Consider the following 72,089-nt stretch of genomic DNA (forward strand, 5'->3'; position numbering starts at 1 on the left):
CCATACTTGAGTACACTTGGTGTTCACTTTCAATATGACATGGACTAAATTGTACGTCTTTACTGGACAGCAGTAGGCAGCAGTTTATAATGTACTTGTGAATATGGGTGGTAAATAAATAGCCTAGCAGCCTACTTTGCCGCTGAGGATGATCTGTTAACCAATAAGCAATCGGAGCATTAATTGCTTGTGTAACGAAGATTCTAGTGCTACACAGACTCGCGTAAGAGAGAGAAAACTTTTCCCCCCACCATGGAATGCTGGGAAATTGCACACATTTTAACGCTGAAATGTAAAAAAAAAAAAAATCTCCCGTAACGCCCCCCTATTATTATTTTTGTCAAAAAATAGTCATCAGTGAAGGCCTAAGGCCTAACTATGCATAGTCTGCATAGTCTGTCTGCCTCTTCACCCCCTCCATGTTTGGATACTGTCTGTCCACTAGCCACTTTTACCACTGTCTTTGCCTCACTGTTTGCGTGCTATATTAGCACATTAGCATAACCCCTCCCTCCATGCCACAGCCGAACTGTGGCCACACTTATACCTTTTCTTAAAATAGTTAAATATATAGATATATAGACTTTACTTTACTTTATTTCTGCATTGTTGCACTGTTGGACTTTCACCATTGCACTATCACCATGACACTCATTCACACAGAGCACCTTACCTTACCTTACTATGCACAGACAATCACAGGCTCAGTCCCTGCCTCAGTCATTGCAAGCGCCTCTGATTGATTAATCACCACTATGTGGATACTGTTTTTAGAATTGATTTAGATTAAGTGTTAGTTAGTATAATTTGTATTTTAGTATATTTAGCTAGTCCTTTTGTTTAGTTGTGTTTTTATATTATATACTTTAATTACTCTTTCTGCTGTTAAAGAATGTGTTTGTGTTGTCTGTATGCTGCTGAGACCTTGAATTTCCCCTGGGGATCAATAAAGTATCTATCTATCTATCTATCTATCTAACCACTGAACGCACGGTCCGCCACTGCAATATACTGTATATTAAATCAAGGTATTTCCTTTATATTTTATATAATGCTTTGCTAATGCAGCTAATTTGTACAATGCTAGCACAGCTCTTTACTAGTTCCTTGTATAGTTAAAGGTACTGTATTAATTCAACGCTTCCAAGCGATTTCTAACTCTAACAATGTCACATTTGGTGAATATCGATCAGCACGATCCACTGTCCATTCTGTTAGCACACTGTAAATTAAATCTGATCTTCATACAAAACCCTGGCTCCTTGAACTGGAAACAACATGGAGCGGGTCTGTCCAAATGCAAAAGCAAAACAGTTCAAGCCAATCTGTGAAAGGGGGGACGGAAGTTTGGGAGAAGGGAAGGAGAGTTTGGGAGCGGAGAGATGAGCTCGCTCTCTTGTATTTTGTTTGGTGTTTGCTTCAAATATCAACAAACGTGACATCATCTAGAATCGCTTACAGCATCTTTGGGTCATTTGCCCTGTAGGACTACGACTAGCGTAATATAACATATGATATAAAAGTACTTATAAGTCTCTCCACCCAGCAGCGATCTTGGGCAGTTATTTTGGTTGAACAGCAGCAGGTTCCTACCTAAAGGAATGAATATGGAGACCCCTAACTCCACAGGATGGTCCAATAAACATTAAAAGTACATCACACAAGTACACACGTAACTCTTAATCCATAAACTTAAAACATAAACAATGTCACCATCTTCCCCATCTCGCAAATACTGTAAGCAAATACTTCATTCTTCATATTGATTCTTTGTGTGAATCTAGGACTAACACGGACCTAGTACTGTAGGTCACATGTCTTGTGTTACCCCTGTGTGTACTGCAGGTTACTACTCTTACCTCGGTGCAATCAGCCACCTCAGTGTACAGCATGCTGCAGCCTACCAGCTGAAGGGAACCCTGGTGCTAAGGTGAAAAAACACCTCCAGCAGTCGGCAGATGCAGTACAGTATATACTTTAAATCACATGGCATGTTGTGTTGTGTGGGTAAAGCTCCATCACACCCAGTGCTGATGTATTTCTGTGTGTCTCTGTGTTCAGACAGCTTCAGCTCCAGAGTAGGCTGGGTCTCCTACAGCCTCCATCCTCTGGGCCATACAGGATCCCCCTCAGCCAGACCCAGGCCTCTGTGCCAGTGTGAGGAGGACCTGAGACCACAGCTACAGAATGAGGCCACTGCTGCAGTTCACATGTACATCATACATCTCCTGAAATTGTGACTGTGATTAAATTAAGGCCTATAAGCAAAGCAAAAATAAATATTTTCTTGTGTTTCTTGGGTTATTCTCAAAGGATTGATTTCTGATCTGTTATTTTTACTCCTTATTTCTTTTATTATTTCTTTATTTGAGAGAAAGACAAGTTAGCAACATTGTCCCATTGGCGCAGCGGAAGTTTGGTCTGTGAATGATACACACTGTAAGTGCCAAGAATGTCTCTGTCTGAACAAGACTATTTTATCACAATAGTCCAGCGCAAGGTGCAGTTATTCTTGTGCCAAACCCCCTGCTCAACCCTGTTCTACATTAGATCCACTCCAGTTTGCCTATAGTCCAAACAGGTCCACAGATTATGCGATAGCATTTGCTTTGAACACTGCTCTTTCCTCACCTGGATAATAAAAACACCTGCAGTATGTACGGATGCTCTGCATCGACTAGCTCCACTTTTAACACCATAGTTCCATCCAAGCTGATCATTAAATTGAGAGACCTGAACATCAGTTTCTCTCTGTGCAGTTGGATCCTTGACTTCCTGACTGACAGGACACAGGCGGTACGGCTGGGTAACAATCTCCTCCACTCTAACACTCAGCACTGGTGCACCGCAGGGATGTGTGTTAAGCCCCCTGCTGTACTCGTTGTATACTCATGGCAACTCACACCTCAAACATCATTAAGTTTGCTGATGACACCGCCATGATCGGCTGTATCACGAGTGATGATGTCTGCTTACAGAGCAGAGGTGGCAACCCTGACATCCTGGTGCCAAGACAACAACCTGCTGCTCAACGTCGGCAAAACCAAGGAGTTGATTGTGGACTACAGGAGACTGCAGGAAGAGCACACACCCATCTTTATTGGAGGCATAGCAGTAGAAGGAGTTAGCTGCTTCAGATTCCTTGGAATTAACATCAGTGAGGATCTGAGCTGGTCACACCATATAGGTATGGTTACAAAGTCAGCAAGACACTCTTCTTTCTTCGGCGGCTGAGGAAGTTTGGTATGGACAGTGTAATACTGACTGACTTCTACCGCTGTACCATTGGGAGCATCCTGACCGGCAACATTATAGCATGGTATGGTAACAGCACCGCTCATGATCGCAAAGCTCTGCAAAGGGTGGTCAGGTCAGCGCAACGCATCACAAGGTCTGAGTTACCAACTATCCAGGACCTTCACAGCCAGCGCTGCAGGAGAAAGGCTAAGAGAATCCTCTCTGACCCCAGTCATCCCAGCCACAGTGTATTCACCCTTTGCAAGCACACTTAATTATCCCAGAAATATTACTTAAATAGAAGTTAGTTAGTTATTAACAATTCATTGATAAACTTTTAGAATACTTTGAGCACTGATGCAGTCAGCATAGGCCTCTTACATTGTTTGCAGGCCTACATTTAATTCCGTTTTTCGATGGCAAATGCAAAACAGCGCCAAAACAACCACCAGTGGACAAAAAGAGTATTACATGTGTACTGTTAAAGATGCCCTGCCACACGTATTTCATTACTTTGTGGTATGTCTGAAGTTCTACAAGTGCTAGCATTTTCCAAATGTGCATAAATAAAACCTGCTAGGCTAGCGAGTTCATTAAACCTGTATAACATAGCACTTCCTTGAGTTGACAATTACGTTTTACTTACAGGCACTGGTCGTAGCCTGCGATGGTAGCCTGCTCCAGGCTTCAACAGCAACCTTTTTGCAAAGCCTGTGGCATTGTTCCAAAAAATAAACTAAAGCCATTTATCCTCAAGTCTGGGTTTTTGGGCAAAATGCATTGTTGAAGTTCGATTTGTGCATAGCGCACAAGTTCGTTGACATTCAGCCATCCTTGCATAGGCCTACGAAAACTGTCACAGAGCTAAACAAATTCTGTGGGCGTGGTCTCAACTGGGCGAGCTCATGAATAGTAATGAGCTCATCAATTCCACGTCAATCTGAAGAACTTTTGCTATTGGCCTGATTTCTCCGCTTATTTCTTTTCAGTGACTAGGGCTGACAGAGGAGTTAGCTGTTCATTTTCACATTCACAACATAGCACAAACACATATGGACCTAACATGTTTAAAAAAATACAAGTAAAAACGGTTTTGTGTGGCAGGGCACCTTTAAGACTCGCCATAGAGAATGAATGGGGGAAATTACGGAGGTTATAGTTTGACGATGTCATACTCCCGTGCGGGCCGGATGCTATATACCACGGACATGTTTTGGGGGGCCACCCAAAATGAGGTGGCGGGCCGTAGTTTGGTGACCACTGATAGAACATTATCGGAATATAGAATCAATATGAACATTTTCTGCAGAAACACAGATAGGAATGTAGCCCAGTCAGTAACAGGTCACTCTGTGACGCAGGAGACCGGGGTTTGATTCCTGCTCGCTGCATCAGTTTTGAAGGTGCATTTCTCACAGCTAAATCAAGCTAGATAGATAGATAGATAGATACAGTACTGTAGATATATAGAGATAGAAGGTCGGGCTTGTGGAGCTATAGGCTACATGGTCCTCACTTTAGATTGGGGGGCTGCAAAATTTACTATAAATAGGTAAGAAAGGTCTTATAAGCATATTAGTTATTTACCTCTTTGTCTTATACACCATTAACAAGCATTAAAGCCCCCGTGTAAAAAATTCTCCCATCTAGTGGTTAGGAGTTATATAGCAACCAACCTCTCAAGCGCTGCCTCGTTTACAACTACGGGAGCAGTCTCACATCAAAGCATAAACTTCTCTCTGAAAGCGTAACTCTCGCCAAAATGCACCCTAGGGTGTTTTTGTGAATGTACACGAGTCAAACTTTCGTTTAAAATCATAATTACGTCAGAAGCGCCGCTTGTCCGTGTTGTCGTTTTTAGGTCAAATGGAGTTTTGAATGGGAACTATTTTTTGATAAATGATCGCGTCAAAATCACTTTTTTCAAAACACTAAGAAGGCTTGACACAACATGAAACTTTGATCGAAGTAGTGTCTACACATGAACTCGAGCATTGAAAACATTGTTCGTGTACACAGTGTTCACTAAAAGAAAGGTTTTGAACAACTCACTTGGGTTTTCTGCTCGCTGCCATCATGCCAGTCAAGGAGTGAGTTGTCCAAAACCTTTCTTTTTAGTAAACTATGTGTACACTAACAATGTTCTCAATGCTCAAGTCCATGTGTCAGTTGTGCATTCATGGCACCTGGGAAGGACAAGGACCGCCCCCGTGGCTACTTTGTTTTTCCCACAGCAAGTGTTCATGTGCTTTGCCGTCAGAATGTGTGACAAACACGGATGCCACAACAAAGGTTAAAACATACGATCACTAATCCTAAATTAACAACTGTAAACTGTTCACTTTAAAACTGTTGGACATGAAAGGCCACATGGACTAACGAACTACAACGTGACGACAAAAGTGATGACGAGCCCCTAACTGGGCAACTCTGTTAGCAAAATCTAGCCCCAGTTTCCGACCTCTGACTCACACATTACGTGACGTGCGGAATGATGATGTTTTCACTGGGAAAAAGGTTTTTCCGAAGCCCATGAACCAGTAGGGGTTAAGTCATTGAGAGACCTCAGACCAGCCTCAGACGAGTCTGGGAAGTGACATCAATTCCAGAAGTAAGTATATAATTTACTTTACTCTTTATGGAGAATACAGCGGGAAAACACATATTTTCTTTTACAGTTTATATAAAAAATAGTCAAATTAGGAGCTTGTGACTCACACATAGGGACTCACGGCAGATTTTGCGCGAAATTTTGGTTTACAGTATGGCTATGGTTTAAACAGAGATGGCAAAAGTACTCACTTCCCGTACTCAAGTAGAAGTACAAATACTTGTGTTAAAAAATACTCTGGTAAAAGTAGAAGTACTGATTTAACTTCTTTACTCAAGTAAAAGTAACAAAGTACAGGCTTGGAAATGTACTTAAAGTATAAAAGTAAAAGTAGTCTTGTGAATGACAACATTTGACACAGTTTTCTGTGAATATCTCGAGAACCGTAGGGTTTAGGAGGACCATTTTTTTTGTATGTTGATCTCAAGATGCCATGTCAACCCATTCCATAACCACTCATTTCATGTATAGCGCCACCTAGTTAAACACAAAAAAATAAAAAACGAAAGAATGTAAAAATGAGGTGTAATCGCAGGTATCTGTGACCTAACATAGTCAAAACTGCACGAAATTGGAAGTGTAGGATCATTATGACACCCTCTGAATGCACACCAAGTTTCGCGGAATTCCGTTCATGGGGGGCCACACAATAAATTAATTTATGTTACTATACACCAACTGGCCTGTAGGTGGCCGGAGAGTTTTCTGTGAATATCTCGAGAACTGTAGGGCCTAGGAGGTCCACCTTTTTTTTGTATGTTGGTCTTAAGGGGGCATGTCAACACATCCCATTACCACTTATTTCATGTATAGCGCCACCTAGTTAAAAATTAAAAAGCAAAAAATTAGGTGTTTTCATCACAATATCTCTGGCTGACATGGTCAAAACTGCATGAAATTGAAAGTGTAGGATCATTATGACACCTTCCGAATGCATGCCAAGTTTTGTGAACTTTCGTTCATGGGGGGCCTTACAATAAAATGATTTATGTGTACATTTAGTGACCGTACACCAACAAGGATTCCTGGGACACTGAAAGACCGGGGTACACGAAACTTGGTGGGCATGTATCCCCACATGGATAGCATGGAACCATAGTTTTTCGTTTTGATCTGTAGCCCCCCCGCTGTACTGGATCCCCCGAAAGGAGGGTAGGGCAGACACAGTTTTCTGTGAATATCTTGAGATCCGTAGGGCCTAGGATGACCAATTTTTTCTGTATGTTTGCCTCCAGGGGTCATGTTAACCCATTTCATGTGCACACATGTGCACAAACAGATACACACACACATACATTCACAGTAATCATACGTATGACACATACTCACACAGTAGACATATGTACACTTGCATGCACAGGCACATACGCAGGCACACACACAAGCACGCACACACACACACACACACACTCACACACACACATAACATAAACATAACACAAACAATCAAGAATTTCTCAGAATTATGAACAGGCAAGATGGAGGTGGGGTTGTATAAAATGAATTTTACATGTGAAATCTATGAACCAATCATGTTTTGGTACTTGTTGTCTAGCAGATACCAGTGAGAATTGAGTGTGGATAATGCAATTTAGTGAGACAGTTAGAATCACATAGGTCTTTCAGCGTGAATTCTTTTTGTGGAAAAAATGTGCTGGACTGGGCGGCGGTCATATTTTGTACCGCTCTGCGGTACATCTAGTTCAGTTGGTGTTTATTGAATTTCCGGGAAAAATAACAAACCGGACAATCTATGCCCCTCTCATCCGTTTGTAAAAGTACCGCCCCTGCCCCAACATGGCTCGCATCCACCTGTATATGAATGGGTTGATCCAACCGTAGAGTTAATAAGTATGCACACCCTGATCTTGATGGCGGCAGTGGACCTACACACTACAAGCATTATCAGTAAATTCATCAACCACTTGCCAGAACCGCGGCTTCTGCAGCTGTTTTAATTTTTATGTTCGTTTATGTTAATAAAAATGACAAAGAAGTCCGCACACTAGACACACTAGTTAAGTCCGCACACTAGAGCTCCATTATTTTTTTTATTTTTTTATTTTTATTCACCACGTGACGTTTCGGGACACACTGCCCTTCCTCAGACATAAGACAGGTACCTAGCAGCCCATACTTATACACACTGCCCTTCCTCAGACATAAGACAGGTACCTAGCAGCCCATACTTATACACACTACCCTTCCTCAGACATAAGACAGGTACCTAGCAGCCCATACTTATACTAATTGAACACCTGACATCACATGATGCAAGTGATTAAAGTGCCGAGTGCAAAGTGCTTCAAGTGCTAGTGTGCAAAATGCAGTGTGCAAAAATGCAATAAGTACAATACAATACAATAAAGTGCCAACGTGCAATAAATAACACAAAGCACAACAGTATTTCAATGCACTCATATAGCAGATGGTACCACTAGATCACATTGAGGAGTAGTGAATAATACAAAAATTGATGAACATGAACAACATCAAAGAAGGAACCGATCAGGACAAAGCTAACAGACTGGAATTCAGGATCAGAAAGATATTACACCATGCTACAGATCAACACAACAGTCCAAAAAGGCCAAGGTCAGTTCATAGAAAGGGACGCAAGTCAAACTCTTCATTCATTCCTCTAGGGGCTAGAGTGTCCAGTGTGTAAATCCAAAACGCTTCTTTTTTTAGAAGTAAAGAGTTAATATCACCCCCCCTAGTGGGTGTTTTGACCACTTCTATTCCACAGTAGCGCAGTGAAGACAGATTGTGAGAGCACTGAGTAAAATGAACAGCCACCGGGCTTTTGGGGTCATGGTTTCTGATATTGGAACGATGCGCAGTGGACATCGAATCTCTATACACAAATGTACCCTTTGAGGGTGGTTTAAGAGCATCAGAATTCTTTCTCAATTCACGGACAGACTGCATTCCTAGTACTAAGTGCATTGTGGAGCTCCTTGAGATTGTGCTGACGTCTAATTTTTTCCTTTCTGGTTCTGACTATTATCTTCAGGTATCTGGCACAAGCATGGGTGCGAAAATGGCCCCCAGTTTCGCCTCACTATACAGTGGATTTTTTGAGCATCAAATCATCTTTAATGAACTACAAAACCCATTCTTCCATAACATCTCTCACTGGAAAAGGTACATAGACGATATCTTTTTTGTCTGGCATGGGTCTGAAGTTGAGTTAAACAAATTCCATCAGTTCATTAATTCCAATTCCCAACATCACAGGTTCACTATGGAACATGACACAGAACGTATGAACTTTCTGGATATTTTGATTTACAGAGATGATATTACACTAGGGTCTAATCTATATAGAAAAAGCACTGACAGAAACTTAATCTTACATGGACAATCTTTCCATCCCACAGCTCTGAAGCAAGCCCTTCCCATATCCCAGTTTAGCCGCATACGGTGTATCTGCAGTAAGGATGAAGACTATCAAGTTCTAGCCAAAGACCTGGAGAAGCGCTTTGAACAGAGACAATATAAACCGGAATGGATCAAAAATGCACAAAGTCGTTATGAACATGTATCTCAGACAGATTGCCTTCAATGGACCAGGACCCAGAAAAAGGAACCCAACGTGAATTGCATTATCCAGTACTCACCCCTGGGAAGACCCATCCACTCCATCATCAACAGTCATTGGCACATAGTGGAGTCTGATCCAGGACTCAAGGTTTTCACTGCAGCCCCCCGGGTGGTTTTTAAGAGACCTCCCAACCTACGCAATTAATTGGTGAGAGCACACCTCCCACCTTTAACCTTTTGAAGGAGCAGCCGTGGGCCACTGGTTAGCACTCTGGACTTGTAACCGGAGGGTTGCCGGTTCGAGCCCCGACCAGTGGGCCGCGGCTGAAGTGCCCTTGAGCAAGGCACCTGACCCCTCACTGCTCCCCGAGCGCCGCCGTTGAAGCAGGCAGCTCACTGCGCCGGGATTAGTGTGTGCTTCACCTCACTGTGTGCTGTTTGTGTTTCACTAATTCACCGATTGGGTTAAAAGCAGAGACCAAATTTCCCTCACGGGATCAAAAAAGTATATATACTTATACTTATACTTTAACAACACCCAATTTCCTACAGGCGGCGCCCCCTGGGAATTACAGGTGCCGGCGGTGTACCCAATGTAACTTCACACAGAAGACGAGCACTTTCAGCCACCCGCGCACAGGGAAGTCCTTTAACATCAAAGGTATTATTACCTGTAACACGTCGAATGTCATATACATGCTAAAATGCTTGTGTGGCTTGGCATATATCTGCAAAACCACACGGCCATTAAAGACCAGAATATCCGAGCATCGTTCCAATATCAGAAACCATGACCCCAAAAGCCCGGTGGCTGTTCATTTTACTCAGTGCTCTCACAATCTGTCTTCACTGCGCTACTGTGGAATAGAAGTGGTCAAAACACCCACTAGGGGGTGATATTAACTCTTTACTTCTAAAAAAAGAAGCGTTTTGGATTTACACACTGGACACTCTAGCCCCTAGAGGAATGAATGAAGAGTTTGACTTGCGTCCCTTTCTATGAACTGACCTTGGCCTTTTTGGACTGTTGTGTTGATCTGTAGCATGGTGTAATATCTTTCTGATCCTGAATTCCAGTCTGTTAGCTTTGTCCTGATCGGTTCCTTCTTTGATGTTGTTCATATTCATCAATTTTTGTATTATTCACTACTCCTCAATGTGATCTAGTGGTACCATCTGCTATATGAGTGTGTAGCGCCCTCAATTCAATGTGAGTGATTTAAAAAGAAAGATAACAGGTATGTGGTGTTTGTTCAAGAGTTTGGGTTGTATTTAGTTGTTCACTACATCAGCCACGCCAGTAGGTGACAGCAGAGCGCTGTGGAATCAGTCTATATTCACGAGAATCGCAGCAGGGAAGTAGAGTAACTGCGTTCTTTGTTGAAGCAAGCGTGAATGTTCGTTGTGTCATCCTACTGAGTGTATTTTGATGTTTCTACAGGTGAGCTGGTGTTAAAAACAAACTCATATAACCTTATTAGCGTAAGTGACATGTAATGATACAGAAATGAGATTGTATCCGTTTCATATGTTTAATTTAGAAGTGAGATATGTGCCGTTTGCCATGCTAGCTGTCTAGCTTGTTGTGTGTCATGAATAGCCTGCGTATGGTTTCCCTCCATTACATGTATTAGTGACGCATTGGCTATGAGTTTTCCATGTAAGAAAAGTAGTAGAGTAACTGCGTTCTTTGTTGAAGCAAGCGTGAATGTTCGTTGTGTCATCCTACTGAGTGTATTTTGATGTGTCTACAGAAACAAAGATTCATTAAATATGTGGCATCAAGACCATTGAGCCTTTGAGTCCGCTACATATTTTGGCGAGCCAGTTTGCCAGGAGAAGCTGTGTGAACGCTGTCGACGTCCAGCTTCAAAACAAGAGACGAACCTAGAGGGAGAAATAGAGAGAAAGATGGAGGAGTTACAGGATGAAGTGAGTCAAGCATTGCCTACACTTGGGAAGACAGACCTTATGTCGGTGTGTCAGCAACTAAAGTGCAAGGAGCCAGCAACAGGAGGATTCCAGAGTCTGTCAAGGCGTAACCTCATTAGGCTAGCAGAGAACACTTTAGAGAACACTGAAAAGGAGGAAGACCCTGAGTTGTTTCTGCAATATCTTAAAGATCTCCTGTCCTTCATTGAGCCTCTTAAAACTAAGGTTGGAGTAGATCCAGTTCCATCACCTAAAGAAAATGCTGAGCTTGAACTGTTAAAACAGAAATATGCTCAACTTCAAAAAGAACAGGCTGAGGCACTTCAACTGTTGGAGGAGGAGATTGGTGCAGCAGGAGACAGAGTAAAGGCCATTACCACTTGTGAGGAAAAAACATCAAATAAAGTTCCTGAGGTGACCCTGAGAAGGGAGTTCCGGATCTCTGGACAGATTGGGGAGGCAGGACAGAGGGACAAATTGTCTTACACCAGTCTCATGAACCAGGTAGAGACAGGACAAAGAAAAGGTCATTCTGAGGTAGAAATGATCAAAGCTGTCATTCGAGCCGTCAGTCCAGGGCTACCTCTCAGAGATTTGTTGGAAGTTAAGAGAGGTCTCACACTTCCCACCTTAAAGACCATATTACGTGGTCACTTTAAAGTAGACTCATCCTCTGATCTCCTGCATAGGCTAATGACACTGTCACAGGACCCAAAAGAGTCAGCACAGAATTTCCTTTTTCGAGCCATCGAGCTTAGAGAGAAACTGTACAAGCTGGGTGAGGAGGATGAAGGGGAAAAGTTGAGCTCAGATCTGATCCAGAGACGATTCCTACAGTCATTGGAGACTGGACTGATTAGTGATGCAGTGAAGTTTCAACTCAAGCCCTACCTATGTGATCATCAGGTAACAGATGATGTACTGATAGAGCGTGTCAATGAGGCTGCTAATTTAGAACAGGAAAGGCAGCAAAAGTTGAAAAAGACAGTACTGCCCCGACCCACCAGAATAAGCGATGTTCAAGTTGAGCTGCCATCAACTCTTCCTCAGTCTGTGTTGAGTGGCAAGGCAGAGGCACAACATGCTGCCGTTGACATGGTGGGTAAAGTAGAGGTCTTCAACAAGAAATGTCAGGCACGTTGCACAGGCCAAGACACAGGCTCAAGTAAGCAAATAGAGGACCTCAGAGCTGAAATAATGGAGATGAAAAAGGTGGTTCTAGAGACAGTGGGGGCAAGTAGACAACAGTTATCACCAGCTACATCCATGAACACCTTCCGTAACAGGCCATCTGGATGCAGAGCCTGTCAAGAGTCACAGATGGGTGAATCATGTAACCACTGCTTCAGATGCGGTCAGGAGGGACACCTCTCCCGAGGCTGCAGACAGAAGAGAGAACAGGGAAACGGGAGGGGGCTGCAAGGTCGGGACCGCCAGTAGCCCCACATCAACGGTCCCCATGCAGTAATGCCACCAAGCCGACAACTCCGAGAGACAACCAGCCTACTGACAGAACTTACCGTGATCACCCTACCCATGTTTTATCCTCTAGAGCAACCTCCACAGTGGAAAGCAGTCTTGTAAGCTATCTCCCCCCTCAGCGCAAGGCCAAGTTGTTAAATCTGATCGGTGAGAGATGTCTGATACAATGCCTATTAGATGATGTGGCTGTGGAGGCACTTTGGGACACCGGTGCACAAGCTAGCCTCATCAATGAGGAATGGAGAAAGACGCACCTACCCCATAGTGCAGTGCGCCCCATTGATGAGTTGTTAGGCCCAGGTACTTTGATTGGCCTTGCGGCAAACCAAACAGAAATACCCTTTTTAGGCTGGATAGAGGTGGAATTCAAGTTAGCTCAAAGTCTAAATTCATCAGAACCACTATTAGCCCCCATGTTAGTCTCAAGTGACCCAAATGTTGCCGAACAGCCCATAATTGGGTTCAATGTCATTCAAGCCATAATAAGTGGGAGGGAGGGAAGACAGTCAATGCCACAAGTGATCCAAAGACTGTCAGGCTTTCTCTGTCACTTGTAGGACAGCAAAGTTAATGATGAAGCTTATGAAGGATGATTCAGATTGTGAAATCGGAACAGTTCAATCTGGAAAGAAGATAATTCGTCTGGCAACAGAAAAGGTGACCACTGTGCATGTAAGAGCTTGTACTGGAATACAGTTCAAAGGTCAAAGCCTGTTGTTTGTCCCCTGTGACCTCCTTGACCTACCTGAGGGCGTAACTGCAAAAGAAGGTTTGGTTACAGTGACAGGAAAGTCCATGTATGTGCCTGTTCCAATGATGAACACTAACAAATATGACATCACATTGAATCCACGCACAGTCCTTGGTCACCTGCAAACAATAAAAACCGCATATGCCGTCAAGTCAAACATGTCAAGTCCTCCCCAACCAGAGAATGAATATAGGCCTCCAATCAACACAAATGGAACCACAGACAAGGGAATGAAAGGCAAACCAAGCCAGTGGGATCCACCGGTTAACCTGGACCACCTAGACAAGTCTCAACAAGAGAGGGTAAGACAGTTACTGCGAGAAGAGTGTCATGCTTTTGCATTTGATGATGATGACATCGGCTTTATCCCATCCTTGAAGTTACACATCACACTTCATGACACCACTCCTGTTAAGAAAACATACATGTCTGTGCCTAAACCGCTACATCAAGAAGTAAAAGAATACATTCAAGACCTGCTAAACCGTGGCTGGATTACCCAGTCAAGATCACCTTATGCCTCGCCAATTGTTTGTGTCAGAAAGAAAGATGGCAGTCTGAGGCTATGTTGTGATTATAGAGAGTTAAATAGAAAATCAGTCCCTGATAGTCATCCAATTCCCAGAATACAAGACATGCTGGACACTCTTTAGTGGTAGCTCTTGGTTCTCGGTCCTAGACCAGGGTAAGGCCTACCATCAAGGCTCCCTAGATGAGCAAAGCCAGCCCTTGACAGCCTTTATAACACCTTGGGGTTTATATCATTGGATCCGTATCCCATTTGGGCTTAGCTCAGCTCCAGCTGAGTTCCAAAGAAATATGGAAGAGTGTCTGATTGGCCTCAGAGATGTTATGTGTCAGCCGTACCTGGACGATAACCTTGTACACAGCTCCAGTTTTGAAGGACACCTCCAGTGCATCCGAACAGTGTTACAGCGATATTAGAAACATGGTGTCAAATTGAGTCCACGCAAGTGTGAAGCGTTTAAAAGGAAGGTGCGCTTTCTAGGACGTATGGTCTCGGGTGATGGATATACTATGGACTCTGCTGAAATAGCCCCGGTACTCGCCTTAAAAGAAAAGACCCCTGCAACTGTGGGAGATTTGAGAAAATTGCTTGGATTCCTCTCCTACTACAGAGCATACATACCCAACTTTTCCAGATTGGCCAAACCTCTGTATGAACTGCTGTCATCCTCTACTGTCAAGCTGGCGTCTGTCGGGAAAGCAAAAGACAAGAGAGGAGTGAACACAAAAAGCAAAGGTAACCTGTCACCAAACTGTCCCATCACCTGGACACCAAGCCATCAAGATAGACTGAACTCTCTCATTGACAAGTTAACTGTCCCACCTATCTTAGGCTACCCAGATCTCACTGAACCATTTACACTTCACTGTGATGCATCACAAGAAGGGCTGGGAGCAGTCCTATATCAAAGGCAGAAGGGGATAATGGTTGTTATAGGATATGTTTCACGAACACTGACACCACCTGAAAAGAATTATCATATGCATTCAGGTAAATTAGAATTCTTAGCACTCAAATGGGCAGTCTGTGAGAGGTTTCGGGACTATTTATATCATGCACCACATTTCACCATCTATACAGACAATAATCCTTTGACCTACGTCCTCTCTACCGCTAAACTGAATGCCACGGGCCACCGCTGGGTTGCTCAGCTTGCAGACTTTAATTTCTCCATAAAGTACCGCCCAGGCAAGAATAATGGTGACGCCGATGGCCTCTCTAGAATGCCGTTAGACATAAACAGTTTCATGCAGCAGTGTACAGAAGAGATCAGTCAAGAAGCCATTAGTGCATCTGTTGATGGAGTGTCAGTGCAGAAAGAGATGCATCCCACCTGGGCCAGTACGGTTGATATCAAAGTCTTAAGTTTACTGGCCGATACACCCTTGACAGACTGTGAGCCTTTAACAACTAGACACATTTTGGAGAGTCAAGAAAGAGATCCTGCTATAGGGCCAGTCATGAGATTTAAGAGAATTAACCAGCCCCCACCAGCCAGATCACTGAGCTCAGAGCATCCAGATGTTAGGGCACTTCTTCGTCAGTGGAATAAACTGTATCTCAGCCCAGAGGGTGTGCTTTACAGAAGATCGGGAAATAGAACTCAGCTGATCCTCCCCAAAGAGTATTATCAGACTGTCTTCTTAGAGCTACATAAGGAAATGGGACATCCAGGCGTGGACAGAACATTAGACCTGATTAGGGAGAGATTTTATTGGCCCAAGATGCAAGGGGATGTTGAACACTTTGTCATGCATGCCTGTGAGTGCCTGAAAAGAAAACGACCACAAAAACAAAACAGAGCACCACTTGTGTCCATTGTGACAACACGCCCATTTGAATTAGTTTCAATGGACTTTCTGCATTTAGAAACATGTAAACACGGCTATGAATACATACTAGTGGTTATGGACCACTACACACGGTTTGCGCAGGCTTATGCCACGAAAAATAAGTCAGCTAAAACTGTTGTGGAAAAGGTCTTCAATGACTTTGCCCTTCGCTTTGGGTTTCCAGAGAAAATACACCATGATATGGGGAGAGAATTTGAAAATCGGTTGATGGCTCAGCTTGAGAGATGTTGCGGGGTGCGAGGCTCTCATACAACCTGTTACCACCCACAAGGAAACGGACAGGTAGAACGCTTCAATAGAACCCTACTGTCCATGCTCCGTACTTTGACTGACACAGAAAAAGCTGACTGGAAGAACTCGCTAGAAAAAATGGTGCATGCGTATAACTGCACACGCAGTGAGGCTACAGGATTTTCCCCATATTACTTGCTCTTTGGTCGCTCTCCAAGATTGCCAATTGATATCCTGTTCAATATGCCATCAACGGAGAAGCAAGAGAGTTACTCAGAATATGTGCAGGACAGGCAGGCCAGAATGCATCAGGCATCACAGTTAAGGTCAAGAACAGCTACTAAAGAAGCTTCAAGAGGGAAGTTGTGCTATGATAGGAAAATCAATGGGACTGATCTTCAACAAGGTGGAAGGGTCCTAGTCCGAAATTTGTCTGGCCGAGGAGGCCCAGGAAAGCTTAGGTCCTACTGGGAGGACAAAGTTCATCGGGTAGTGACAAGGAGAGGTAGTGGCAGCCCTGTCTATGAAGTCCGCCGGAAGGAGGTGGAAGGACAAGGGTGCTCCACAGAAACTTGCTCCTCCCATGCGACAGCTTGCCACTCGATGGATCAGAGCCTGACAGACAGGATATGGGCAGACGACAACAGGCAGACTCCAGAAACACAAGAGCAGGTTCAATGAGGAAGATGAGCAGAAAGCAAAAAGAATCAGCTGAACACTCTGACAGTGAAAGTGATGAGGGAGCGTGAGTATGTCTGTAGGTTTCCCCATAACACACATCAGGCGAAGAAAATAATGCTCTGAACCCATATGCACAGCCCTTTGTTCCTGATCAGGATAACACAGTGGAACTGAGGGACCATGAGGCGGGTGACCCTGACCTGCCAGACCTGGAGGAACTGGACGTACAGGAGGAAGAGGTTCAAATTCCGGGTGAGACTGATCAACCAGAGTCAGCACAAGCATCAGATGATGAACCTGATCTGCAACCTGTGAGTACCTACCCACAGAGAGAACGACGTCGACCAAGGATACTCACCTATGAAAAGCTAGGTAAACCATCTGTGGTGGAAGCAGGTATGAACAATCTGCAGATGAACTGTAACCTTCCACCAGTTCACAGACTGTGGCGCCCTTGGACAGTGATGGACATTGAAGTACAAGGGTAACCAAAAACACACAAAAGAATTAAGGGAAAAAAGAGATGAGATCTTGAGATGTGTGAACTGTTAATAAAAGGAAATGTCTGAATTACATAATGTTAAGTGTTACATAGAATGGGTTTTGTTCATGTTAATATGTGGTAACTTAGAGTGAACTGAAAAAAAATATAGGCCTACAGGCTGGTCCCATTGAAGTAAGTGTAATCCATTCTTTGAAATAGGTAAACTGAAGGAGAAAGTAGCAAACTATAGGTATTGTGTCTGACTGTATAGGGGGTCTTGTTACAGTGAGTGTTGATGGAAACAGGGTTATTATTTGAACATAAAAGGGGAAAATGTGTTATGCCAATTATACCAGTATTTTATGAATGCTTTAATTATAAGTTAACAAAGAATACTTTGGGGAAAGTGTAAGAAATATACTGTTGGATAACAAAAGTTAAATGTGGATAAAAGGGTAATTACTTAGTAAGTAACGAAATGTTAAAGACATTTTAATTTGAGGGGGAGAGTGTAGAGCCCTCAATTCAATGTGAGTGATTTAAAAAGAAAGATAACAGGTATGTGGTGTTTGTTCAAGAGTTTGGGTTGTATTTAGTTGTTCACTACATCAGCCACGCAGAGCTGACAGCAGAGCGCTGTGGAATCAGTCTGTATTCACGAGAATCTCAGCAGGGAAGTAGAGTAACTGCGTTCTTTGTTGAAGCAAGCGTGAATGTTCGTTGTGTCATCCTACTGAGTGTATTTTGATGTTTCTACAGGTGAGCTGGTGTTAAAAACAAACTCATATAACCTTATTAGCGTAAGTGACATGTAATGATACAGAAATGAGATTGTATCCGTTTCATATGTTTAATTTAGAAGTGAGATATGTGCCGTTTGCCATGCTAGCTGTCTAGCTTGTTGTGTGTCATGAATAGCCTGCGTATGGTTTCCCTCCATTACATGTATTAGTGACGCATTGGCTATGAGTTTTCGATGTAAGAAAAGTAGTAGAGTAACTGCGTTCTTTGTTGAAGCAAGCGTGAATGTTCGTTGTGTCATCCTACTGAGTGTATTTTGATGTTTCTACAGAAACAAAGATTCATTAAATATGTGGCATCAAGACCATTGAGCCTTTGAGTCCGCTACAAGTGCATTGAAATACTGTTGTGCTTTGTGTTATTTATTGCACGTTGGCACTTTATTGTATTGTACTTATTGCATTTTTGCACACTGCATTTTGCACACTAGCACTTGAAGCACTTTGCACTCGGCACTTTAATCACTTGCATCATGTGATGTCAGGTGTTCAATTAGTATAAGTATGGGCTGCTAGGTACCGGTCTTATGTCTGAGGAAGGGCAGTGTGTATAAGTATGGGCTGCTAGGTACCTGTCTTATGTCTGAGGAAGGGCAGTGTGTATAAGTATGGGCTGCTAGGTACCTGTCTTATGTCTGAGGAAGGGCAGTGTGTCCCGAAACGTCACATGTGGTGAATAAAAATAAAAAAATAAGAAAAATAATGGAGCTCTAGTGTGCGGACTTAACTAGTGTGTCTAGTGTGCGGACTTCTTTGTAATTTTTATTGTCACTTTTTGAGTCCAGCACCTACTTTAACATTTAGATGTGCGCACCTTTTTCTACATTATACGTTTATGTAAGTAGCAAGTCTGTCTGGAATTACATTTTTAAACTGCTCTAGTACAACCAAATTGCACAGCTCCTCAAACGTCTTCACTCCTTCAGACGTACGCCAACGCATAAACAAACTAGTCAACTCACGGGCAAGTTCAGTATGTGTTTTATCTCTCCCCCTTCTTCCAATTCCTAAATTTCTGTCTGTAAGCTTCAGGAATAAGCTCAAAAGCCTTCAAAATAGCCCCCTTTACAGCTTCATAATTCTTCCGTTCCAATGCACCAAGCGCAATAAAGGCCTCCTGAGCGCGCCCTGTTATCACGGCCTGTAATAACAGCGTTCGATCAGCATCTCCCCAACTTCGCTCACTGGCAACATTTTCAAATAACGCAAAAAATACATTGGGGTCGCGTTTGTTGAATTTCGGCAGAAATTTTATCATAGTAGACAAGTTTGACTCAGATGTATTAGCTGATTGAGTTGATGGTAGAGGCAAATCACCAGTGCCACCGGCTGGCCATTTACCTGCTGCCATCAACCGAAGTCTCTAAGTCTCATTCTCTAACTTGATGCGCTCAAGCTCACTTTCTTTTTCCAATTCGCGCTGCCGTATTTTTAATCTCTCATATTCCAGAAGACGCTCTTTTTCAGTCCTCGTTCCCTCTCTTTAGCCCTTTCGGCCAATTCTCTTGCTGCCCATCTATTGCGTTCGGTTTGTAATTCAATAAGTACCTTTTGTTGCTCAAAAGTTAAATGAACAGCCTGAGGAGTCGATGTACTTAGAGGGGCAGGCCGCTCAGATAACTCATTCATCGAAACGACGTCCATCTCATTAAGTCTCTAATACCAATGTTTGTAATGTTGCCTTTTTGGCCGACTTCGGAAGTTGAGACTCAAAACAATAGTGTTCAGCGACTTTACGCAACTGGTCTTTCGTTAGACCAAACAATTCTTTTTTCGTCGGAGCAGCAAAAAACACACTAAGATTCTCCATTCAAATAACAATCTAAAAGTAGTCCGATTGTCATAGTACAACAAGCTTACTCAAAAAAAAAAAAACATTCATGAAAAATTCGAAAGCCTTAATAAATCTACCCAATAGTACACATCCCCCCCACCAGTCACTCGGCCCCTGAAAGCACAGCGGAAAACTTTGGCCTACCTATACAGAGAGTGAGCTGCCCGGCATCTATTTCACCAACAAATGCCCTGAATATGTCCACCCCCTGGTGATGTAGTACTCGAGTCCGGTCACGAGACCAATTTCTGCTTTCTCGGTCTCGTTCCTTCAAAGACTCGGTCTTGACTCAGTCTCGGACCACAGTGGGAGGAGAAGGACTCGTAATTTCAGACCGAGTCCTCGAGACCAACACATTTTTTATGTTCATATAAAAAAACAGACAACACATAACAACAATAGTAATAAAATGCAATGTTGACCGGCATTATTTAAAAATGACATCCCATGGTGCAATGCAAAGATACTGCCGTCAGAGCCGTTTATTTATCTCTATAGCTCTGCTGCCGGTGAGTGTCTGTAGGTCAGCATAGTCCATATTAAGACGTTAAGACTGCTCCTCTAAACAATTCCCAATCTAGCTTAGTCTGTAGGCCTAACTGTTGATTATTAACTGGGGTGATATTAAATTATGAATATTAAAACTGAAATTTTTTTATGGTCTTGGTCTCGACTCGGTCTCGACTCCTAAAGGACTCGGTCTCGACTCGGACTTGCTTCCTCAAAGACTCGGTCTTGACTTGGACTCGACTGTATTTGAAAACCAACAGACTCGGTCTCGACCCTTCAAAGACTCGGTCTTGACTCGGACTCGGCATAGGCGGTCTCGTCCCAATCACTACCACCCCCTACGTCTTCAGTGTGCCCACCTATGATTGAACCGAGCAGTTCCGCCACGTTCGACACACCGATTAAGCTACAAGTTAACCAACACAAAAAAGGTTTTAGGCGTCTCACCTAAGACCGGGTTTGCACTTAGCTCAAAAGTAACTTACCCTATTAGGTTCCGCCAGGCCTCCTGACACCAAGAAACATCGAGGAAAAAGCGCACGAAACGATTAATCCTGCAGCTAAGTACAGGATGCCAGCGGAACTCCCTCCCGTCGTAACAAGCGTACACTGGAAAACACGTAATCAATTAAGCTCATTCACAAAACAAAACATGGAACTCCCCAAAAAATCCCTGTGCGTAAGGCACATCTAATCACACAAAACCGGAGTTATCAAAAAAAAAAAATATTGTTATCGTGCGTCTAAGAGGGGGGAAAAAAATCTTACCGACCTAGGCACAATTTCCAGCCCCCACATGTAACACATGCTGGCTCACGCATGAGCATAAGGGAGTTCCACGCCAGAATGAGTAAATAAAGAATATTTATTAACGTAATATAAGAAAAAGTCAGTGTAATGAGCAAGGTGTAGTGCGAGTGTATGTCTAGGAATGTGTTCAAACAAAATAAAAAGACGACGGTCAAGAGGAGAGGAAGCCCCTCTGCGCTTGGAACCCAGGCCTTCAAATACAGGTGCTCATCAGGGCAATACCAAACACCTGCACATCTCGGGCAACCTGCTTCACTCAGAGACAGACAAGCATGAGTGCAAGTGGGCTGGGCCAGTGGAGACCCGGCAGGGTCGTAACAAGCTATATCCAGCTAATGAGGTAAGGTCTATGGAAGCATCATGTTACATTCATAATGCAGACCCTAAGGCCCAATCCCATTTCTCATTCTTCTCCTTCCCCTAGCCTACCCCTTGTCTCTTGAAACAGAGTGGCAAGACATAGGGTGAGAACAGTGATGGGCAGTAGCTTACTACTTGGAGCGAAGCTACTAGCTTAAAGGATATTTCCTGTATTTAGCATGTTGAGTCCCTTTTCTGGTTTATTTTAGATGAACTAGAGTGGTGGACACCTACATTTTGATGATTGGTCCTGTCTCGACTTTTCTGACTCGTTTTGAATCGGCAACAGAAAGAGAAGGCACATGGCAAAGGATGCTGCTATTGAAAAATACTTTGAGAGTGAGTGTGTGTGCATGTGTGTAGCTGGGTAGGTCATGGTACATGGTACAAAAATACAAATGTAAATGCACTAATACAACACTTAACCCACAACTACTGACAATGGAATTACTCTTTTAGAGTGAGTGAGGAAGAGAAACAGAATATTTCTGTAAATTGTTTATGTTAATTTAGAATCATTTATTTCTTTGAATCATTATACAGTTTCAAAATGTTTAATTGTTTGTGTTTTTTATATGAAAGATGTCGATTGTTGTAGATAAAAGTAGCGTGTTTATTTCAACTGGTTTTTAACTGGTTTAATTTCTAAGTGTATATATGTAAAAGCTTGTATAATTTTTAAATGTTTGTTTTATTTGCAAGGTTGTGTTTGTTAAACTTGGTAGCTTGTGCTTTTAATTACTAGTTCTGGATTTGTGTTAATTTTCAAGTACTTTTGGTAGTTACTGTAATGGGCCACATGTGGCCCGGGGACCCAGCCAACATTCAGCCAACACTCAGCATATCAGTTTTATAGTATGTGGGCCAGTACAGGCCCGGCGGGGACCCAGCCGACATTCAGCCAGCACTCGAAACAATAAGTCATTTTACTGTGTGTGAGCCACACCTGGGCCAACAGAAACAATAAGAGTCTTTTTACTGTGTGTGGGCCACGCCTGGGCCAAGAGAAACAATAAGAGTCATTTACAGTGTGTGGGCCAGAGCAAATTCTTTGTGTCAGTTATCAGTGACTGGGCCATTTTTGGGCCGGGGACCAAGTCAGTAGTGGGCCAACACTGAGGCAACCCCGAGGCAAGGTAGTGGCCCAGAAGTGGGCCAAACAAATTTTGCTATGTGGTTTCAAGTGCCAGACTGATGGCAGTATAACACTAACTTCCTCTGTCTGTCTGTGCATCTGAGAGGAAGTAGACTAATACCTGCGGTCTGAGAAGCAGAAAAACAGAAAAACCACTAAAATACCGGTACTCACTAGACACCAATGTTCACTAGACACCTACAGTACACTCTTAAAACGAATGTGTTGTCCCTATCTGGACACAGAGATGTGTTAAAAAACAACGCAAGTTGTGTTGTTTTCAACACATTTGTTTTAACAGTGTATGTTCTACTTACTGATAACATTTAAGTCCTTTCATTATTTTTTTGTCTTTATAATTTTGGTCTACCTTAAAGCATGATGTCCAGCAGTCGTGAGCTTTTTTCTATCGCAGCGGGATTGGAGGTGATTAAAAAGGGTTTTGTTAATGAGAAGACTTAATAGCTGAATACATTTGTTTGGTACACTCTTAAAACGAATATGTTGAAAACAACACAACTTGCGTTGTATTTTAACACATCTCTGTGTCCAGATAAGGTCAACACATTTTGCGTTATTTGTAACACATCACTAGTGTCACATTGTGTTACACAGCATTTGTTTTTTAACTTTTGCGTTATTCTTACACCAAATTAACACGTGTGTGTCAACTTGAATTACTACATTTACTACTACAATATATTGCAATTATTACTATAATTACTACCATTGAAAACAAATCACAAACAAACCAGATACATTTACCATAATTTTTATTAGTAATAGTACTAATCACTGCAATGCACTTCAGCAGCGTTTTGAAAACACTGACTGGAGAGTGTTCGCAACTCAGGCCACCCATGACCTCCACACGGACATTGATTCATATGCCTCCTCCATTTTGGACTGTATCAACTCCAACATCAACAGTGTCACCACCCTCAAACGGATTACGACTTTCCCTAATCAGAAGCCATGGATGAACAGTGAGGTCAGACTTCTGCTGAAGGCACGAGACAGCACATTCAGATCTGGTGATGCTCCAGCCTATAGCTCATCCAGGGCATAATCTGAAAAAGGGCATCAAAAAGGCCAAGTACAACCACAAGCTAAAGATTGAGGATCATTTCAAGAACAGCTCTGACCCCCGACCTATGTGGCAAGGCATCCAGGCCATCACAGATTACAAAACTACTAACTCCACCTCCCCTGTCATCGACACCTCCCTGCCTGATGGGCTGAACCACTTCTATGGTCGCTTTGATAGGGACAACAAGGAGGTGGCCATCAAGGCTGTGGTCTCTGCAGATCACCAGCCCCTCACACTCCACCATCGATATGTGTGCGGCACTGAGCAGAACTAATGCACGTAAGGCCGCTGGTCCTGATGGTATCCCCGGACGCATTCTCAGGGCCTGTGCAGTGCGGCCGACTGAGGTTTGGACTGACATATTTAACCTGTCACTAGCCCAGGCAGTTGTCCCCGTGTACTTTAAAACCACCTCCATCGTGCCGGTGCCAAAACACTGCAACAAGCCTTAATGACTTCCGTCCAGTCGCACTCACCCCCATCATCCTGAAGTACCAGCCGCTTGAGAGGCTGGTCCTGACCCACCTCAAGACCTGTTTACTACCCTCACTGGACCCCTTCCAATTCGCCTACCGTCAGAACAGGAGTACAGAGGATGCCATCTCTATGGCACTTCACTCGGCCCAGTCCCACATTGACAATAGCAACACCTATGAAAGAATGCTGTTCATTGACTTCAGCTCAGCATTCAACACCATCATCCCCTCCAAACTGATCACCAAACTCAGAGAATTGGGCATCAATACCTCCCTCTGTAACTGGATTCTGGACTTCCTAACCAACAGACCACAGTCTGTTAGGTTAGAAAACCACACCTACTCAACCATCAACCTGAACACCGGCGTTCCACAGGGATGTGTGCTGAGCCCTCTCCTCTACTCCCTCTTCACCTACAACTGCACACCTGTACATGGCTCTAAAATCATTGTCAAGTTTGCAGATGATACTACGGTGATTGGTCTCATCAGCAACAACGATGAGACGGCCTACAGGGAGGAGGTCCAGCACCTGACATCGTGGTGCACTGATAACAACCTGGCTCTCAACACCAAGAAGACCAAAGAGCTCATTGTGGACTTCAGGAAGTCCAAAGCTGGCACACACACACCCATTCTCATCAACAGGACTGAGGTGGAGCGTGTCACCAGCTTCAAGTTTCTGGGTGTCCACATCTCTGAGGACCTCTCTTGGACCCTCAACACCTCTACACTGATCAAAAAGGCTCAGTGTCTCTTTTTTCTAAGGAGACTAAAGAAGGTCCATCTGTCTCCTCAGATGGTGGACTTCTACCGCTGCACCATCGAGAGCATCCTCACCAACTGTGTCACAGTTTGTTTGGTATGGCAACTGCTTTGCCCATGACCGGAAAGCACTGCAGAGGGTGGTGAAAACTAGATAGATAGATAGATAGATAGATAGATACTTTATTGATCCCCAGGGGAAATTCAAGAAACTGCCCAACGCATCACCGGTTCCTCACTCCCCTCCATCGAAGCCATCCAAAGCAAGCGATGCTTCTCACCCCAACCACAGACTGTTCACCCCACTTCCCTCCGGAAGGCGTTACAGGTCTCTCTGCACCCGAACTAGCAGGTTCAGAGGAAGCTTCTTTGGGTTGTCACCCTACTAAACTCTAGCTTTGCATCCCGGTGACATGCACCGAACTAAGCCCGCATCACCCCCTGCCCCGCCTGATGCCTCGTTGCCTGTGACTGTTGAGGTGTCTACGATCATGGCAGCCTTGACAGGGACCACAAGGAGGCAGACATCCCCCAGTCCCATTTATTTTGCTCTTATAAGGTTACTGTTAACACTGCACATACTTATATTTAATTTATACTACTCTAAACCACCTTGTGAAAACAACTGTATACTACTGTCTACACTGCACTATATCTTTTGTCCTGTCTATGCACCACCTACTTTATATATCACATTGCACTTTTTCTGCTTTTTTGCACTTCCGGTTAGACACAAAACGCATTTCGTTGTCTCTGTACTTTTACTCTGCACAATGACAATAAAGTTGAATCTAATCTAATCTAATCTAAACCTCTTCACGCTATATATAGGAACTGGTGCAAACTCAAATTTACAGTAATCTAAAGCAGGCTGTGTTATTGGGGAGTTGGAATGACTGAGTGAGTAACGAAGACACATAAACGTAACATTTTACAGGAGGGAGGTAAGGGAGGCTCAACATTTCTACATTTCAACACATGACTATTTATATAGCAGGAACGTGAGAAAGTGCATGAATATGTTTCAGTGGTTGTACCACGATAGCTGCTTCCGGGAGACATCTGATCTTTTTGGTGAGCCGAGCGTCCCAAGCAACAAAGAGAGAAGAGTGTGACACGGCATGAAAGACCATTTCTACGATGAAGTCTTCCTCAAGGTAAAGATCTCTGTTAAGATGTCGACTCCCGACCCTCTCATTGCTAAACATTCCCTCCTATGGTGGTTTAATGGTGACAAGACCAGGCTTTCACAAATGTACATTATCTTCATGCATTAGTTTAGATATATGTTTTTTGAATGTGAATCTATACTGTCTGAGTTCTTGTGTACTTTTCATATACCAATTTCCATAACCAGAAAGGCAGAAATGAAACATGGCTGGATATGGGTCCCACTAAAATTGAATATACTAAATGTTAATTGTAATTGTTTTCCATCTTGAATTTAGATGATGCATGGCATGTGTGGTGACCTCAAAAGCACTAAGACAGTGGTTTTCAAACTTTTCACAATGAGTACCACCTCAGAAAACAATACCACCATTATGACTGGCATTAAAAAACAATTCACATATTGTATGTTATTGCCAATTTCACATATTGTATATTGCAAACTGTTTTGCATTGTTTGTTGCTGGCAGGTGACATGGAAGCTTAGTCACATGTGCTGGGCTCATTGTCACCAACTTCGGTTTTGTTCGACATATTCAGGGTATCTGCAAATTTAAAGACTTTTAAGACCTTTTCAAGACATCTAAATGGAAAAATTAAGACTATATCACGGCAAAAAGATACATACAACAACTTAAAACTGTTTTATGCAATAGTTTTTTTTCTACTAATTTGAACACCCACCCCATTTTGGATGTATACAGAAGCTACCAAATATATTTTGGCGAAAGAAAAATAATTGTGTGTGAAGTACCTTCACAGCTATAATTGCCCAATGTCTGGTCTGGGCTGCTTGCTTTTGAAGCTGGCTGTAGGCTACATATCTGGTTGTGCTTCTGGCTGAGGCTGACTGTTCTTCACCGGTGTCTGTAGTAGCCTAGGCTACTTGCCAAAGACATGTGTAGGCCCTACTGGACTGGATTCCCTTCAATATTTATACGAATGTCAAAATAAAATAAAACTAGATGTACCGCATAGCGGTACAAAATATGACCGCCGCTCAGTCCTGTACATCTGTTCCGCGAAAATAAATCACACTTCAATTTGTCTCCATATTTTACTCCATCCCCCACTCTTGAAACTTTTGTGTATGCTTGTTTGGCATGCCTGAGTGTGTGTGTCGCTGCACAGAAAGTAGCCTACTGGTGCTGAAAAGGTGAATAGATTGTAGAATAGCCAAAGAAGATGTAGCATTGTTATAAAACCTTTAAAATCTCTAAACAATCACAAGTAGGGCAGTTCATCACAGTTCATCCATTGCAACTGGATTGATGAAAGGTCACTTACACCTGTAGGCTACATTGTATTTGGGAAAAGCAAAAGGTATCAGCATAATGTTATTTATTTATTTATTATTTTTTTGTTTTTTATGTATTTTTAAACAAAAACATCTCTGTCAGTTCCATGCCGTTTTCAACAGCTATCAAAAACAAAGGTCATTTTGGATGGATGGATTTTTTTTGTGAATGTTTCTTCTTCTACATAAGATTTTAGTCATCTTTAGTTCATGTAATACTTTATTGTCAATGCACAAATTAAGTAACAGTAGTCTGAAACGTTATTGTTAATGCACAAATTAAGTAACAGTAGCCTAGTCTGAAACGAAATGCTGTTTTACATCTAACCAGTGGTGCAAATAACTGACATGTCCAAATGGGCCTTGATGAAATGCGTCGCTAGACTGTTCATACACATTTTAACGGGCCAAAGTTGAAGAGCTTTTGTCCGTTATTGTTAGTGCAAATATAGGCTGATTCATGTTCCCTTGCATTGTTTAACTGAGGTCCATGGCTAGTCTGGCTTTCATCAGACCAAGCTCAATCTTTTAAGAAATCAAAAAATAAATAGCGGGCAGATCAGGCTGGGTTCACCCAGCCTAGTCCATAGGCACCCGATATTGTTTAATTATATAGAGATATACACGAGATATACACGGCTATTCTAAATGCAAAAATGCATCAGGGAGTTATGACAAAACGGTAACTAACAAACTAGATCCTAATAGAAAGCTGTTAGCTTCCCTAAGCTACAGGTAGGATTATAAGGTAGGCCTATTTACAACATAAATTGTCAATAGGCTATGCTGGCGACACAAATAAAATCTCCTTTGAAACCAATGGCTTTACTTTACAGTATCAAGTGGACTTAAACTGTCATATCGCGGGCTTAAAGTTGTAATAACATTCACGCAGCTCCATGAGTCAAGGAAAGCGAATGAAGTAGCCACTTCTAAATGGGACCCACTACACAGTAGCCTAAGGTGTTTTGCTAAAGCAGCCATAATGAAATGAAGGTGTCATTGTTTGGATACTTCACACACACGTGCTTTTTAATTTCACAGACTACAACTACCAAGCTGTAATCAAAGCACATCGATTCCCCTCACACCCTGCACGCACTTAGAACAAAATAAACAGGCGCCTCAGTCTCAATGCATGTATAGGCAAAACTGTATCAGACCCGTGTAACGTTGGTAAATCTTCCATTGCACAGAATGATTTTGTAGCACGTGCAATAAATGATAGTCGAAAGATACAAACAGTGCTGCTATACATTTGCTTGGTATAACCGCATTTATAGTTTTCTACAAATGCAATAAATCAAATGCCTCCATCACTCAACCAACGCTAACGGTAACATTACCTAGGTCCTTATTGATATTACAAGATTAACGCATCTGCAGTAAAAAACCAAGCATGTCCGATAAACATCCTCAGATTTATTTCGGCTTCAAGAAGAAATGGGAATTACACTTCATGTGAACATGTGAACATCGTCCTATACTTATTAGAAGTTTGCTGCGGTAAATTACAGTCCTTGTATGAAGCGTCCATTGTTTTTTCCAACCCACTTTTAACTTCCAACAAAATTACGTCTCACTGCAACGATGCGCCATCTAGTGGACAAACGACTACTTCTCGCCAATACTGAAAATGCAGCCATGATGATGATGAATATTTATTTTGGCTTTCTTTTAATCCTACTGAATTTGTAATTATGTATCGCCGCTCTAATACCGATAGTATGTGGGTGCCTGTGTGTGTGCATGTGTATATGTGTGCACCGCCATTTACAGGCCAATGAGTGTACAGTCATTAAATGTACACATAACCTAATTTTTTTAGACCCCCCCATGGATGAAATTCTACGAAACTTGGCATACCCCCGGAGAATGCCAGGTCAATCATACACATACAATTTGGTCCCCGGGACGAAATGAAATTTTTCCGTAAAAGTCTAGTGGGGCTACATACCCACCAAATTTCATGTACCCCGGTGGTTCGGTGTCCCGGTATCAATGACCAAAAATTCAGAGAGTAGATGACGGGAAAAATTCTTGAATTGTGTGCATGTGTGCGTGTACAAATTTATGTTTATGTGTGTGTGTGTGTGTGTGTGTGTGTATGTGTGCGTCTTGTGTGTTTGCCTGCGTGTATGTGTGTTTGTGCATGTGCATGCATGCGTATTATATGTCTACTGTGTGAGTATGTGTCATAATGATGATTACTGTAAATGTATGTGTGTGCGTGTGTATCTGTTTATGCACATGTGTGCACATGGAATGGGTTAACATGACCCCTGGAGGCAAACATAATGGAAAAATTGGTCATCCTAGGCCCTACAGTTCTCAAGATATTCACAGAGAACTGTATCTGCCCTACCCTCCTTTCGGGGGGTCCAGTCCAGCAGGGGGGGGGCTACAGATCAAAACGAAGAATGACGGTTCCATGCTATCCATGTGGGGGTACATGCCCACCAAGTTTTGTGTACCCCGGTCTTTCAGTGTCCCGGGAATCCTTGTTGGTGTACGTCACTAAATGTACAAATAAATTATTTTATTGTAAGGCCCCCCATGAACGAAAGTACACAAAACTTGGCATGCATTCGGAGGGTGTCATAATGATCCTACACTTCCAATTTCGTGCAGTTTTGACTATGTTAGGTCACAGATACCTTCAATTACAACACCTCATTTTTACTTTTTTGTGTTTAACTAGGTGGCGCTATACATGAAATGAGTGGTTATGGAATGGGTTGACATGGCCCCTTGAGATCAACATACAAAAAAAATGGTCCTCCTAAACCCTACGGTTTTCGAGATATTCACAGAAAACTGTGTCTGCCCCCCCTCCTTTCGGGGTCCAGTCCAGCAGGGGGCTACAGATCAAAACGAAAAACGATGGTTCCATGCTATCCATGTGGGGTTACATGCCCACCAAGTTTCGTGGTACCCGGTCTTTCAGTGTCCCGAATCATTGACGGAAATTTGGGCATGCGAAAAAGAAAAAAAAAAAAAAAAAAAAAAAAAAAAAAAAAAATCTGACTAAACCTGCGAAGCGGCGGTCATAATAAGAGGTTTTTGTTAACATAACCTGTTTTTACGTTAAATCTAATGGACATAATTCCATTCCATTCCAAAATAGGCCAGTAATGTTAACAATGTAAATTTAAAGATGCTGGCAATCAAACAAGCGCACGCAGCGTTACCATTCAAAGTCCTAGTCAGGCCTTAAAAAAATGTTGCAAAACAACCTTTTCCATTAATTTCCCAAGTTGTGGCAGATAAAGTGGGCCTGACATGGAGATCCCTGATTACCCGTTTACTTACCTGCAACCACCACAATCTCAGGGCACACTATACGCAAAAGGCATTTGTAGAGAACTCCAGACAATTTACTGTACACAATAAATTTTCCCGGCAAAGAATACTATATCTTAATATAGTAAAAAAATAACATCTTTTTACCTGCTTTAAAAAAAAAATGAACTAGAAAGGACTAGTCCATAGACACAGGCATCTTGTACAGCTTTGTAGAGACAATGAATTATACAATACATTTTCCAGGCAAGGAAAATACTTTTATGTTCATGCTGTTAGTTTTTAATCAGTTTTCCAACTTTTGATTTTGACAGCTTTGACAGCCAAAGTGCAAACCCACTCTTTGCACCTGCCCCAGGGTTTTACATGTTTTTTGAACAAGTGCAAGTACAATGTAGGCTACACGTTTTGCAAAACACATACTAAATCATTGAAAATATTTATATTGTAGAGGTATGTACCCTTTCAACAAGGTAAATAAAAACAATGCTTGAACGTTCTATTTGGGCCCCAATCTACTTCCTCTGCATTAAGATAACATATGGAATGTTAAAAAGGAAGTCTTGTGGGGCCAACTATGATGCTGATAATGGAACTCTCTTGAAAGGGTCCATATATATATTGAGAAATATTGTAAGATACAATATTATGGACAGGTACTGTAAAATCATATATATTAAAAGGATATTACTGTAAATGGTTTATATGTGTATTGTTAATATACAGTGTGTGCTCTCTCTCTCTCCTCAAAACCATCTCCTCTCATTCTTTCTCTCCACCATACTCAAGTCTCTCTCTCCCTCCCTCCCTCCCTCCTATGTCTTCTATGTTGTGGGAGACATGATACGTGAAATTAAATCGTAGTGATGGTTGTCAATGCCATCTTGAGTTTCAGTACGGTGTTTGCCAAGATTAAATATATCCTGAAAGCCTATATCTGCTTTCACAACTCTGTTCAGCAGTTTCTCTGAACACTGATGTGCTGCAGATGAGATATTGGAGGAGGCCCGTCTGATGCAGTGCTCAGCTGAATCACCTTTACTGTACCATAGCTCGGTACAAACAGACCTCCATGGTTACGCAAGGTCAGCAAATGATAGTGATGACCGAGAGATGAGGGCTCAGCTGTACTAACCAAGCTACTGCAGCATACATCACACTTCACACAAATCCTGCGATATACACTAGAGCAGTGGTCTCCAACACGGTGCCCGCGGGGCGGCTATGAGGCGCCCCCAGCGCACCTTCTAAAAATAGCCAACAGGTCGCCTGCAGATCACGCTCTAAAAACACGCTCCATTGTAAAGTTTTCAATAGATATTTAATTCAAGACCAGAACCATTTTAAGAATGTATGCCATACATCTGTAACAATAAATTGATATTGGTGATACCTTACAAATTGTAGCTGCGTTGAATTTTAGCCTTTGGCTCCAAATCCGTTTCCCATTCAATCTTTAAACAACAACGGAGATGGAGCGCATACACGCTGTTCGCACGCATAGACAGTTAAGGGGGAATAAACTTGCTCGTGTGGTGTAGCCAATGGAAGCATATCTATACGGTGCATGATTGTTCAAGGACTGAAAAACAATTGCTTTAGCTCACAGGCCTTTTCTCCTCCGTTGGCTATTGCCGTATAATAGCGCTGAAAATGTTGTGGCATGCCTGGCTGAGCAGGACTGTGCATTACCTCTTTTTGTCAGAACACGGAGAGATTTCAGGTGTGCAATAACTTTAAAAGGAGTTTTCATATGTTAGGGTGGTGTGGGCGATTGAAATGTTAAAACCGAATTGTCCACTTAAATCAGAACTTAAACAACCCCTGAATTCATAATGGTGGGTGGGTATACATTTACAAATTGTAACCCAAATTATTAATTGCACAAAAAGATTGTTTTTTTTTTGTTTAAAAAAAATTGAATAGATTCCCCATGCAAACGTTGAAATGAATAAACTGAACAAAAATGTTGGTAGTGTTGCATAGGCTATGGATATTAAAGTTGAAAATACAGTTGCTTAATATATCAAGACTTATAGGCCTACACAATATTGATTATTTAAAAGTAAAAATCACATAGGCCTATTATTTAGGAGGACTACCCTCGCAAAAAAGGGGTGAGGGTATGTTTGTTTCAAATGAGTAGCCCTCCATATGATTTCGGGTCTTCAGGTAGCCCTCATTCCCAAAAAGGTTGGAGACCCCTGCACTAGAGCATTCTCAGTTAGGGCCCCAAAGCTGGTAGGTAGGTAGCTATGGTCTAACACCACACCAGTCACTTGCTCAAAAGGAGAGGGTGCAATGTCACTGTCATTCTCCACAGCTGGCGCCACTGAAGACATGTCAATAGCTGACAGGCAGTTGGTGGTGTCCTGTGCTTGTACATTGCCTGTGTCTCCTGGAGTGATGCCACAGCGGACCATAATGTGCCTGAAGTAATTCTGGAAGCTAACAACACTCGGGTTGTTATTCCATCCTCCTGAAATAATAAAAAAAAGAGAAAAAGACAAAAGCAGGATTGAACTTTTGAATGTTTCATGTCATGGTTCAGACGCATTAAGTGCTGAGCAGTGTTCAGTGCAGCGCATCTGATGTAAAAGACCAATAAAAGCCAGAATTTATCAGTTGTGTTTGTATTTCTATCCTTGCCTGTTTAAGGGTTAAGTAAAGACATTGGTGTTTATAATTTCCACTTTAAATGAGTGCACATTTCAGCCTAGACCTTGTTGTTAAAGGGTTTCACATACTTTCATTTGGTACAAATATGACAAAAACCTATTCAAAAATGACCAAGCTAACCTGTTAGGCTTAGTTCAGACTGTCATCAGAAATCCGATTAAAATCTGATCTCTCTGACTGACCGTTCGCTTTGCATAATGAAAGTGCTCAGATCCGTGTTGGATCTCTGAGATCCACCTAGGCTACCATAACAACTAGACGCATCATGCCCAGAAATGGTAAACAAACCGCGGAAGGTAGAAATAGTTATGTCAATTACCGCATGCAATAAACATCTGTTCTTACCTGAGGCCCTGATGGAATTTAAAAAAAGCTCTGTAGCGATCTCACCCTCAGACAAGAATCACCTTTGGCCAGGACGGCCATTTATTGGAACAGGAAGACTCAAACACAATCAGACATACTAGGATAACTACATAGGGCAACACAGGGGTAGTCTCTGCCACACATGTAACACACAATAAGGGTTTACCACACACATCAACACGAGGATAAACACATAAGGTACAACCAAAGAGACTAACACGCTAACAAATACACAACATGGTAAACGTAACTACAACTATTATAACCGACATTACACATTATAGCATTCACTCGCACTGTGAACGTTAAACATGTACATCCACCGACGCTACAGCTCTAAGTGGTCCTGGCTGAATCGATAAGTGCACACATACTGCTGTCTCTCAAGCAGCTCTGGTATCATCATGGGGAATGACTCAAACGAGTCGTTTCAAATGCTAATGTTAAAGTTAGCTCAGTTTGCCTCAAGTTCATTTCATTAGGCTAACGTTACTCGGTTGTGGACCATAGCTTGCAACACCATTATCAGATATTACTCTACAAACATAGCCGACAAAAAAGTTTCTTACCACCTTTCCAAGATTTTGATATCATACATCTAAATAGTTTATGGTTTTCTTCCATCAAACGTGATACTAGTGCAAACGCTAGCTAACGTTACCCTCACTTGTCAAATGCAATTGCTTAACGTTACCGTGTGAATAACGTTATTTTCATGAACACAAACAAAAAACAACATTTAGTATCATAGTCAATCAAAATAAAATCTTACCTATGAAATGTTATGCCTTTCTCCTTTGTCTTCTTGTTTCGCTCGTTTGAACATGCGGCGCAAAAGTCTGGCATCTTTCCCTCCCAGGCGTAGTCAAATGACTCACTGAACCCCTGTACCAAGATGGCGGCCGTATCGACGCATTCCAAGAGGCTCAACGCGACTTCTAGTGTTTATTTCTATGCCGTCGTCCTACTATGTTTGTTATAGTTACCATTCATAAGCATTGATATGGAACGGTGTCCTGTTATTCAGAATTAATAGCCACCCCACCAGCCAATCAGAAAAGATTAATGGAAAAATAAGTCCCGACCGGGCGAACCGGACCCCGACGCGCAGCGGAGCGGTCTTGTTCTGCCCTGAAGTAATAAATAATAAAGTCCCCACAATATGCCTTTGGCTTCATAGCCAAAATTGTTCTTAAATCTTTAGTTGGATATTGGATGTGAGAAGCATAAAATGGGTGTTCCATAACTTAACTTAATCCATAATTTGATAGCCTACTGTATCTGAAGTTAGACTTGAAAAAGAATCTGTCTTCTCACCGGTTCCATTTTTTTTAACAGCCATTTCATCATTGATAAGTTGATTACACATCTATATTAACATGTTCTATCAAAGAAAAGATAGAAAATAACTATTTGTGTGTGTGCTGTAAAATGGTTAGAAGAAATGAAATCGGAATCGGCTAAAATCGGTATCGGCAGGTCAAACTCTATGACAAATCGGAAATCGGTATCGGCCCAGAAAATTGCAATCGGTGCATCTCTAGTGCAACCGTCTGCTTTCACTTTTGAATGAAGTTCCAGTCCTTGCGTAGTGATATAAAATAGGCTACCTGAATTAGAAGCACAAACTCCGTTGCCATTGACAGCGGTCATTATTTTTTTCAGAGGTCCTCGAAAATAATGACCGCTACTTGAGAAATCCCATTCAAGTCAATGGAGCATTCTACTTGCCTTGTGAAGAGCCGTGTAATAAAGGTATTATAACTTGGACAGATAGTGTGTTGTGATTTTGAAAGCACAAGGCTCAATGAGAGTGAAGCTATTGAATTTTATCCCCAATAAAATATATTATAAATAGGCTGAACATAACTTCCCAAAACAAGCAGGTGTAGTATGTTGATAGGGAGGCCCTAGATGTGTGTTGTGATAATAGGCTCAATGACAGTGAAGGTATTGAATTGTATCCCCAAGCAAAATATATTATAAATAGGCTGAGCATAATTTCCCAAAACAAGCAGGTGCAGTATGTTGATAGGGAGGCCCTAAATGTGTGTTGTGATTTTGAAAGCACTATAGGCTCAATGAGAGTGAAGGTATTGAATTGTATCCCCAAGCAAAATATATTATAAATAGGCTGAGCATAATTTCCCAAAACAAGCAGGTGCAGTATGTTGATAGGGAGGCCCTAAATGTGTGTTGTGATTTTGAAAGCACTATAGGCTCAATGAGAGTGAAGCTATTGAATTTTATCCCCAATAAAAATATATTATAAATAGGTCAAGTCAGTGTTTCCATAATTAGCAGGTGTATGTTGCTAGTGCCCTAGATGTGTGCTGTGATTTTGGAAGCTATAGGCTCAATAACAGTGAAGCTATTGAATTTTTTCCCTCCAATAAAAATATATTATAAATAGGGCGAGTCAGTTTTTTCCACAATTAGCAGGTGTAGTATGTTGTGATTTTGGAAGCACTAGGCTCAATAACAGTGAAGCTATTTACATGTAGCCTATCTTTGTATCCACTTTCGGTTTTGCAGACGGTCCCTAGACGCCGGCTGAAAGCAGAATGCTTACAGGGATGCTTTTTATTTATCCACATATGTACACGGTTCTTTCGGATGAAAACCGGTTTGTAGCTTGTTGTCTACCTTAGGCCCTACTACGGTTGGATAGAGCACTCTATTGTGCAATGAAAACATTTCGCTTACGATTTATTGAACTGCAAAACGCGAATCTTGCGAATCTGCCAAGTCTAGTTGCAGTCACATGGCCGTAATTACCATAGAGGACACTGGTATTTCTTTCTTTAAGTTTCGTTTCATTTATTAGGTTAAAATTGGGAACCAACGAGACAATTGGGAAGCCATCGAGACAATTATCCTTGCCTCAACACGTAGTTGCAGTCACATGGCTGCATCAAGTTTCGTTTCATTTATCGATTCAAAATAGCCGACGAGACCATTATCATCAAGTACTCAATTTCCAAAGCAACGAAGGCTGTTTATACCAACTTAATATTATGCATATAATTGTTAATATAGTGCTATAAATGTAGCACAAACAACGCTAGAGTTTGTTTATCAGCCATAGTCTATATTTGAATGGAGCTGGCAAAAGCCCTTAAAAAGACAGTGCACCATTTATACTAGTACTTCAAACTAGTAATGTTTTAATAGTAGTATTTTTCTTAAGAAATTTATATTTTAAACAAAAATACGGGGCACCACAAATGCAGTTCTGCTTAGGGCACAATGATTTTTACCTTTCTCCAGTTTATCCAGCCGTTCTCTGATAGCTGATACCACTTTTAGGAAAATTACCGGAAATCTTAGACACTTTTAAACGTGATGCTAGCAGGCGAGAAGCTAATGGTCTAATCAGATTCAATGATCTATGCTAGGCTGGAGCTAAAACTGGTATCGCCAGACTCAGAGAATGGCTGGATGAACTCGAGAAAGGTAAAAAATCATTGTTCAACTCAATGGGAGGTGGAAATGAGTGTAATTCCCCAAATGGTGGTAAATATGATCCATCATATTTGCTTCCTTTTCCTTTGTTTGCCATCATAGCTTAGCTTGTCAACCATTGCTAATGCTCCATACAGTTAAACTAGCCTAGAAGGCCTATTGGCTGATATAAAAACGAATATAGGCCTACTTTTTCATGAACAATAAAAAAAAATAGTTTAACTTTTAACTTCATTGATCGCGTGGTTAAGGATTTTGAATTATATACAGTATGTTTTGATATAATCTGAAGTGATAACCGTATGTCATCTTTGTAAAAAAAAATCTTGGAGACTCCTAGAGTAGGCCTACCATTAGAAGGAGTAGGAGTACACCAAGGATTAAAGTTCTCCGTCGTACTACGGATTTCCGTCAATTTGATTTTAGAAATGTCATTTGAGATCGATGCAGATCCGGTGAGAAAAAAAATAGGAGGGGGGGTCTATCACCAACTAAATATTAGGTCCGATGAGTGAATGTGTGTGATGGTAAATATTTAAAGACCTAATAGTGTTCTTGAGAACTTTCTGTGTCTCAATCAGAGACCGCTCAAGAAGATACGTCAGCCATGAGTTTCGCTTTGTTTATGTTGTAGCTACACGCTTGTCTCATTGGCCTGGGGCGGTTGCTTAAAAAAAAAGAACACGTCTGGAGGACGGTCTAAAAGTTGGATTATAGTGACACAATCGAGACAGCTGATGAGGTTTCCCAATCCGTTTAACTTTTTTGGATATGATATTGTGAGCTCTATGTGCGAATTCGGAGGCTGTGTTCTTTCCGTGCATCAATGTAGCCTTGACAATTTTCTTACCATCACGAACTCTTGTCAGGGGAGGTCATTCATTTTGGGTGTCATCTATGACTTGAACAGAACCCGATGTACTATTATTGTTACAGTTTTTAATCAATGCAACTAACATTATGTGTAAAGCGACGCAATATAAACCGTAGCCTATGCCTATTATATGTACAACAATGTTTTTCAAAATTTGCGACGGAAGGTTTTGACTGAGCGTGTTAACATAAAATAATAATATCGCAAACTGTTGAGTAAGGGGGTCAGTCGTGTTTGTGACGCACAGACAGCCTTGTAGCCTATTTTGCTTAGGCCTCACTTTTAACGACAGTAGGTTGTGAGCGTATGTTGACAAAAAATAACCATGCAATTAAAATTGTCAACTTAAAACTTTGCTATTATTAATGTATAGCACAAAAACATAACCAGTAGGCCCACCAGAACCTCGCATATTAGCGTCATGATTTGTGTGCGTCTATTTGCAAGGCCACTAGCTGTCATGGATGCGTTGCTAAAGGAAGGCACAGGTGTCAAAAGTTAAAAAAATAAATGGAGATGGGCGGCTGTTGGAAACGGGGGAGAACTAACAAGCCATGGTGTAAAAAAATTGCCAGGGTTTTGCTTTTGCGCGGTTTGCTGCAAGAAAATTGTTTATGGATGCAATAGAAAAACGTTTTAGCACGCCAACAATCAGAAGACCGCCAGAAGACGTTCGTGCACTTCAGGACATCTTCCTTACCTGGTGCAACTAGCCACCACGACAGAGGTAGGCTACGTTTATCTATGGCTGACCGTTTTTGCGCTCAGAAAGTAGGCTACGCATGTTCTTTCATAGCGCAACATGACCTGTCCCTCACCATATCGCAACCTCTTGTCAACCTTATACAATCTATTGCTTAAGACAAAAGTGCCCTCTCCAGATTGTCATTATCAGATGCGCAGACCTCCTGCATGAGCACACACAGTATTGCTGCTCATTGGAAAACTGAGTTGTCTGTAAAACTCAAAATTACCATGTTTTCATTAAATGCGAATGAGGCAACAAATGGAAATATGAACAATATCTAGAATGTTCTGATTCGTTACTTTGATGAGGAAATGTGAAGTCTTGCAAACTTGATTTTATAGATTTAACTTGGTGTTGAATTGCATATTAACAATAAAAAAAATCTCCCCTTTAAGCACTTTTGGCCTGAAGTAATTTAATAAGAGTTTAAGTTGAAGCCTTGCTACAATATTGCTGCAGTAGAAAAGAACAGCAATGGCTAATCAGCAATGGTCAGGGATGGTGAAATATTGTTTTGTTCATCAGGAAAACTCAATCTCAATCAAGAACACTCTCAATTCGCCTTATTCACATGGCGGCCATTGGCGGCTAAAACGAGGCTACAGGGTACACAAACCATAGGATTGTTATGTTCTGTGCATTCACCTGTAGGTGGCATTAATTATATAGTAACTTAAGAGTACCCTGTAGCCTCGTTTTGGTGTTTATTTGATGCTTTACTTTGCTGTTTGCATTTTTTTGTACATTAAAAACCAATAGGTCGCGACCGCAAAAGGGGTGCTATCTCCATAGGTAGATATGAACAACGTATGAATTATGGCCTGAAAAAAGTTCAGTCAAACAATTTTTTTTTTCTCACTTTAATCCCTGGAGTACACGTACCACAGTTTGAGAACCAATGCACTAAGACATAACAAAGTGAAAATATCAAAGAAATGTCTACTCTTTAATGTCCAGAGTAAAATGTTTGACAGGGCTTTTATTGAAAGTGTTTTAACTTTCTGTATCATCTGCTGGTTTGGCAATACCACTCAGTTACAGAAAAATACTGCCCGAAAAATAATAACAATAGCCAATGAACTATGAGGAAGCATGCTACCAAGTAGCCCATGGCTGCATTTACAAAGACTGACAAATGAACAAGGCCAGCAAAATAGTATGTGACAAGAGGAAAACCATTGGCTTCAATTTTATTTAAACTGCTGTCATGTGGGCGGCAATATCCCCTGATATAGTTACCAGCACCTTTCAGCAATGTGCTCCAGAGAAACCAAATGTCCTTTGCTTGACAGTATTGGCTAAATATTGTGTGTATGTTCTCTGCTTTCTTAGACAGGAAATCCATCATCAGGAACATGGCACTCAATATCTCACTGTTTGCCGCAGGATCTTTTTGTTTCTTATCCTCTTGTGCATAACTTTCACCACCTATAAATTTCAGCAGAGGCAAAAGTCATTCATCAATCCTGTCAATGCTACCATGATTCTGGTGTGGCACTGGCCCTTTGGCTATTCCACCCAACTAAACCCCAACATCTGCAGTGAAACCTACAGCATTCCCAACTGCGTCCTGATGGACAGTCGCTCTTGGTTCCACAGGGCTGACTTTGTAGTCTTCCACAACCGGGAGCTGATCACGGGCAGCCAGAGGCTGCCGACAGATCGCCCACGGCCCCACTATCAGCGTTGGGTCTGGTTCTCGCTGGAGAGCCCTGAGAACAATGGGAACTTGAGACCATTTGCGGGTTACTTCAACTACACCATGTCCTACAACCGGGATGCCGATTTCTACACACCATATGGAAGGCTTGTGCCAAAGAAGCCGGTGAAGGGTGTGACAGTTGATGATTTCATACCAAAAAATAAGTCTTCACTGGCATGTTGGGTTGTGAGCAACTTTTCACCCAGACATAAGAGAACATCTGTGTACAATAAGCTTAAGAAAGTCATTCAAGTGGATGTATACGGGGATCCATTTAATAAGTATCTGAATCAAAACAGTCTGCTCCCCACAATCTCCCGTTGCTATTTCTACCTGTCTTTTGAGAACTCTCAGTTCAAGGACTACATCACTGAGAAGTTCTGGAGGAATGCCCTGTTGGGTGGCGCCGTGCCAGTGGTTTTGGGGGCGACCCGGGCGCACTACGAGGCAGTAGCACCAAAAGGGTCCTTCATCCACGTAAACGACTTCAGTTCTGTGGAGGAACTGGGAAAGTACCTGACGGACCTGGCTGAGGATAAAGAACGCTACGCCTCATACTTTACCTGGCACCTGAATTACACCATTCAGGTTGGTGGCACCTGGGAGCACAGGATGTGTTCAATTTGCACCATGACTGACAGCCTGCAACCTAAACAGGTCTATAAGGACCTGCAGGCTTGGGAGTGGAGTAAATGATTAAATCAATACAGTTATATCAAAACAGAGTGAAAGCACCAATCACATATTTTTGCTCTTAATATGATTTTATATCAATATATTTCTTACAGTTATGATATGGTTTTAGTGGAAGAGTTCCAATGAATGAGATTTTCTTGTATTTTGTGTATGTGTTGCACATGTGTTGTCAATTCAGTGAAGACGTTTTTCTTTTTTTCAAGTTTCTTTCTTTTGTCAGTTTGCATGTTTTTTGTAACCTGACTCTCGCCAGATGAATTTCGTTCCGCCTAGCTCCACTCACATCCATCTGGGATCGCTTCCGTTGAGAGTGATTTCGGCACCAGATTTTATGGTAGAACCAAACAGGAGACAGGGTGGGAGTTTCATAGATGTGACGTAGCGGAGAAGCGACTGTGAGACTGTTCTGATTCAGACAACGCATCGAGGAAGCAAGCGTCACGGGTTGGCTTCGATGTGAGTGGTTGAAGTAGCACATCAATAAAGATGACGGACAAGTGGCTTATCCAATCATATGCAAGGATTTTTGATAAGGCCCAGCCTTTTGAAACACCTTTCCAATGGAGCGATCCCAGATGGATGAGTGGAACTAGACGGAACGAAATTCATCTGGCGAGAGTCAGGTTATGTTTTTTGTTGATTTGCATGGGTTTTCTTAACACGTTCTTAATATGCCAGAAGCAAGTTTGCATCCCTCTGCCTTTGCAACCTTTTTTGCCTATTCAGACATTAACTTTTGAATTGTGGTTCATTTCTGGTTTGCTTGGTAACGGTAGCCAATGCATATTTGATGTTGTTGTTGTTGTTGTTGTTTTGGCTACTGGGCTCCCCCTGCAGTTGTGGAGTAGTATTCATATTTTACACAGCTGTCATAATTACCACTCATGGGTTGTACCCTTCCCCCTGGACACAGAACATTTTGTTTTCAACCTGGCAAAAATTATGAAAAAGCATGGTATATCCTATCATTGCTATGCGGATGATACACAACTGTATCTCCCATTTAAATGTGGTTCCTCTGGTGCTCTAAACCCATTGCTTGATTGCCTAAAAGAGATTAAAAAATGGATGTCCACCAATTTTTAAAAACTGAATGAATCCAAAACAGAAATTCTATTTTTTGGTTCACATGAAGCTGCAAATACTGCAATTAGTGAAGATACGCCAGATATTTAAAACCTTATGCAAGAAATCTTGGCTTTCTACTTGACCCTGATTTTAAATTGTAGAAACAGATTAATGCTGTTGTCAAGTCATCTTTTTACCACCTTAGAATCTTAAGTAAAGCCAAAACTATGTTTTCTTTCAAAGACTTTGAAATATTGATTCATGCCTTTATTTCATCCCGCCTGGACTACTGTAACTCTTTATTTTGGTGTCACTCAGTCCACTCTATCCCGACTTCAGATGGTGCAAAATGCAGCTGCAAGGCTGCTCACCAAGTCTAAAAAGACACAACATATTTCTCCAGTTTTGAAATTCCTGGTTACCAGTGAAATTTAGAGTAGATTACAAAATTCTTCTTTTTGTCTTTAAAGCTTTAAATGGACAAGCTCCCCAATACCTAAGTGAGCTTGTACACTTTCACTGTCCTCCCAGAACTCTGTGGTCATCAGATAAACTACTGCTCTCAGTACCTCAGAGTCATCTGAAAAATAAAGGTGACCGGGGCTTTTTCAGTAGCTGGGCCCAAGTTGTGGAACAACCTGCCTTTTCACATTAGATCCACACCAACTATTGGTGCTTTTAAAGCCAAGTTAAAAGATCATATGCTATCAATGGCTTTTAAATTAAGTGTGGAATGTAATTATATAGGCTATATATATGTACATATTATTTTAGTTTTATTTTCCTGTTGTGCTTTTTTGTGTCTTTATTCATTTTGTCTTCTATTATCTATTTTGAGCACTTTGGTCAACCACAGGTTGTTTTAAATTGTGCTATATAAATAAACTTGACTATGACTATCTCAGAATAAAGGAATGGCCGCCACATCCAGTGTTTTTTTGTGAATATATTTTACTGAAGAGTCATTAAATGTAGCTGGATACTCATGAACATGTCTCTTATAGCCTCAATAACACACAAGTTTAACACTGTATTTTGGGTGGCTCACGACGACCCAGTGGTTTCCCTGTCTGGCCCACTTGGTAATGAAGTTGAATAGCCCAGAAGGTAATAATTGGAGAGAATTTGTTATAACCTCTAAATTTGAGGTTAACGCTGGTCAGATGCATTTTGTCTACACAAGCTGTCATTTAAACACAACATTTCCAAGTGATTTAAGGACAGTTTTAACTTTTTATGTGTAGGCATACATGAGGATGCATCCTATTTGCATGACATTAAATATAGCCTACTGGAAAGATTTTGAATTGTAAACTATGTCACAGAAAAAATCAGGGTTTGAGGATTTGACCATTCACAAACACAATCGATCTCGATCTCATAAGCAAGGTAAGACAGGATACAGAGTCTACACTCTCGCTGTGAAATGGGTGTAGCATTAGGAATAATGGGTGTAGCATTAGGAATAATGGGTGTCGATCAACACACAAAGAGTGAATGCAAAACCAATCTGGAACTTTACTTGAGGTATTGGCAGGTAAGGTCACACTATTTGGTATGCAACCTACAGTATTTAGGTATAAATGTGTATACATATGTGTGATTACAAATGGATCTTACATTAGTACTTGTGAAGCTCACATTTCTATACCATACAATCTCCTTCTGACGATTTAACCATATTTGAATGTGAAACGTAATTCAACAGTGCCACCTAGTGTCCACATGCATGAACATTAAAAGTGCCAGGGGAAATATTTTCAACAATGTTACATCAAGACTAATTATGTACATGCCATGTCTTTGCACGTGGTTTAAATCGCCAGAATCATGTGTAATAAAGCCAAATAATATCACATACATATGCTTACATAGGACAGGTGTAAATTAGACATTTTAAGAGGGCAGCAGCATTGTTCACGAGTTATAGAAGTTATATAACCTAATAATAAGAGTGCTCTATCATGAAGTTCTAATCTTTCTAACTTCAGGGGCAAACCTTCAATGATCAAACCTTTGATGCTCTGGAGTAAACAACCTTTTTTTTATCATAGTTTCCCTGAGGTAAGCTAACGTTAACTTGCAAATATGGAAGGCTCTACCTTTACACCAAAACATAATAATGCTTGGCTACACAGATGATTTATCTGACAACTCAAAGGAGAAATGAACAGCAGTCTTCAAGTGCGCAAATTAGCGACATAACCACCACCACGTCGATTTTCATCCGTCAGAACTTCGTCAACACAATCACTCTATGACGCAGGAGACCGGGGTTCAATTCCTGCTCGCTGCAGCAACTTTAAAGATGCATTCCTCACAGCTAAATCAAGCTAGATAGATAGATAAAGTAGATATATAGAGATAGAAGATCGGGCTTGTGGAGCTATAGGCTACATGGTCCTCACTTTAGATTGGGGGGCTGCAAAATGTACTACAAATAGGTAAGAAAGGTCTTATAAGTGTATTCGTTATCGGAGTGTCTATTTACACCCCTGGTACGAATAGCCTTGGCCACACAGCTGAGCTATTCACACCCTGTGACATAACAACAAAAACACGTTGCTCACGTCCACAAAAAACATGATGGACATTCGTTTTTTCGTCAGCAGAAAGTGAAGAATTCTGAAAGGTTTTGGCACTAATATCTGTTCAGATTAAGTTTTAGATTGAGAAGTTGTGTTTTATTTTCATAATCTTGCTTCAGTGAACACATACAACTGTCAGTTTGTTAGTTAACAGAAATTTTGTGAATATGACGTTCAGGCCTATAAAATATAAGTTTACTTGCAAACACCATGTACTTGTGTAAGAAGATAGTGCAGTGGTCACAGGCATGGGTTAACATGTGGGAGACTGGGGTTTGATTCCTGTGTGATGCATTTTGGCAGAGTGAGTGTGCATGTGTACCAACGTCTCTGGTGAGAAGGCGCGCAATTTGAACAAGAAATCGGTTCTCAAACGGAAGTTTTGATTGCAACAATTAGCTAGTTCATGCACCAGGGTGTAAATAGCATACAGTACTATATACACCAGGGTACGAATAGCATCCACTTCTAACTATACATTGATGCAAACAGCATACCTTATTCAGAGTGTCTATTACACTGCTGAGCTATTCACACCCTGTTACGTAACAACAAAAAAACATGTTGCTTGTTTTTTTATTATTATTATTATATTGTGTGATCAATAAGCCAGAATAAATGCACAGGGGTGCAAATAGCATACACTGATATTTGTACCAGACGGGGTATTAATAGAACACATTGCTGTGTCCACCAGGGTACGAATAGAGGTCACTTCTAATTGCACCAGGGTACGAATAGCATACACTGCTAATTGTACCGGGGCATACGCGGAGTTAGTGGGGGGCAGGGGGAGCACTGCCCCCCCCCCCCCTGGTGGAAATGGGTAATTGCATTGTTTCAAAAATTTGTGAAATACGTCTGGCATGACCAGATATTTTAAAAATAATTTAAGTAACACAAAACAACAATATAAGAAACGGGCTGCGGTTGATGATGGGAGCAGCCAGGTTTTCTTCTTTTGTGATCCTTCACACCGAAAGCGACATTACGGCCAACCTGACGAGGCATGCAGGTCACAAAAAAATGAAAATTACTGTTGCACTAGTATGGACATCTTGCCGTGCCAACGTTGCAATAAAGGTTGCCTAAATGCCATGTATATAAATGTCCTGTCAGCTTTACTAATTGATTTTGCGTTGGACTTTTTATTCCACTTTGTTTAAACAGCGAAGTGGCGAAGCCTTGTTCACCTGTTTGGAACTGGCTGGTGAATGTGACGCGCGTAGGCCTGGCTAGATACACCATGACCCTTTTTGTGCATCTAGGCCTCCTGATCGCTGTGGATTACTTTTTTTCGTGTCATTGGATTACAGCAAAATATGAATATTTTTTTCTGAACATGTCTTAACGTAATGGCGTGATTGCGCTTCGTTTCTGTGTTTGGAGAGGCATCAGACTGTAGGTGAACACTTCCTTTGATTCTTGGAGTTATGATTTAGGTCTGCCCTGCACTCAATAGCCTACAGTTTGGAGTTTACTTACTTTGCCTTTGTAGAATCGAATTTGAGTTTTCATTGACTCGTTCTCCTTAAGCTAAGCATACATGAACCGATGCATCTTGTTATTTAAAACTCCACTCTGCTAGGTGGCTCGCATGCCAGCAGCACTCTTGAGGCGTCAGAGGTTTACCAACTTTCCACAAGCACAACTAAGCTAGCTGGCATCCAGACATTCTTTAAATTATCTTACTGAACCGGGGTGGAGACTTTAATAACTAAAATAAATGTAAAAATGAATTATTCTAATTAAATCACGATGAGAATATGTAAGGGATAATGTATAGAACGCCGGTCATTATTGGGAAAATAAGTCCCGACAGGGCGAACCGGACCCCGATGTGCAGCAGAGGTATCTTTTTCCGCCCTGAAGGGACTTCCGCCCTGAATTTTCCCAATAATGACCGGCGTTCTATACATTATCCCGCTTATTACACGGCTACCTGCCAAAACTAAATAATAAACTCCCCACGATATGACTTTAGCCTACATATACTAGCCTATTTGTTACCGTTCATCGTGGCATTTGATGAAACAAATAGTTCGCAACAACACACACTGAACTTGACAAACATTCTTTAGAACACAGCTGATCAACCGTCTGCTTTCACTTTTGAATGAAGTTCCAGTCCTTGTGTAGTGATATGAAATACTAGCCTGACGAGCCAGACCCACATTAAAATGTAGGGTCTGGGCACTCACCGTTCGCAGTGCTCAGTCTGAGGGGCGGGATAAATAGTTGTCTTTCAAATTCCCTCTGCACGCAATAGGACAGCGGCAGCGCTATGAGTCCCATGCGTTTCCCACCAGGGGAGCTAGTTGGCTAGTTCAAACGTTTGCCAACTTAATAAAAGCTTAACTCGTGTCACACTGTTCGCCAGCAGCAACATCCATCTAATTTGTTTTCAAGTAGCAGGGAATTCAAGCCAAACCGTTGCAACTCCGTTGCCATCAATCATTATGTTAAGCCCACCTAACGACTCTATACACGATTTCATTGGCCTGGTTTCGATTTCTGGAGCTCACAAGCCAACGGAGAGTCGCTAGACTAGCCCTGGCAGCAAATGTAATTTGCTGCCGCTAGGGGCGCGTCTAGATTTCTAGGCTAATGAAATACCTGAATTTGAACAAACTCTGTTACCATTGACAGCGGTTATTTTTTTCGGAGGTCCTTTCCTCTGAAATAATGACCGCTAGAACTTTGGTAAATCCCATTCAAGTCAATGGAGCGTTCTACTTGCCTTGTGAAGAGCCGTGTAATAAAAATACGTAAAGTATTGTGTATATTTGTACAGTGTGCATACAGCCATGGTGCAGAATAATGAAGGCAATGGCATTTCTATTCCCTTCCCTTCTACACCCTCAGTAACTCCCTCTATGATTGTGTGTGATTGTGATTGTGATCACTGTGATCATAGTTATTGCAATATTCCTCGTTGCTGGTGTTGCTATATATGTGTATCAAGATGGTGCAACAGGAACAGCAACAGGTAAAGAGACATTTCTACATCTCTACAGGCACAGAGGCATTCGTAGCATCATATAACCTTCATTGGGGTTTTGAAAGAGAAGTGATATTCATCATGTACTTACAGGTCCAACTCAAGCAGAATACGCTGAGGTCACAGTAAGCAGAACTTTTCCTCCCTCATCTTCTCACGGCCACAAATGATATTTCTACGATAAAGACCTGCTCCCGGCACCTCTCACAAAAAAGCAACCTAGGGTGTTTCTGTGAATGTACTCGAGTCAAACTTTCATTCAAGGACATAATTAGGTCGGAAGCGCCACTTTTAAGCTTGACTGTATTTGAGTCAAATGGCCTTTTGAATTGGAGTCGTAGGGGCACTACTATTTTGAATAATGATCGCATCAAAATTAAACTTTGATTGAAGTATCACCAGTGTCTCTACACATGAACTCGAGGATTCAGAACATTGTTTGTGTACACAGAGTTTACTAAAAAGAGAGCTTTTGGACAACTCACTTCTTGACTGGCAAGATGGTAGTGAGCAGACCTAAAGACATGACCTAAAGTGTGTTGAAACATGATACTGAGTGTGAACTTTTGTCTCATAGCTCATCTCGGCTTTTCCCCTGCACTTCGAAATCTGGCGCTAGTTTGCCGATGCTACCAACAGGTTTTCGATGGGGGTGCCTTGGGCATTGGCCTAGCCCTGCAAATAAATGACTGTATTACACCATTTACGAGGCTCAAAGTAGCTCCACACTTCATTGGTAGACTTCTGAGGGCCCTGATATTTAAAACGAGACATTGAAAACTTTGACAAAGCACCGGTAGTTTATTTACAAGACGATTTATACAGACAGTACCTTCAGGAAGTTTACCGTTCGCCGCCATCTTGAATTTAGTCATGGTAAGTTGAGCAACGAGTACGAATGAACAGGTATGATAAGGGATCAGATTCCAAAAATAATTCCGTGGAAATGCATGAATTCCAGTTGCTGCTACTGGAAGCAACTGGAATCAATGCATTTCGACAGATTTTTTCGACGGATTTTTTTTTCCAATTGATGCAGACCGGGGCAGCCGTGGCCTACTGGTTAGCGCTTCGGACTTGTTACCAGAGGGTTGGCGGTTCGAACCCCGACCAGTAGGCATGGCAAGTGCCCTTGAGCAAGGCAAGGCACCTAACCCCTCACTGCTCCCCGAGCGCCGCTGTTGTTGCAGACAGCTCACTGTGCCGGGATTAGTGTGTGCTTCACCTCACTGTGTGTTCACTCTGTGCTGAGTGTGTTTCACTAATTCACGGATTGGGATAAATGCAGAGACCAAATTTCCCTCACGGGATCAAAAAAGTATATATACTTATACTATGTAGAGTGTCTTCTTAATCACTATATGGATAAGTGTCTGTGGGGGTTCACCTCATCATAAGGACTCATCAGCTGCAGCTAGCTGTGTATCCTGCACAGTGCTGTATGTGGAGGCTACTGGCTGTAGGACATCCTGCACAGTGCTGTATATGGTGGGCATCGTTACATGTAAATATATTCATGTAATGCATTTATATGTAATATATTCATGTAATGAATTTATATAAAATTCTACAACAGAAGGCCTGCCCCGAATGCAGGTTTGCCCAAAAAAAAGGCCTGTGGTTTGCGCAGCCTACAGTAAGTAGGTCTTAGTGAGTTAGGAGTCCTCTCGACTTCTTTTAAGCTGTCTCAGAGGTGGAAAGTTGCGTTTGTTGGGGGCAGGGCCGGATTAACAATTCATAGACCCTTGGGAACAAATGTCTGATGGCCCCCCCCGCCCCCCAGCCAACGTGAATCGGGCGGTCAGTTAATAGGCCTATATCGTGAAGATTTGCCATTTAAGGCACGAGCGCATCTGTGAAGCCAAGCCTCACCAAGTAGCCCATTTGTTTACAACTAACATTACATTTAATTAAACTGCTTATAGGCTATGCCGAAATAGTTTCAACATTTTGAATATCAGTGTCGGGTGAATTAGGAAATGTTCTCAAAGTAGCCTTATGGCTGAAAGCTGCTTGGGATGCTGTCAAAATTGCTCAAAAATGACGTTCGAATATCCCCTCTAAAATAAACACATGTATTTGAATATATTGGAATATATAGGCTATATTATTTGCGCATTATGTCAGTGACGCGCATCATGCCATCTGTTTTTAACTTTTTGTATGGTTATTGCTTGACAGGGGGCTCTAGTCCACTGTAGGCTACGCCAATCGTCTATTAATACCTTCCACCTAACCCCGGTGAGTGGGGGTTGCTATAATGCGTGTGAAATAGCACCATTGAGTAGCCTAGATGCGAAATAGCCTTAAAATCGTTCCGGTGTTGTGTGCCTTCTGGTTTCTCGACCTACTGGTTTCCTTGCGCGTGCATGCGCTGAAGCAGTTGTCAGACATTCACAAACAAGTTGTTTTAGGCGGTTTGAAGTGGCTTTTCATATGCCATGAGCGCTCGGCTACATTACAGCCACTCGGACAAAAGACATGTAAAAAAATATATGTTTTGAAAACTAGCATTAAACTGGATTCGATCCCGCAAAAGCAACACACGCATGACTCTCTCCAGCCTGATTCCCTACTCCTTGAGCCAACTAATATGTTACGCGATACAATTAACTATTGTAGGCTACCATCAATTAATAACATAGTCAACACCCAGGTAACATGTTGTCCAGGCTATCTGAAACAAGTGGTTGCCCTTCATCTACAACAACTGGTTACCTTGGGCTGCTACAGTCGTCAGTGCACTGTGCACAGTAGGCCTATGCTACTCTTTGTGGTTGATCAACTAAAAATAAAAGATGTATTTGTTGATGACGTTATTGTAGGCCTAGTAGACCTAAATTCTGAGAAATTAAATGGTACGAGAAACAATCTACATAGCGCACCAGACCGCGATGTCTTCAAGGGTTGAATGAAGGTTGTTTGCAAAAATTAGCGTATTTTTCAAGTCAATAAACATTCTTAATTTTCAAATGTCTTTGTCAGGGAACATCTGACTTTTCAAAACCATAGGCCTGGTAGTTGCTCAGACAAGGAGTTATAAGATAAAGGCAATACCATTTGTGTCACCTAAAGCAGTTCAGTGAATTAGCAAGATCCCATCAGAAGCCAACAATCATAAAGCACCTGTGCACGCGCTCTCTCTCCCCTGCGCATGAAGCTGTCTGCGTGTTGTAGGCTAGATTTGCGTGAGTTCTTTCTATCTGCTTTACTTTTGTGAGTTGCGACCACCTAGGCTATGTTATAGACGTTCTATGAGATACCAGTGTTTAGCTGTGTCACAAAATAATACGCTTTGTCAGACTACTTTTAAAATGATATTCAGGGCTATATACATTTTAAACATTCGGGGCTGAAGACCCGACAAAGCCTTGCGTTAATTCTTCAGGTGGGAAGTGTCAGGAATTTTCATACGAGAGACGCTGTTATTGGTGGTTAGTATATGGAGTAGGGGATTGACAGCAACATAGCCAATCACATTATGAGAGATGCTGAATTTAACATTAACTGAGATGTTTGATTTTAATAAATGTAAATTTAGCCGAGACTGTAAGCTGGCACACTTGATGTTTTCTGTAAGCTGGGTGCTCGATGTTTTCCGTCACCCAAGGTATCGGTGCTATGACAAGTGTATCTCGCGGTTGCATCCATTACAAACAAGCATGCAATGTGAACGTCTGGGATTGGGGAGAGCACTAAATGCTCTACTGAATAAGCACAAAGTCAAGCCTTTAAACCTTTAAATGAAAAACACTCTTTAACAATCAAAAAAATAAACGCTAATGAAGTAAACTTGTGACCATCAAAAATCCTTTATCGCCTGTAACTCTGTGATAACAGGATGTAACAGGAAGGCATTTGGCTGAGCAACGGAGGTTAATATGCTCTATATTTTGTCCAAATGATGTCTGTCTATCATCGTTGCACTCGGAGAAAACCAGAATGTTTAATTTGTCCTGCGTTAATTCTACGGCTGCAAAAGTCTGTAGTAAAGTCTGTGTAGGGTTTTCCAGGCTCCATTTCTTTTTACGAGACACCCTGCTCACTTGAGACATCTGCCGGTTGTTTGGGTTGTTGCAGCGTCGTTGCAGCGTCACTGTAAAAATACAAATTAAAGTTGCGTGATACCGTGTGATCCCACGCGCGGACCGCGAGGGAAGCTGGCCAAGTCGAAGCACTGCCCACTGTATGTGGAGGCTACTGGTTGTAGGACATCCTGCGCCAGATTTCAGTGTGCAGGGGACAAGCCAAGATGAGCTACGAGACAAAAGTTCACACTCGGTATCATGTTTCAGCACATAGTCAATATAATAGTCACACCGAACTTCTCCTTTAAACGAAAGTTTGACTAAGGTACATTCACAAAAAGACCCTAGACTGCACATACAGCACTGTTCAGGATGTCCTACAGCCAGTAGCCTCCACATACAGCACTGTGCAGGATGTCCTACAGCCAGTAGCCTCCACATACAGCACTGTGCAGGATACACAGCTAGCTGCAGCTGATGAGGTCCCTATGCCCTATGATGAGGTGAACCCCCAGATATACTTACAGTATGTAGTAATCAGGAAGACACTCTTATTACTCCTTTAATGGGTATCTCTGCCTCCAAATAACCCAACACAACCCTATCATCATGTGCCTGTAGATCTGTCTGCAAACCCTTGATGTAGACACATCCTCTCTGGATCCACTCAAAAACCCTAGCAGCAATGGAGGAGTCATTCCTCAGGTAAACATTTACAAATAAAAGTAAAGTGACTGGCATTTAGGTGACACTTTTATCCAAAGAAACAAAATTAGCAAAGGCAGGTTGGGGTTCAGCATGGTGTAATAGTAGTACCCAGCACAGGTTAGAGAATAGGTCTAATTTTCGTATTCTCATTTGGATGAGTCTCGTGAGGGAACTTGAACTGCAATGTTGATGAGGTGCTGTGGCCAGACCCAACTAGGGGACAGGATACACTCATTTACTAACAACTCAGTTTTTACGAACAACTTGTTATCACATCATCTTTTATGCAGTATGTGCAGCATATTTTTCATGCCTATAAAACACCCATTCCCCTTACATTTGTGTTTAATGTAGTGCAGGTGTACTGAATGCATGGCCTATATGTTTATGATCGCTGCTGCAACACAGCACAGTCATATAGGATCCATGACACCCAAACTATTTTTGGGGTGGGGGGCAGGATTTGCTTGTAGCTTGCTTGATGGAATACCCTCCAGATGTATTCTGTATGTTTGTGTGCAGACAGCTTCAAATGTGTCCAGACAAACTGGAGGATCTGTCACTCTGGAGTTCCAGCAACACCAGCAGATGGAGAGGGAGAGTATAGATTTCATCCAGTAGTACTTTGGCCAAGATAAAATAATAAAATATGTACCTCACAAAGACACTGGTACAGTATTCACCCATAAATGCAGAGTGGAGTTTAATAAGGAGACCTTCTCTCTGGAGCTGAAGAACCTACAGAAGAGTGACAGTGGACTCTACAGAGGAGAGATCAGTGCTGGAGGGAGAAGTTACGGTTGAGTTCAGACTCTCTGTTCACAGTGAGTGTGACTGATGCTGTAATATTGTTTAATATGAAACGTTTTCATTTGGTTATAATAATAAATATTTATTTGGTTACTCTTACAATCTTTATACTCCACCATTTGGGGAATTACACTCCTTTCACACCTCCCATTGTTAAACAATTGATTTTTACCTTTCTCAAGTTCATTCAGCCGTTCTCTGGGCCAGATGTACTAACGTTTTTGTGCCCACTTCAGGCGTATTTGATTCACAACGTGCGCGTAAAAACATTGTGAGGTACAAACAGGCCGCACTGAGGAAAAAACGCAGACTGCCTGTCGCAGGAGCTGCGAATGGTTGTGTGTGCTTTTCTGTGTCGTGCATATTCATTCATAGGAGCGTCAGGGGAAAGTGGTAGTATCGCATAAACACAGGGGAGTAGAAGTGCTAACAGCGAACAGGTATTCCGCCATATGTATGAAAACAGCGCACGTATGTGTTGCGGTGAAAAGCAGGTGTAATCCAAATCGCGGTTAAAGGGAAACTTGGCAGGATTTCCCCCTCTGCTGGAGAAATTGTGCATTATGCTGTTTCAAACTGTGGGAAAAGGTAACAATGAAGCACATGGATTTGTTTACAAGCTAGCGAACGGTTAGCATAAGTTTGGCAGAACTATGTGGATGTTACAAGGTAAGAAACACGATTTAAAACTAGTTTCTTGTTTCTCACTTCTCTTTCCGGGACGGTAGTCTCAATGTTGCAAGGTTGGTTTTTCGCCTGAGGACGCTAGGCACAGCAGGGAAAGTCACCATTTTCACCGGAACAGGTCATTTAACCATCCAAATGATTTCTAAACGGATTTATTACGTTGAAATAGTTGCCAAGTTCCCCTTTAAATGCGTCAATTAGAGAAATTTTTAGAGAGAGCTAAATCAGTATTCAGAGCATTGGTTTTCTTCATTGTACTATGTTAAAAGCAACCTTAAAGGAGCCATATGTAAGAATTGTATTTCAATTAATCATAAAATGGCCCTGATGTCACTAGACATCAAGAAATCATGTTCATTTCAAATATTTATATCACTGACAACAGTAGTCAGGCCAGGATATTGTCATTTAAGTGAAGTTGCAGCCCTCAACTGATGTTCATGTTGTGTTGTCATGTCATGTCATGTTTTGGCCTGATGTGCCACCCTCCACCTATCTACTAATCACAAAGTCAGTAGTGTTTTGGCATGTGGGTGAGGGGGAGGGGATACACCGCTCTACAGTAATTTGAAAGAGATTGCAGTACCATTTTTGGCCACAATCTTACGTAAGGTTCCTTTAACTTTTGTTTGCCTTTCTAATATCGTAGTTTCACTTTCACGACATACACTTCCAATCTGCTAGACTGTATTAAAGGTGCTCTAAGCGATGACACACATTTTTTAGGCTAAAACATTTTATGTCACTTACTGCAAACATCACCTAACCAACCGCAAGCTGTGTCCTGAATACACTGTAAAAAAAACACAGTGGGCTGTCCACAGTGATCTCTGTGGACAGCCCAGACTCCAAAAACGGCAACAAAAACAACCTGGGCAAACCTAGCCCATAAAAACATAACAAACTGTTCCAGCAAATCACAGACAAGGCACGTTTAGGAGAGTTTCAATTGCACGGGAGGGAGGGGGAGGAAGTAGCGCGCTAGCTCTCACTTTTGTTTGAAAGTCAACAGAAGTGACGTTACCCAGCATCGCTTAGAGCAGGGGTCCCCAACCTTTTACCATGGACCGGTTTGATTCCTATTTTTTTTTCACGGACCGCCGGGGGGGGGGGGTGGGTGTTTGGGGGTTCCATGTTCCATATGTGTTGTGCATGCATTACTTGAAAAGAACTAGCTCCAGTTATGTATGAACAGTGAAGGTAACGATCTCTTGTGAAAAACGTGAACTTGAAGAAGTGAAAATTGAACAATATGAACTATGAATATTGAACAACTTGAAGCTACATCTATAAGTGTGAACATGCTTAACAAAATATGGGAACAAAACATGGGAACTAAACGTGCATTACGAATATAATCAGTGGGAGCCCTGCTTGTTTCCCTGCAACAAGAAGCTTCCATCTGGGGGTGATGGAAGACAGTGACACCCTCAGTGTGTTTGAAACAGACCTCTCAAGTCTCACGCATTGAGCGTGAGACACACGCATTTCAATGACTTCACACGGTCACACGCCACACATGCCATTTCTCACTCCGAGAAATTATTAACTTGCCCGCACAGAAATTTCTAAGGGCTATATTTTACAAACGTGTCACACAGGGCTCTCAAGTTTTGAAGTTTGCAAGGAGTGAGACTTTGTTCTCAGGGGGGAGGGGGCGTGGCATTGGCACAGTGCCACGCCCCCTCCCCCCTGATCGAAGTACATGAAAGTCCTACGTCTGCTTGAACTACTCGTGGCGCCACGCCCCCTCCCCCGATCAACAGACCCACCCTCCCCATGTCCCATCGACCCAGCTTCATGAGAGAGCACAAATTCCATTATTTCAAACACACTGTTTTATTTATTCTAGAACCCTATAGTAAATAATAACAAATAATAATAATAACATAAATTATAATAATAATTTCACCCAAATGGGCCCTTTGAACAGCAGTGGCTCATTCTTCTCTAAACAAACAGAAAACAACCAAATGAGAAAAAGCACATTTAGCCCCAAAATGGTCTCTTGAACAGTGGTGGTTCTGTCCGTGTGTGTGTGTGTGTGTGTGTGTTTATGAGTGGTGTTGTGTGTAAGTGTTTGTGGCAGATTTTGATGCCTTGATGACTGATACTGGGGACTCCCATTTGAAGCACTGTGGTTCAATGTCAGCCATTTTCACAGTCATGAGGCCATCCTTAAAAATATTCTTGTTTGCAGTAACAGCCAAAAACTGTGTCGGTAGGTACAGTAGGTCAATATTTTTTTTTTCAAGATTCAAAGTAAAAAAAAAGTACACTTTTGGTCATGGCGATTACGTAGGTATGAATTTAAACAAATGTGCATATTGTGACGTAACTGACTGGGTCCTCAACCCGTGCCTTCAGGCGCATCACTGCAAACCTCAATCTGATGCAGGTTATGTAGACCAGCCTTTCTCAAACTTCTTTGACCTGAGGCCCAGTCATGGCAGACTTTGGGGTCATAGGGCCCATCTAATCATAGGGCCCATCTAAGATGGAGGAAGGGAGGGGCTGATGACTGTGAAAATGGCTGACATTGAACCACAGTGCTTTAAATGGGAGTCCCCAGTATCAGTCATCAAGGCATCAAAATCTGCCACAAACACTTACAACACACAACATCACTCATAAACACACACACACACACACACACACACGGACAGAACCACCACTGTTCAAGAGACCATTTTGGGGCTAAATGTGCTTTTTCTCATTTGGTTGTTTTCTGTTTGTTTAGAGAAGAATGAGCCACTGCTGTTCAAAGGGCCCATTTGGGTGAAATTATTATTATAATTTATGTTATTATTATTATTATTTGTTATTATTTACTATAGGGTTCTAGAATAAATAAAACAGTGTGTTTGAAATAATGGAAATGATAGCTTCAGCGAAAGTTCTACTAGGAAGACTCGTAGTGTAGCTTACTCCTCCCATGCTTACACGGAGCCAATCTTAGCTTTGCCTACTTTCGGGAAAGCCCTGCAATCTGATCATTCACTCATTCAATCAGCTTAGCCTATAGGAATTCAGTGGGCTCTTTTAAATATGTACCACCTAACACTGCTTCTGCTTCTCAGTACGCTGACTTTGACGCCCTAGCTCAGGCTTCCGCGTGGACCTGGGCTCTCTGCATTTTTACATTCGCCCCTTCTGCCCCTCAGTGGGCGTTACTTTGTTACAATCCTACCGCGCTCGTTTGCTGCGCTGTTCAGACCTGTGCGCCCTTCAGTCAGGGCCACTGCATGTCGCTTCATCGCTAATCTCTGCCTATCGGAGCCAGTCACGCCACGCTGTTGCAGCCTTCAATTCACGATAGCCTACCGCCGGGTCGCCGCCCCGCGAACTCTGTTGCAGGCCCATGTCGCTGCAACAATTTCTCAAGCTTCAGCGCCTGGTTGGTAAGGTTATCGTTTCTCTCTTCCCAAGCTCCTCGAGCTGGGCTACACTCTACCCACAGTCATGCAACCTGCTTGCCAACGATATTCGGGCGGCAGCAAACTGACTTGTCTGACACGGTTTAACTTTCACTTAAGCCTCCTTACATAATTCCTGCTGATTTTATAATCCTTGCGATTCGTGCTGTAAATTGCTGGCCTGCACCACGCTGCCGCTGAACCCAACCCTGTATTAAGACCTGTTTAATTGATGTTCTACACTCACTGTGGTTATCTCGATGTTCACCTTGGTTGAGCGTCGTCAAACCAGTTGTCTTTTTTGTAGCCTCTTAATTTGCCTCGCTGCTCGTTGGGCTGCATAGGCTTTAGGCTAGGCTACTCGTCTGCTGGACCTTCGGTTCAGGTATCACCCTTGTGCATGGCTGCGGGAAGCCAGTTCATCGCTGCATTCGCTTAATCATCTGGGATTGCGCCCCCATACCTTCTGGTAGGAAGTCTACACGCCTTCCTCGGGTGATTCTCTGCATGCACTTGCCGTTGCTCAAACTACTCTCAGCTACCGCTGATCTGTGATGTCCCAGGTATGCCGTGGACGTCCCCGACGTTCTCAGCTATCTGGGTTCTCATTTTGGGGGTCTTACACCAAAGCTCGAACCAAAATGACGCACGCCGCCCATGGTCATCAATTGCCAGTATGTCACACAAGCCATTATCTAGGCAATAATAGGTGTTTTCTTTTCAATGCCCGTATTATGTCAGTGTTCATGAGCTGACACCACAGTGTGGGCTCATGCCCACACATGGTTGAGCTTTTAATTAAGAAGCTGTGTCATTTGTGTATGTAACATATCCTTCTAGCGCCTTTTGTATGGTTAAAATGTCTTTTCTGATTCGTGATCGTGTATTGGGTTCCTAGGAATTCTATGGCAGGCCTCACTTTGCTCACTGCCCACCAGTGGGTCGCCCAGCACTCCATATATTGGTTTTAATGGTTACCGGCTGTTCATGATTTATGTCGCAATTTTACATTTTGCTAGTTGTGGTTTAAAATGGTGGCCTATGCTGGAAGTTCGTTGATCACGACTACCAACGTAGCCGTTGGCTGGTTGTTTTACCGATGACGATGCTACATGTCACCTGTCTAACCACTCTTCCTTCGCAGGTCAAACGGAGCGGTCCATCATCACTGGCAGACTCAAGTCTCCTTTCAGGCCAACGCCGCTTCATGCACTCTCTTTAGACAACGGTCTCTGCGTCCGCGGTGATTTCAGCCCATCTAGTCACGCCATCAGTCACATTGATTGCTGACTCGAATTGTTGTTTTAGCAGGATCCTCTGCAAATAATGTGTTCTCTAATTTCCATTCTCCATTTTGCCTTGGCTGTTTTGTTTTTGGCAGATATGCTCACCCAAGTGATCGCGCTACCAGGGAGGACGCAAGTTCCTTTTACATTCTCCTCCCAATCTTTAATTTGCTAACCCCGTAGGTGCATCATGCCTCCCCTTCCGTTGAGGGGATGCAGTTCGTCAATGGAGAAGCAGTTCCACATATCACACTAACATCTACTTTCTTACAGGGATGGCAGTGCCGGTTCACAGAATCACGCAACGTGGATCATGTTTCCAGTTCATACTGGAGGGGGTCATCCCTCCGCCTTCACAAATCTCCGGCCCAGCTTTTGAGGATATCTCCTCTGTAGCACGGCTTAAAACTAGCCTTCCTAATCCCAGCACTTATCACCTGTCTAGAACTGACTCTTGACTGTGTAAAACCGGCACTCACTGATGCACTTTTTCGCTATTGTGCTCTACCTTGTAAATTGTTTTAATTGCACTGGCATTGTGGGAGAATTGTTTTAGCTTTAACCTGTTTGTCGTCACGCTGGTCTAGGTTGCCCTAGACGCTGGTTGCCCAGCTCACTGTCCAGGTTGCCTTGGACGCCGGTTGCCCGCTCATGACGCCGCCTAGGTTGCCCCAGACGCTGGTTGCCCAGTTTGGTCCAGGTGGCCCTGATGCCGGTTGCCCGGCCGTCATGTCTGTCTGTTGTTCCTGGACGCTGGTTGCCCAGCTCATGGTTCAGGATACCGCTTATACGGTCAATGTTAACTGCCTGATTCGGACTTCGACGCGAATTGGATGACACTACGCCTGTCATCTGTTTAGATCGCCTCTGGCCCGCTATATCAGCTACACATATATTGGTTCCCTCACATGCAAGGGGCAAAAGTTACGTGGCATCATACTCCTTGCCAGACTCGAAGTCTCTCCCTGAGCAAATGCTTCCGTGGAGAACTCTGGATTCCCAGGGTACATTGTCAGTCGCTTTGATTAAAAATGTCCTGGCCACATGGAATGTCGCGTGAATGCACACCCCTCCACTCACTCAGGGGCCAGTTCTAAACTGTACTATCCTGCCACAGTGGTGCAGCTGGTATAGCAAGCTCGCATTAAGTCATTCTCAGAGCTCCTCTGCACTCTGAGATGCATAAGCACCATGGTGGTACCCCAGCACTCATCTGTTCGTTGTCTCGTCATATTTCAGTAACATATGTTTCTTCCTCCTGTCACATACAGGCATGAATTGTCCTGAAGTCCTTTGTTCACGCCGCAAGGTCATGCTTTCCTCGCATTACTGATGCTGCTCATCTTATTTTGGGGGGCTTTCCAAGAGCAGTTGCTAAGGTGTAGCTCACACGCATCCATCTTGGCCTTGGGTCTGCAGCTCATGCATTCATCTCACTCTAGCCGCTGCAGGTGAGCTATCGAACCAGAACACACATCTGGCTTCACAAGCACTAGTCTTCTACAAAACTAGTCATAATGCTTATCTATCCTAAATATTAAACCACATGACTTCGATCGCTAATATACTCAAGCACCCATATCAACTAACTCATTGCGCCGGTCCCAAGCATCTGCAACCACAAGCTCTATTCCCCTGCATTGATCCTGAGTACATCATGTTTAACCTTTTAACCCTAACCATGTTTTGCTTCCCTGGTCCCCGCTCACTACCTTAAACTACGGCTCACACTTTTTACCCGATTTTCAGCAGCCATCTAGCTAACGTGTTGCTTAAATGTAACCTCTCTTCAAAGAGGTTCACTTCTCACTCATTCCCGCATCGGGCGCAGCCAAGACTGCCGCCAAAAGGGCTATCCACGCCATCCATCAGGATGCATCAAACTAACTCCTCTTGACATTTTCGATGCTCAGAAGTTGCTCTCCCATGTTAACTCGGTACCTCCCATTTTACCTTCACAAATCCTGGTGGCGGTGGTTAAATTCTGGCATTCGCTTGCACTAATTGCTGAAACATATTGGGCCCCAGCATGCCGGGTAGCTTGTGGTGATTTAGTCTCAGCCATGGGCATGTTGCCCTTTCACTGATTGCCCAGCTCGCTCGACGCTTTATGGTCGCCCGGCCGCCACGCTGGTCTAGGGTTGTTCTAGACGCTTGGTTGCCCAGCTCACTGTCCAGGTTGCCTTTGGACGCCGTTGCCCGCTCATGACGCTGCGTCTAGGGTTGCCCTAGACGCTGGTTGCCCAGTTTAGTCCAGGTGGTTCTGGATGCCGCTTGTCCGCCGTCATGTCTGTCTAGGTTGCCCTAGACGCTGGTTGCCCAGCTCATGGTTCAGGTCGCGTCGCACGCCGGTTGCCCGCTCGCGGACGCTCGCCTAGGTTGCCCTTGACGCTGGTTGCCCAGTTCGGTCCAGGTTGCCCTGGATGCCGGGTCGCCCGGCTGTCACGCTGGTCTAGGTTGCCCTAGACGCTGGTTGCCCAGCTAATGGTCCAGGTTGCCTTTGACGCCGGGTAGCCCGGCACGCCTCGCGGGTCTAGGTTGCCCTAGACGCTGGTTGCCCAGCCCGCCAAGCTTCTAAATCCCACTAAAGCGAAAAGCATGCGGGGCCCCACTACAACCCTAGGTTTATGGTTAACACCTAGCTACTTTAAAATTCTGTCGGGCGCCCTGGCACAACGCCTTCACCCCGCCCAGTCATGCTGTTTAATTCATCTTGTATGTATACTAATGTCTCTGCTCCTCTCAGAACCAGATTATTGAGTCACCGCCTGGCTGGCATCACTCATCCTTTTTGGGGTAGGCTCCCTGCCCCTGCCTTCATCCATCGGCAGGAGACGAGATTCGCCATCGCTGGACGGATCCGAGACGGGCCTACGCCAAAGACTGTTACCTATTCAGGACTCTATCATGCTTGCATCCAAGCCGCTCCTTTACTAATTAAATCGTTAACTTCTATTCTGTCTACTGAGTCTTTCTGGTAGAAATGATAGCTTCAGCTTAAAGTTCCACTAGGAAGACTCAGAGTGTAGCTTACTCCTCCCATGCTACACGGAGCCAATCTTAGCTTTGCCTACTTTTTCGGAAAGCCCTGCAATCTGATCATTCACTCATTCAATCAGCCAGCCTATAGGAATTCAGTGGGCTCTTTAAATATGTACCACCTAACACTGCTTCTGCTTCTCAGTACGCTGACTTTGACGCCCCTCCACCTCCCCCTCCAGCCACCTCTGCCAGCAGTCCACGCCCATCGGGGCACGGCCTGCCTACCACATCTTCCTTCAGCCACCGCCACCAGTTGGTCCCCGCCTCGTGGGGGTAGGCTCCCGCCCTGCCTTCATCCATCGGCAGGAGACGAGATCCGGCCATCGCTGGACGGATCCGAGACGGGGCCTACGCCAAAGACTGTTACCTATTCAGGACTCTATCATGCTTGCATCCAAGCCGTTCCTTTACTAATTAAATCGTTAACTGATTCTATTCTGTCTACTGAGTCTTTCTGGTAGAATTTGTGCTCTCTCATGAAGCTGGGTCGATGGGACATGGGGAGGGTGGGTCTGTTGATCGGGGGAGGGGGCGTGGCGCCACGAGTAGTTCAAGCAGACGTAGGACTTTCATGTACTTCGATCAGGGGGGAGTTTTGCAAACTTCAAAACTTGAGAGCCCTGATGTTTATGATGTCAAAATGCACCAACTCTGTGTTACATGTGTAGCAGGCAGACCTTGTTAAAGAGTGGGTGGGCCCAATCATTCAATTAGGCAAACCATGCACTACTTAAGGAGCTGTACAGCAAGACGCTCGGTAGGAAGGTGTCTTGTTTTAAATTCCTGGGTTTGTTTTTTGACACTAAACTTACGTGGAGAATTCATATCTCCAGGGTAGTAGGTAAGTGTAAGACTGTTCTGAATTTAATGAGGTGTCTTGTTGGGAAAGAGTGGGGTGCTGATTTGGCCTCTTTGAAATTGATCTATATATACTTGATCAGGGCGAGGATCGACTATGGATGTTTGGTGTATGCCTCTGCGGCAGCATCTGTGCTGGCCAAGCTGGATGTAGTTCAGGCTACTGCATTGAGAACATGTACTGGAGCTGTGTGGTCCTCTCCTGTGTGCGCCTTGCAAGTGATTACTGGGGAAATGCCTCTGGGGGTGAGGAGAAGACAGCTGCAGGCCAACTATTGGGTGAATCTGATGGGTCAGCGACCCGATCATCCTGTGAGAACTGTTATTGAGCCAAGCTGGGAGAGTGTGGTGGCAGATTTGCCGAGTTTTGGGTGGACTGGAGAATCTGTGGCGTGAGAAATGAATGTTCTACATTGTTCCTTTTGCTCAACAGTAATATGGCCTGTGATTCCTGTGTGGCAGCTACATGTTCCAGAAATTGACCTGACACTACTTTAAGGAACAAGATCCTGAAGTGGAGTTAGTGAAGTTGTAGTTTTCACTGTCATATAGAAGAAAGATACCATGACTGTGTTTTAATATTCACTGATGGGTCGAAGGATCAGGAGTCAGGGGTTACTGGAGCAGCCTTTTTTGTTCCGAAAATGAAGGTTCATGGCTCAGAGAACGTCTGATTCATTACATGTGTTCACAGTTGAGCTATATGCCATCTTGATGGCTGTGCAGTGGGCGGATCAACTACGAGATAGGAAGGTGTTAATATGCAGTGACACTGTGTCTGCAGTCAAAAGCCTTGGGAAGGAAATGTCAAAGGGGCAGCAGGATATTGTTTATGAGATACTGTTGGCACTCAACGTAGGCAAAAAGGGAGTGAAGGTGTCATTTTTATGGGTACCTGCACATGTGCGAATCAGATGGAATGAGAAGGTGGATGTGTTGGCCAAGGAGGCGACTCGAAAAGAAGCCATAGATGTTCCTCTGACTGAGTATTGTGTGGCAGAATTCTCTTATTAAATGGCAACAGCTTTGGGATCAAGACACAAAGGGCAGACATCTCCATTCCATTATTGGTAGTGTTTCTGACTCCGTTACGGCCTGCACTAGTGGTAAGCGTAAGGAGGATGTTATCATTGCAAGACTGAGAATAGGCCATACATGTCCGAATAGCACACTGTGTATTTTAGGAAAACATCAGGACTGACTGTGTTCTTGCCAGCAGAGGGAGACTATTTTGCAGGAAGTATGAATCACATAGGCAAGACTTGTTCAGGTGCCTAAAGCGGTGTGGGCTGAAGGAAGTGTCCCTAAAAAGTGTGCTTGATGTGGGCACAAGTGTAAAGGGAAAGCGCCACTTTAAGTTTTTATCTGATACTGGGTTGTATGGGAGAATTTAATTTTGTAGAGCATTAGTCCAGCAGGAGGCAGCTATGCAACATTGTGGATGCCAGCTGCCGTAAAACCTAATAGAAGAAGACGCTCTGTAGGTTCCACTGGTTGTCCCTCGTCTGAGCACTGGGGTCTACCGACCGTCAGCCCTGTAGAGGGATGGATAGGCTGTCCTCATCTGTTGTCATTGGGAAAATTGGTATAGAGAAGAGTATGGGTAGCACGGCCTTTCCATCCACGTTATTCTCAGAGTAGGTTGTGCTGCTGCCTTGTCTTGTCTTAGTTTTGTTGTGTTTCTGTTTAGCTTTGCTCGCACTTAGCAACTGCCTGCATTGTACTTGTACCCTTTTGTTTTACCTTACCTTTATTATCTTAGTTATCCAGTGTTTGTCTTTCCGTAGAGTCTGGGGGCAACAACTTTTAACTGTTTGTTAATTTGGCAGGCAGGGTTCTCGCTGGCGGGAGGCTAGTCAGTCACCTAGTGGTGGTGCAGTAAAGATGCACATTTTGGTGTGAATTATCAGAATGTTTGCTGTGGTCTGCGGTGTTACTACAGTATCTTTCTTGATGGTAATCTTTCTTGCTGTGCGTGTGCATGTGTGTGGGCTCTAGGGCACATTCTCAGTAGTCTGCCTCCCCCAGGTAAGCCCTGTGTGTGTGGGCTCTAGGGCACATTCTCAGTAGTCTGCCTCCCCCAGGTAAGCCCTGTGTGTGTGGGCTCTAGGGCACATTATCAGTAGTCTGCCTCCCCAGGTAAGCCCCTGCCTTGCTCATCCTGCTCCCCCAGGTAAGCCCCCTGCCTTGCTCATCCTGCTCCCCCAGGTAAGCCCCTGCCTTGCTCATCCTGCTCCATTGTGCCTCCCCTATGGAACCTCTGTCTGTTAGTTGTGATCATTTAAAAAAAAAAAAAAAGTACAACAAGAAAACATAATAAATATTTTTATACTTTCCGAACCCCGACTAGTCTTTTCATGCCTTTTTGCAGCTATTCCTCTTTCCTTTTCCCTGGCTTCAGTTGAATAAACTTGGTCATGCTTTCACTGGAATTAACGTCTCTGCCTCATGTATACGAACCTGTGTGCAATGGTGCAATTATGTGTTCTCTTAACTTATTCCCTGGGTGCAAGGCCCAGGGTGGCGTAGTCTGGCTACAGTGATTGGCTCTTAGTGCTGTCCTCCGAAACCTCGCCCTGCTACACATGCAAGGATGATCATGCAGCAGCACCTAACTTGAACGTTACTTACTCTAATTAAATGGGAACGCATCTTGAGTGCGCACCAGAGAGAGAGAGAGATAGACTGGCACGTTCCAGGTGTCATTGTTGATATCCCCTTTTAATGAAACTTATAACTGCTTGTAACAATTAATATTATGCATAGTATTGTATAATATATGTATCAATGTGGCACAAACAAACAAGGCTACACTTTAAGGATTAGCCTTATATCTTTTACATTACATTACATTACATTACATTTGGCTGACGCTTTTTAACCAAAGCGACTAACAACATGGTAAACAGTAAGTTTTAGAACAATTCTCACAATTTTAGGACAGTTTAAAAAAAAACATTAGAGTACAGTAAGAATAAGTGCGTCGGTGAGTGCTGTTTTTAGCAGTTACTTGTCAGTTTAAAACGGCTGGTGAGTGCTAGGATCAGTAAGACTTGTTGTAAGTGTTGCTATGAGAGTAGATGTTCTCTAAAGAGCTGGGTCTTCAGGAGTTTTTTGAAAGTGGAAAAGGATGTCCCTGCCCTTGTAGGAACTGGCAGTGTGTTCCACCAACGAGGAACAACAGATGAGAAAAGTTTGGATTGGCTTGAGCGCATCGCGGTGGTAGAGCTAGACGTCGCTAGTCAGAGGAGCGCAGCGTCTGGAGGTAGTGTAAGTCTGTATGAGGGCATTCAAGTAGGTGGGAGCAGAACCGAGACTACTTTGTAGGCAAGCGTTAGAGACTTGAATTTGATGCGGGCCACCATAGGTAGCCAGTGTAGCTGGATGAGCAGCGGGGTAACATGTGCCCTTTTGGGTTGGTTGTAGACCAGGCGCGCCGCCGCATTCTGGATCATCTGAAGTGGTTTCACTGCGCAGGCTGGGAGACCTGTCAGGAGGGCATTGCAGTAGTCGAGTCGCGGAGATGACTATTGCCTGAACCAGAAGTTGGGTAGCATCTTGAGTCAAGTAAGTCCTGATTTTCCGTATGTTGTAGAGTGCAAACGGAATGACCGGGCGACTGAGGCAACATGATCTGAGAAGTTTAGTTGGTTGTCGAGAACAACTCCTAGATTTCTTGCAGTCCTGGTCGGTGAAACAGACAGGGAGTCAAATTTGATGTTGATGTCGTGGTGTATGGTAGGTTTAGCTGGGATGACCAGCAGTTCAGTCTTTGAGAGGTTCAGCTGGAGGTGGTGTGCCTTCATCCATGTAGCTATGTCTGAAAGGCAATCTGAGATCCGTGCTGAAACCAGGGGGGTCGCCAGGTGGAAAGGACAGATAGAGCTGTGTGTCGCCTGCATAGCAGTGGTATGAGAAGCCGTGCGAACGGATAATCTGTCCCAAGGAGGTGGTGTAGATAGCAAAGAGGGAGGGGCCCAGCACTGAGCCCTGGGGGGACACCTGTGGTGAGATGGTGAGGTGCGGATAGCTGACCAAGCCATGATAATGCTAAACGAAAGGCCCTGTGAGGTAGGATTCAAACCAGGAGAGAGCAGAACCGAGATTCCCATGTCAGCGAGTATAGAGAGAAGGATACGGTGATTAACCGTGTCAAAGGCAGCCGATAAGTCAAGCAGAATGAGTACTGATGACCGGCGGTGTCGCCCTGGCTTCTTTTAAGGCTTCTGTTACAGACAGCAGAGCCGTTTTCGGTAGAGTGGCCGCTTTTGAACCCAGACTGATTTGGATCCAGAAGGTTGTTCTGTGAAAGGAAGTCAGAGACCTGTTTGGAGACTGCTCGTTCAATGCCTTTGGATAGGAAAGGCAGTAGTGAGACAGGGCGGTAGTTCTCGACTTGAGCAGGGTTGAGAGAAGCTTTCTTAAGTAATGGTGTTACCCGGGCCACTTTGAACGCTGTTGGAAATGTGCCGGAGGTTAGCGAGGCATTGATCACATGTGTGATAGCTGGAGCGATGGTCGGGCTGATGGACTGAAGTAGGCTCAGAGGGTATAGGGTCCAGTGAGCATGTGGTAGGACGGCTGCATGTCAGGAGTCTGGACACTTCACTCGGAGAGAGGCGTGAATGCTGAAAAAAGATGTTCCAGCAGTCCCTAGAGGTTGTAGGAGTGCGGTATCTGAGTCAGATGCGTTGAGTGGGCATGTAGAGAATTGACTGCTGATTGCCGCCAAAATGAGGCGAGGGTATCTGCAGTAAGGCTGGATGGAGGAGGAGGCAGCTGAGGGTTGAGTAGCGATTTGAAGGTTGAGAAAAGTTTTCGAAAGTGTCTGTAGCGCTGTTGATTTTGTCATGGTAGAAAGCAGTCTTAGCAGCAGTGATGCTGGCTGAGAAGGAGGTCAGGAGGTCTGGTAGTTTTTGAGGTCGTCAGCTAGTTTGGATTTGTGCCATTTCCTCTCCACTGCTCTGAGTTTGGTGCCATGCGATCGGAGGGTATCATTTAGCCATGGATGAGAATGTTTGGATCGAGCTGGCCTTGTGGTAAGAGGGCACAGCTCGCCTAGACACGCAGGTCAGTGTGGAGCAGAGCGAGTCAGTGGCTTCATTAACCTCCAGAGAGGAGAAGGTGTTGAGTGGAGGTAGACCGGAGGCAACCACAGAGGAGAAGTGCGTTGGAGACAGGTTCGGATGTTGCGGGCGAACGTGACCATCGGGCTGAGGAGCCGGATGCTGTTCTGACAGGCTGACGTTGAACTGGATGAAGAAGTGGTCAGAAAGATGGAGAGGCGCCACCATGAGGGTGTCTGTGCTGCAGTTCCGAGAGAAGATCAAGTCAAGCTCTTTGCCAGCTTTGTGAGTCGGTGGGCTTTGAACCAGTTCGAGGTCAAAGGAGTGGACCAGGGCCAAAAAGTCCGTTGAGCCTGGGGCATCTAAGTGGATGTTCATATCCCCGGAGAACAAGAAGCGGACAGTCATGCTCAGGGATGGAGGATAGCAGAGTGTCAAGTTCGTCCAATAAAAAGTCGCCCTAGTTGGCCTGGAGGGCGGTAGATGACCAGCACGTAGTTTTGCTGGGGCGATCACTGTGATGGCATGGAATTCAATGAGACATATTTGTTTGAAGGCAGTAGCGGGGTGAATTTCCATTTGTTGGAGATCAGCAGGCCTGTCCCGCCTCCCTCCCAGATAGGCGAGGGGTGTGGGATAGTGTAAGGTTAGTGGAGAGTGCAGCCGGGGTGGCAGTGTTCTCTGGTTTGATCCAAGTCTCAGTGAGAGCAAGGAGTTCCAATGAAAGGTGGTTGGCATAGCCAGCTATGAAGTCGGTTTTGTTGACTGCGGATTGACAGTTCCACAAGCCCATGGAGAAGGAGGTTTCTGTCGGTGTCGGTGTTCTGTCGGATTATATCTTACAAGAGCTGGTGAAAGGGTTTTATGAGAAAGCTTAGACTGAGCGACCTTAAAGTGACAATGCACCATATACTGGAAGTTCAACAGCATACAATTAGCAGCATTTCTTAATATGTAATATATATATATATATTTTTTAATATTTATAATATATATATATATATATATATATGATTTTCACAAATCAAATGTGGCAACCCTAATGCCAGCCTACGAATGTAATAAAAAAATAAATCATGCATAATTTAAAAAAAACAACTCAGTTTAGGCTACTTGGCTACACAATAAGGTTTCCATTATAGCACAGCGCACATTCAATGAATAGGCCTAAATGAAAGCGGCTGCCTTGTCTCGCAATAAACATCCCAACACTCTTTCAACCACATTAAATGTAATAGTGAACCAGTACCAGTAGGCTATCAAATGCAGAAGATTTTCGGTTTGGTTTGGGATTTAATTTACTTTTGGACTGTTTGATTTTATGGCTAAATGTTGGGACTGATGGGCACTGAAATCTGGGGGGTATTTGATGGTTGACTATTATGTTTCATGCAATTGAAAAAGTGTTTATTCCGAGACAAGGCAGCCGTTCATTGAACAGGGGCTGTGCTGTAATGGAAACCTTTTTGCATAGCCAAGTAGCCTACATTGAGTTATTGTTTAATTATGCATGATTTACTTTTTATTAAATTCGTAGGCTGGAATGCCTTGAGTCGCGGCAACAACTGTGTTTAAATAGTATAGGGCTTATGCTTCAGCATATCTCGAAGGGGGCGGCAAGTGAATGAACTTGAAAGCGAGTGTTGGAAACCCATGGTGTAGGAAAACGACTTTTCTTTCTTTACCAACAGTATTAATCCAACCAACAATATGATAAAATATTAAGAAGAAGTCTTATTTCATTGAATTAAATCGAAACAATGTCTTGCTGGTGGACTGATAGCCCACAGCAATTATTAAGCTACCCCGTCTTGTATTTGGGGACCGGCCTTTATTTGTCCAGCTATAAATAGAATCAATCCCGGGCATAATTTGACGATTTATGGTAGCCTAGTCTCCTGCTCATCCCGACATTAGCTGTTATGTTTATTAATAACAAACTCAACAAAGCCTACTAATCAACTCGTTTTCGCTAACTTATAAAATACAAGTCTTACCCAGCGTTTTTGTTGTAAGACATTTATTTCAAACATAATTTCAAAACTTCAAAGAGGCACACTCCTAAAAGGGTGAGTTTCCACCAGGACACGGGCGACTAGCACTTTCTTTCTCTCCAGTTGAATCAATTCTGCATCTCACTTGAGGCCGCTTTGTCTTCCGTCTCCACACCCTCGGGCTTGTTACGGTTCCCCACAGGAAAACCGCAACATAAATTGGAGATAAACTGGGTTAAGGTTCAAAAAGGGGTATTTATTCACGTTCCCTAAAAAGTGCAAAAAGCAGGCTCGAAAACCGGCAACAATGCTCAAAAGCGTTGAAAAACTGGAGACGACGAGGTTGTAGCAACCAGCAGGAAAACCCAGAAAATGCTCTGCAGACCAGGTCCAGAATGTGCGCATCCTGGCTAATTGGATCACCTGATTAGGGATCAAACATAGAAAATGGCAGGTAACAGCCTACCACTCACAGCCAGTAGGGTGTGCCAAAAATCATGACGATAAATCACAAGGACCTTCAGGGGCAGGGGGGAGGTGCCCCAAAAACGTAATATCCCAGAGTTCATAATTCTTTTCATCCCCGTCAAACAAAAGCCGCGACCGCTATGTTCAGATGATCTTCTAGCGTTACTCATGGTGCTACTTCAGCACGCTATTAAACAAATAACGCGGTGTAATCTTGACTTAGGCTCACTCTGGGCCCATAACCTGTTAACAGAGTAGACGCAACGACATGACTGACTTCCAACACACAGCAACAGCTGCGCTCACTCAAGGTGATTTATTCAACACACCAATCACAGTACAGGTACACACCCACATTAACAATCACAGGTGTCAGTATTCAATCAATGCAATCAACTCAGGATAAAGTCAAATAAAACTCAATAAACAAAACAAAACATACAAGTTGAGAGCACATAGTTAACAGAGGCGCTGCTTAACAGCACGCTCTGCATACATTAGAGTCTTTGTATAGCGCTGGTTATTGTGTGCAGGTCTGAGACGAGGTCCGCCGTTCTCCTCTTCATAAAATGGACTTTATTTCTCTGATCATCGTCATTTATATAAATGATTAATGTGAATGATGTCAGTAAAAAGCACAAAAAACAGAAAACAAACAGTTACAAAGAATAGCACACGTGGCGGGCTGGCTCACGGTACTGATCCACTTGCACGACACGACATACGCATGGGGTCGCGCTGCCTCCCCTCGTTCAGTCGTGTATGGGCGTTTAGTTTAAAATGTCAGTTAGCAGCTCATATTCAGTTCGTCTTAACGTATCTTATGTGTTTTTCCACAAATTGACCACAATTTTAGGCATGTACTTAACAATATACAACACAGTAATAGCCTAAACAAACTATGCAAGCCATTTCGAAATCTTGTTTTATTTAAACTACTCAATGCAATCTCAAATCCTCACCAGAAACACCAACAGTCAATATATTCATCCAAATCCTAGTTTTGTTTGTTTTATGGACTACTAGGTGGTCGTGGAAGAGATCGTTAAAACGTTATTTGTCTTGTAAGCGGAACCAAAGTTTCACAGGCACTGTTGTGGTAGAACAAAGGACCTACAACCTCGTGCTTTCATTGGATAGTCGCCTCGCGTTCAACGGATTCATTTACATAAAGATGGGCATCGGCCAGCTTTTTGACGCGCGACATTATTTCAAACAGTGCTGCCTTCCCAGAATGCTTTGCAGGCGCGTTAAAGTCACTTGACGTCACCCATAGGACTAGAGTGGAATGCGACACGACAAATTGAAGTGAAGTGCTATAGTGGATCTGTACCGTCAGAGTTTGCGGGTCGCGGTAACTCGGGAATGTGCGCTGAGCGAGCGTCAGCCTAATAAAGGGAGATGACGAGTGACACAGGCAGCCGAAGCTTCGAGCTGGATTCGAACCGGGGATGCCACTGGCATAATTCCTCATGTGCTCGGCAGAGCAACGACATCTCAATAGTGCTACGGAGGCGCTGCTTAACATTGTGCTCTGTAGTATACATTATAGAGTCTCGTCATGGCACTGGCTATACGGTCCGCGGCGGCTTCCTCGTAAAATTTTTATTTCTCTGACTATTGCAATTTATATCAATGATTAATATGAATGA

General features: G+C 43.1%; 2 protein-coding genes across 2 annotated transcripts in view; both read left to right on the forward strand.

Annotated features, from left to right (window-relative positions):
• The window catches only part of LOC125305029 (CD48 antigen-like), a 12,445-nt gene extending 10,208 nt beyond the window's left edge, over positions 1-2,237 (forward strand). The window contains exons 7-8 of the mRNA XM_048259628.1: positions 1,846-1,930; positions 2,062-2,237. Of these exons, the coding sequence (XP_048115585.1) occupies positions 1,846-1,911 (66 nt within the window). The 3' untranslated portion in view covers positions 1,912-1,930; positions 2,062-2,237. The remainder of the gene's footprint in view (positions 1-1,845; positions 1,931-2,061) is intronic.
• A 23,995-nt stretch (positions 2,238-26,232) lies between these two features.
• LOC125304579 (alpha-(1,3)-fucosyltransferase 7-like) lies at positions 26,233-41,525 on the forward strand. Its single transcript, XM_048258980.1, has 2 exons — positions 26,233-26,274; positions 40,352-41,525. The coding sequence occupies exons 1-2, from the start codon at positions 26,258-26,260 to the stop codon at positions 41,415-41,417; spliced, it is 1,083 nt and encodes a 360-aa protein (XP_048114937.1). The 5' UTR covers positions 26,233-26,257; the 3' UTR covers positions 41,418-41,525.
• The last annotated feature ends 30,564 nt before the right edge of the window (positions 41,526-72,089 follow it).

This window comes from Alosa alosa, chromosome 1, assembly GCF_017589495.1.
Source record: "Alosa alosa isolate M-15738 ecotype Scorff River chromosome 1, AALO_Geno_1.1, whole genome shotgun sequence".
Classification (NCBI taxonomy): domain Eukaryota; kingdom Metazoa; phylum Chordata; class Actinopteri; order Clupeiformes; family Clupeidae; genus Alosa; species Alosa alosa.